The sequence below is a fragment of the Pezoporus occidentalis genome, unplaced genomic scaffold (genome assembly GCF_034315485.1).
Source record: "Pezoporus occidentalis ecotype Australia unplaced genomic scaffold, CSIRO_AGI_Poc_V1 ctg5, whole genome shotgun sequence".
Taxonomy (NCBI): Eukaryota; Metazoa; Chordata; class Aves; order Psittaciformes; family Psittacidae; genus Pezoporus; species Pezoporus occidentalis.
Window position 1 is genome coordinate 13,096,154 of NW_026915835.1, and position 72,089 is coordinate 13,168,242.

A 72,089-nucleotide genomic window follows, 5' to 3' on the forward strand; every position below is an offset into this window, starting at 1 on the left:
AATGTAATAGTGTGGCCATAAATAATGGTGCCATTGAAATCGGTAGCCAGACTTAACTGTAAGACAAATATGCCAGAAAATGTTGGTCTACTTTCATATCTTCTAGCTCCTCTAGGGAGTTTCCACTCCTGGAACTTTGAATTATATTATCTCCATACGTAGTTCGAATCTCGGAATTAAGAATGAGAACCCAACTTACCATACTTGTAGCATTTTGATTGCATTAAAAATACTATTCTTTGGAAAATCTATAGAATTGTATGACTGATAATGCATCTGAACATTGGTCTTATCTGTTGTCCTGGGTTCAGCAGTAGCAGTCATTTTTCCCCTTCTTGGTAGCTGGTGCAGTGCAGTGTTTTGACTTTCAGCTCGGGAACAGAGCTGATAACAAGCGATGTTTTGGTTTGGCCAAGGACTTTGTGAGCCTCATGCTCTGCCAGGGAGGAGGGGGAGCCAGGAGGAAGCAGAGACAGGACACCTGACCCAAGTTAGCCAAAGAGGTATTCCATACCACAGCACGTCATGCCCAGGATGTGACTGGGAGTTAGCCGGGAGGGCTGGGAGACGGCAGGGTTGGAGGAGGTATCGGTCGGAGCTTGGTCGGGCTGGGGGGGGGCTAGTTATCGGTCGGCTGGTGGTGAGATGATGTATTCTCTTCCCTTGTTATTTCCTTTATCATTATTATCATTGGTGGTAGCAGTAGTGATTTGTGTTATACCTTAGTTACTAAACTGTTCTTATCTCAACCTGTGGGAGTTGCATTCTTTTTGATTCTCCTCTCCGTCCCTCCGAGAGCAGGGGGAGGGCAAGAAAGGGGGGGAAGTGAGCGAACGAATTACCTGACTGGGTTTAAACCACGACAGTTCTTTTTGGCGCCCAACGTGGGGCACGAAGGGTTGAGATAACAACAGATCTGACCGAATTAATAGTCACTCGTCACAATGCTGATTTATTGGCTCTCAGAGTTGTTCTTGTTGATCTCACAGCTTCAGAATGTTGTAACTTATGTAGAGCCGGTATTTGCTGTGTTAGTGTTTATCAAGTGTGGGGCCTGGGCTAAGGTTCTTGTCTCACTGTGCTTTATGGCAATGGCTTGTAATACGGGCGGGCTCCAGCAGCAGGGCGGGACGGACGTGGCCGTGGACTTGTACCTGGCCGTCCGGCTGCTCTTCACCGTCCTGGCCCTCACCCTACTCTCCATCTTCGTGAGGCTGCGGGGAGCTGAGGGGAGCGGCCCCGGGAGCCGGCGGCTGCTGAAGCGGCCCGGGAGAGCGGCCCCGGGGACCAAGCGGCGGCGGGAGCGGGGCCGGAGGCCGCGAGGGGACGGCTGCCGGTGGAGGAGGTCGGGGCGGTCGAGGAGCAGAAGGAGGCGGCTGCCGAGCAGCGGGAGAAGGCGGCGGAGGAGCCGAGCCCCGCGGCCGAGCCGAGCCCCGCGGAGGAGCCGAGCCCCGCGACGGCCGAGAGCGTTTCCCGGAAGCCGCCCGCCGAGCCCCAGGAGGATGCAGGAGACCACGCAGCATTTCCCAGCAAGGCAGAGGAGGAAGAGCTGGACTCAGGAAAAGAGAAGCTGGCGGTGGGAGAGCCGGCAAGCACAGCAGCTGCACCAGCCCCAGTGACAAGTACAGCAGCATCAGTTGAGAGTTCTGAAGGTTTTGAATGGCCTTTGGGTGTCCTTGGGACCTGCCTGCTGATTGTGATGGGGATCAGCATGTTGGCACACACACAGACTGTGTTCTACCCACGACCATTTTGTCTGATCTCAAAAGTTAAGCAGAGTCAGGTTTGGGTCTTGTCTGGGGTTAGACGAGGATATGGGGGGACCAAGAGGTTTTCCCCAAGGCTGGACAGCCAGGAGTGGCAGGGTGTGTGGGACAGTGTGGGCAAGTATCTAGTCCACTGGGCCCCTCCAGTGCTTTGGAAGCATTGGAGATGGAAGGCAGCTGTATGGAGTCCCCAGCAACAAGCTGCAGAAACTGCTGAAGGGGACAGTGAATTATTTTGAGCCTGGTGGGCCCAATGCACTTCAGGCCATCAGAGCAGAGATGCAACACAGAGATGGACTCATGATCGAGGGGTGGACTTAGCAATGGACATTATTGCCCAGGTTATTCATGAGTGTGAACACTGCACACAGTCTCTCCTGCTCTGGAAGACTGTTACAAGAGACGGAGCCTGACATCATGGACCAGATGGACTCAGCAGCTTTATAGGGACTGGTCCATGCACTAAGATAAGAGTGCACTGAGATAAGAGTGATGGTATATTGAAAATGTGGGATCTGAGCATGACGTGAATGGTATGGAATAAGGGGTGGATAATGTCCTGGGTTCAGCAGTAGCAGTCATTTTTCCCCTTCTTGGTAGCTGGTGCAGTGCAGTGTTTTGACTTTCAGCTCGGGAACAGAGCTGATAACAAGCGATGTTTTGGTTTGGCCAAGGACTTTGTGAGCCTCATGCTCTGCCAGGGAGGAGGGGGAGCCAGGAGGAAGCAGAGACAGGACACCTGACCCAAGTTAGCCAAAGAGGTATTCCATACCACAGCACGTCATGCCCAGGATGTGACTGGGAGTTAGCCGGGAGGGCTGGGAGACGGCAGGGTTGGAGGAGGTATCGGTCGGAGCTTGGTCGGGCTGGGGGGGGGCTAGTTATCGGTCGGCTGGTGGTGAGATGATGTATTCTCTTCCCTTGTTATTTCCTTTATCATTATTATCATTGGTGGTAGCAGTAGTGATTTGTGTTATACCTTAGTTACTAAACTGTTCTTATCTCAACCTGTGGGAGTTGCATTCTTTTTGATTCTCCTCTCCGTCCCTCCGAGAGCAGGGGGAGGGCAAGAAAGGGGGGGAAGTGAGCGAACGAGTTACCTGACTGGGTTTAAACCACGACATCTGTTTATATAATTGATAATGCATTTGAGCATTGCTTTTATAAATTTACCAAAGTAATATATAAGTAGAAGAAACAGAAAAGCCTTTTGTAGTAAAATACCAGTTTTCTTACCCCAAACTTCTCCGTGGGAGTAGGCGTACCAGTTTTGACATGAATGACATCTGTGGAAAGCTAAAGGAGGAAAGCAAGGAAGAAAGCGGTATTTTTTCTGCCTCTTCTCGTGTGAGACATCCGCTATACTCAGTCAGAGAAGAGAACATGCATCAAGAACTCTGATTTCTAATTTTTACTCAGAGATCACCACAACTCTTTAAAAACTTCCCCTCCTTCTAATTCAGAATCAGGATCTTCTCAGTAGGAACATACATGAAACAGGGGAGTGGAGAGAGCAGGGACATTGCTTCCCATAACGAAACTGGAACACAAGGAAAAGATCTAGATAAGAAGAATATTTATTAATACCACAATTCATACACCCTTCATCAATCTAGAGAGTGTACTCAATAAATGCCTTTGCTGCACCACATTTCTTCTACTTACAGATTGTCCCAGAAATGGCTGATTATAAAGCAGCTCTCCCCCAGCCTTAGAGGTGTGTCTGCCATTGAACAAAAGGGACCCAGGGATGGAAAAACTGATAGATCCATCACTACCTGCACCCAGGAGACCTCGCATGGCAGGAGGAATGGCAAAGGTTTTTATGCTGATCTCATGATCTGCGGCAGGAAAGATTTCAAGTCTTTTGCACATTACATAGTATATGGAAGAGAGGGTCTGGAAGACAAGTTTAGATTTAGGCTTTCTAATGGTACCTAAATTCCTTTCTAGGTATCTTTGGCACTTATTGGATCTTTTCTGATTGAGCGTATGACTGAGTGTGATTGTGCAAGGATAGGCTTTTGAATGATAGGTTAATTTTTAGATCCTCTGATGGGAAAAACAAATCATTACATTGACATTTCTCGATATTCAGCAAAGAGTTTTGTTTGATCAAACTGAACTTGGATAAAAGTTCAGGTACTTATTTTTTTAAATCATTCCCTATCTGGAAATTTAGCACAACCACTTTGACACAAGAAAAACCATCCAAGAAACTGCAAACTTTCCATGCTGTCGTGATTTAAACCGAACCAGACAACTCATTCATTCACTTCCCCCCTTCTTGCCCTCCCTCTACTCCTGGAGAGAGAGAGAGGAGAGTCGAAAAGAAGCAACCCCCACAGGTTGAGATAAGAACAGTTTAGTAACTAAGGTATAACACAAATCACTACTGCTACCACCAATGATAATAATGAGAAAGGAAATAACAAGGGAAGAGAATACGACACCTCACCACCAGCCAACCAATAACTTGCCCCCCCCCAGCCCGACCAAGCACCCACTGATACCTCCTCCAACCCTGCAGTCTCTCAGCCCTTTCGGCTAACTCCCAGTTACATCCTGGGCATGACGTGCTGTGGTATGGAATACCTCTTTGGCTAGTTTGGGTCAGGTGTCCTGTCTCTGCTTCCTCCCGGCTTCCCCTCCTCCCTGGCAGAGCATGAGGCTCACAAAGTCCTTGGCCAAACCAAAACATCATTGTTATCGGCTCTGTTCTCAGGCCGAAAGTCAAAACACAGCACTGCACCAGCTACCAAGAAGGAGAAACATGACTGCTACTGCTGAACCCAGGACACATGCTTTTTTGACATGGTAGCAGTACTGCTCAGATGCGCCTTCACAAAAAACACATTTACTACTGGACTGAGGGGGGGTTGTAATATTTATTTTTTCACTAAATATCTCACATAACCAATGCTAAGAATCTGGCTATTAATTTTTTTTACATGGTAACTTCTAAACCATTTTACATTACCATACGGAATTCAGCCTTGGCCTGTACTTACTAAAATTTTGCAAACAATAAAAATCACTTAGTTATCTGTACGATGGAGTTGCAAATGGATAGTAATTTGGATAGTAACAATAGCAATTTTTTCCCACTATGTTGCAAAGCTGCTGAATTTCCTGAACCTGCTTCTCCAAGCACATGCAGATAGAAGATGGAAAAAAAAAACAAAACGGAAAGAAAAACATCAGAATTTGTTGAACTCTCCAGTATAATCATGTCGGCATGAAATAAGGCATTTTTCCTGTATCAACTGCCACTGTTCCCTGGAGACAAATCAAGCTGAAATCTGGATTCCTGGCAAAATGTGTGCCATGGATTTTTAGCCTCCTGGAGAGAAGCTGCTATTTCAAAAACTTTACTCTGACATTAACAGCTCATTTATTAACAACCTTGAACTTCACATCTCCCCCTCCACCTTCTCCTTCTTATTCATCAGCAGTAAGCTTCTGTGAACCAAATTATACTCTCCAATATACTCCTATACTGGAGTATACTGGAGGCAATGCAAATGCTTAAGCTTCTTTTAAATCATAATTAGTCTTTGCTCTCGATGAAGTCTCACTAGAATGAAACAGGCCATCCTGATTTGTAAGACTCAGGTTGATGCTTTCTGTCTATAAGGAAGGGAAGCGATTAATGCATTTGAAAGCCAGAGTTATTTGATACAGAATTGATGAGTCAAAATAAAATAAAAATGCATCGGATTAGAGCTGCCAAGGATAGTTCTGCCTAGATTGATCTACAAACTAGCAGACCCTAAGCTTAACGCATGGGCAATATCTTTGGATACCATAAATGCTGATTTTCTGGAGCAACTGGGACTTACTGAAAATGACACAATTTTGGATTCGATCTTATAGAAAAATCCATCCTAATGGTGATTACAATGTACTTCAATTTAATATTAATTCAATAAGGAAAAAGCCGGAAGGAATAATGGTAGTTTAAAACAAGAAACTATATGAAAAAGAAAAAGTCAATTAACAGGAAATTAGCAACAGCTAGGAAGTCAAAATGTTTGCAAGAGACATGGAGAATGAAAAATCCTTGCTGTAACTCCAGGAAAATGTTTAATTGCTCAAATATTTCAGAGCAAATTTATAAATTTAGGAAAAACAAATTGCTAGGACCTGGTAGTATCTATGCAAAAACCCTACAGCAGCTCACATGTGACATTGTTGAACTTCTCACAGAAATCTACCCTATCGTTCAAAGCAGGCTTGGCGCCAAACAAACTGGAAGCATCAGCTGGGACATCAGTTTTGAAAAACATGAAAGCTGCTCTGGGGAGCTACGTTTCAGTTAGTCTGATTTTCTATCAATCAGGCCAATTTGTACAAATTATAATACATAACAGAATACAGAGGCATCTGGATAGGTAGCATATGTTGGAGGACAGTCCACACAGCTTTTTTAAAGCAAGGTATGCTCATGAATATATGAATGTTTCGGAAGGAACCAGTATGATTCCGGTTACGCTGTTTTCTTTATCTGAGTATATTTGGATTTACAAGAATTTTTTGACACAGTCTTTCCCTAAGTTATGACAATATGGAGTATTAACAGAAAGGAAACAATGAGTCAGAAAATTCAGGTTTCATTATGGAGGGAGATAGGAAACAATGGGAGGTTCAGCCCAACTTCCTTGGGGGCAAGGTTATATGAATTAGGGCTTGTCAGCCTGGAAGAGAAGTAACAGAGTTTTATATAGTCATGAATGACAAAGAGAAGCTGAATAGAGAATGATTAATCATTCTGTCTTTCCCAGAAAACCAGAATGAAGGGACACCCAATTAAATTACTAGGCAGCAGATTTAAAATAGATAATAGGAAGCAGTTTTTCTTACAATACATAATTAAATCGCAGCACTAATTGCCACAGGGTTTTGTAGAGTCCCAATGTTTAAATGGGTTAAAAATGGGGCTCAGCAAACGCAGTATTATTACACATTGGTGGCTATCAAAAATAAATGGTCCAGATGTCCCAGTTCGTGAACTTCAGAAAGCTGGAGAAAATCCCCAATATTTTTCTTGTTTCTCATATATTTTCCTTATGAAGCTACTATCAGCCTTTGTTAAAGATAGCATACTGTATTAGATGAACTTCTGCTGGCACGGTAGTGGCTCTATTTTTATAAAACTACATTCACAGTCATTTTTCAGACTGGCACTGTGCTTTAAAATAATCTCACCAGACTTGAGTTTACCGTCCATGCTCTGACCTTATTGTAACCCATCTTTTGTACAGCCCAGACTGGATTATTGCAATTAATTCTTTACTGGCTTGCTTGAAAGGCAGGTCCAGCCTGCAGCTATTGCAGCATAAAGCAACAGGCTTATTATCAGAGAAGAGCAGATGGGATTTGTAGACTTCCTGCTTCTTTGTTCTCTGCATTGGGAGCCTATTAGTAACTATACTGATTCAGAAATTTCTACTATAACATATCATGTAAGTAGCATCCTGTATATGGCTTAAACCAGTAAAGATCTACTAATTTCTCCGGTCCAGGAATAACAGGTTTCATGGGCACATTAGGATGTTTGGGGTTGGTGTTAAACAGATTTTATCAATGCCTTAAAAAAATAAATTGAACCATCAAGCCTTTGCTGTGGTTTGTAAAGAGCTTATGAAGTTCTGGGTTGATCCAACTCATCAGGTAGTGTTGGGATACTGAATGGAGCTCATTAACAATTCGTTAATAATGTCAGCACTGGGAGGAGAATAATTTGTGTTTCTTCAAACTGGTGTCTGCACTAGTTGCACGAGTTTTTTTTTAACCATGCAATATCCTGACCACACCGTTCTGGCAATTGAAAAAAATCAGATGATACCCATTTCTTGGTTTGCTTGGGGTTTTTTTTTGTTTTTTTTTTTTTTTTTTGGTTGGCCCACAAAATAACTCTGCTTGCCTGGTTCAAAGAGAAAAAAGTAATTCCTCCATTTTGAATTTGAGTATTTCCTCCGCCTCCTTGCATTATTCAGCACTGATATTGTCATAAACTTCTTCTTGGCTTTTTTTTTTCATTGTATATTACTGATGTCTAATAAACTTATTATTACATGTGCTGCTTATAATTTGTATCCCTTTACAATATTACTGGATTAGTTTATGCATTTCTAAGAATTAAGGCGAGTATCACTATTAGTGATAACAGCCCACTTTTGCCTGGGGCTAAAGATGTACAAACTCAATTCTTACTTTCACTTATGGGAATAAAGATTACAACTATCTGTAGTAGTGAAAACAGATTATGTTACTCACTCTGATGACACACAGTAGAATTGAGGTATCGTGGTTTAACCCCATCTGGCAACTAAGCCCACAGAGCTGCTCGCTCATATATTGGAATGGGGGAGAGAATCAGAAAAGTATGAAAACCTGTGGATTGAGATAAAGTCAGTTTAATGGGGAAAACAAACACCATACACGCCACCACAGCAAAACAAAGAACCACTTCCCATGGGCAGGCAGGTGTTCAGCCATCTCCAGGAAAGCAGGGGTCCATCATGCATAATGGTTGCTTGGGAAGACAAACGCCATTGCTCCAAACGTCCCTCACATCCTTCTTCCCCCAGCTTTACATGCTGAGCATAACACTATATGGTATGGAATATCCTGTTGGTCAGTTGGGGTCAGCTGTCCTGGCTGTGTCCCCTCCCAACTTCTTGTGCACCCCTACCCTACTCTCTGGTGGGGTGGGGTGAGGAGCAGAAAACACCTTGACTCTGTGTAAGCACTGCTCAGCAGTAACTATAACATTACTGTGTTATCAGGTTTCCAGCACTAACGCACAATAGTTACATACCGGCTACTATGAAGAAAATTAACTCTAACCCAGCCAAATCCAGCATGTGGGGCCAGACGGTTTTTATATTCTCAACATTTTTCTATTCCTTTCTTCCAAACAGACAGAGGAGATGCAACAAAACCTCTGGATTAAGCACTATTTGGTTGGTACTGTAGTACACTGCTGGATGTACTTAATCTCTTCAGTGACAGAAGTTGCATTATCTGGAAGTCAGCACTCTGTGCCCTGCTCAATCTTCCTTTCCAGTCATTCCTGTAGTACCAGTTATTATTATTTGCACTGTGAGAACACTTAAAAGACTGACAAACAACAGTGTCATTGTCCTGTGCATGTGCAGAAGAAAGGTTCCAAACTATAAACAAGACAGAAAACTGTGACAAGCTGGATGACTTCAAAGTTGATTTATGCTCCAAAGAGAGAATTCGTGTTTGTTCCTCCTTACACCAGAAACCTGAGACAGTGATGAAGCACAGTGAAGGCAGTGGTGGCTGTTGTTTCTACTACTCTACCTAAAGCTGATGCTCGTGAACTGGGCAGCAACAAACTGATAGCTATTATTAGTGGGTGGTGGTTGGCTGAGCAGCTTACACACCTCATGGAGATTTGTTCCCTATTTTATATCAGAGCTTCAGGAGGCTTCAAGACAGTAACTTAAAGAGGTTGTGGCCTGTAGCTGTAGCTAGGGGAAATGAACCCAGCAAGGGTTGTGTGATGGCTGAACTGCCTTGGGCAACACTGAATCTTTGCTCACCTGCTGGGTGGGAGGAAGGGACATAAAAAATGGCTTCTGAATACTGAGAAATGAAGGACAGTGTAAAAACACTAGCATGAGGGAAGGTCATTCTTCTCCCTCCCAAAGACTTGGAACATGGCAAACCCATCTGTGTACCTGGACTATGTTACAAATTTCAATATGAGGGCATCTCACAGGTCATGGAATCAGAATGGTTTGTGTCAGAAGAAGATCATCTAGTTCCAATCCCCCTCCCATGGGCAGGAAGGAACACCTTTCACTAGACCAGGTTGCCCCTGACCTTGAACACCAGCAGGTATGGGGCATCCACAACTTCTCTGGGCAACCTGTTCCAGTGTTTTGACACCATTACAGTGAAGAATTTCTTCCTAACACCTAATCTAAATTTCCCCTCTTCCAGTTTAAAGCCATGCCCCCCTGTCCCATCACTACACGTCCTTGTAAAAAAATTCCTCATACACATAAATAATCGCGTAGTTTTCTGCTGTGCTTGGCTCAGTCCTGGCTTCACCAGCTTCAAAAATACATTGCTTTCCCCGCTAAGAATCAAAACTCCTAGAATCAGTACGTTTCAAGCCCCTGAACGTCTGCTTTTGGCCGAATTCGTTCCTTTCAAGCCCAACAAAGCCTCTATTTGTGATTCCCATTCCCATCACACTTCCAATCTGCATAATCACAACCCTGGCACCACCAGGCTCTAATTACGCGGCTCACGGGAGGAGCAGCGCCCTGGGCCAGCTCCAGCGCGCAGGCGGGGTCCGGGGACGGCACCTTTGTTTAATGACGGGGGTTGAGCCGGTCCCGGGGGTGCCCGCGGAGCTCCCTAGGGAGGCGGCCCCGCCGTCCTTCCCCCGGGCCGATGGCGAGGGAGCCGGGCGCCTCTTTGTTCCCGCCGCGTGCGTGTGCGCGGCGCTCGGGCTGCCAGAGTGGGAGGGGATGAGGGGATCCCACCCGCGTCCTCGCCGCCACTGACGGCAGGCGCAGGAGCTGCAGCGGAGCGGAGTGGGTCGGGTCGGGTAGGGCAGCACAGCGCCGGGCAGGGCCCCCAGCGCGGCGACTCCCGGCGCTCCCGCCGCCCGCAGGGGCCGGGAGCTGCCCTCCGGCGGCGCGGCGGAGCAGGTGCCGGTAGCGGTGGTGCCGGCGGCAGGATGGAGGCTGCCTTGCTGAAGCCGGCGATGATGGCGGAGGTGAAAGGGAGCGGCGCGGGATCCGCCGTCAGCGCCGAGCTGGAGGTGAAGAAGCTGCAGGAGCTGGTGCGGAAGCTGGAGAAGCAAAACGAGCAGCTCCGCAGCCGCGCTGCCGCCGCCGCCGCAGTCGCGGTCGCCACCGGCCCGCCTAGCCCGCACCTGCTGCGGGCCCCCGGCGGGCTGCGCCCTGCCAGTCCTCCCTCGGCGGCGGGCGGCGGGGCTGCGCCGTGCCTGCCCGGGCCGGTGCCCACCCTGCTGTGCGCCGCCGTGCTGGGCCCGCCGGAGCCGCTCGCCTATTTCAAGCCCACGCTCGGCCTGCCCGCTGCCGGCGGCGGGGGACAGGACACTGGCGGTGGTTCGGGGTCGGCGGCGGTGGCCGCCACCACGGTGCTGGACGAGGTGGCGGTGCTGGAGCTGGAGGACAGCTGCTGCGGACAGGACGAGGATACATGGTACATGCGGCGCGCCCCGCCCCGCCTGCGCACCTCGGACCCCGGCCGGAGTCCCCGCGGGCGCTCCCCAGGCTCCGCTTAGCGTTAGCCCCCAGATAATCCACCCGATCTCCTTCTGCTTAAACTTAAATCTGTCTTTTTCCCCCCTAAAACATGTCATCAGTGCGGTACCCCCCTGGCGGGAGGGCCCCGTGTCCGTGATGAGGTTTAGGTTGGGCGTTTGCCGCCCGGTCTCGCTCTCGGTAGGGGATCTGTGCTTGTTCCCCACTTCGAGGAAGATCGCTTTTCTATAATTTCAGATCTCAGCCTAGTTTCAGCCTCCTGTTTACACAAGGAATTAAAAATACAGGAATTATTCTGGGAAAGCCTTTATCAGAGCAGTGGCTGCCTCCCCATCCTAAAATCTGCTCAGTTGTCTCCTGTCTTCAGGGATTTGGGAGGGCTTTTGTCTTTTAGACATTGATCTAATGGTTGGTTGTGTATCTCAGACGCCCATGTAGCTCCAAAAGGCTCGGCTGGGTGCTAGGAAATTGAATTAAGCAGAAATGAATGGCAAATGAATAAAACGGAAAATAAAATCGACCTAGAGGAATGATTGGGCTCTCTTGAAAACTATATAGAGGGGGAAGTTATAGACTGGAGAACAAAATAAACCTGGTGCCTCGAGACTTGTCAGCAACATGGACAAACATTGTAGGGACACTGCTGGAATGCTGTGGAAATCGTTGGCTGCGTAACCATGTTAAACATAATTGGTGCTCAGTTGTTCTAAAGTGTCAGTTATAAATTATGGATAAGCTATAGTTAAAGAACTGTTTTAAGGATCTGTCAAAGCTTTAAGGCAGGTCATGTGGTTAGTTTTCAAATCAAGCTGAAATTTATGTCATCTGGAAATAAAATACAGTGTAACGCTTCTGAGATGCATTTGGCATCCTTATTTTCAGTAGAAGAGAAAGGATTTAAAAATTAAGCTAAATAGCATAAATATTTCTTGAATGCTCGTGGTCTGTACTTCACAATACAAATAATACCATGCTGCAGCTTTGGAAAATTGCTTTTGAGAGTCATCAACAAGTATGGAAATTTGTGCCATTGTTCTTTCATTGTGCATAGTCTGCACAGGGCTGTTCCGGGGTTGTAAATCCAGACTCGAACCAAATTTTACATCAGCCCTAACCCATAACTTTCCTTCGCATTAAGAAATATCAAACTTGTTTGGTCCTGTCCTGTTAAACAAAATGTTTTCCCTGTTTACATTTCAGGCTGGTGAAAGTCGTTATTTTGTGTGCCTTAGTACAATATCCTATTTTCCCAACAATTTCCTATAATTTCCATCAATTTCCTATTCCTTTCAACCTCTGGAAGCAATCCTAAATGCTTGAGGGGTGGGGGTGGGGTCGGGCAAAACTTACCCTCATGTCACACAACTGTGTGTCCCCAAGAAGAATTTAATGGCAGGGTTTTTTTAATCAGTTTATTCCACCAAGAGTGAGTTGTTTTAGCTGTTGAACGTTTTCATTTCAAGGCTAAATCTCTGTCATTGTCCATGAAAGGTCAGCGGTGTGATGCTAGCTGCTTGGAGCTTGTTTGTAGTGTCAGTCTTTAAAGCAAACTGCATCTGGAAAGCCAGAGGCCGATGAGTCAATCCTAGTTGTTGATCAGTAATTTTAGTCCTTGCATATCTGTGCAGTTACAAAACCCCGTAGAATTAGCATCGTTCCAGATAAATCCAACCTATTTTTGCTGTTCGGCTTTTCACACGAACTCAGTTGTTCAGCTTTTGAAATACTTTTGCAGGTTAACAGGGAAGATGAAAGCTTTTCTGGTTTGCCTTTTTTTTTTCTTTCGTTTCCTTTTTTCTCAGTATATTTTTTTTTTTTAAATACGCAGCCAGGCTCTGCTGGAAGTCGAGGGAAATGAGTCTTCTCCTTGGAGAAATTCAATAGTTGATCTCTGCTGGGATTTCTGAGAGAGATAGCAATCACAGCAAGGATGTTTATTCCTTGTGTGCTGGATAGAGAGTGCTGATTGACTTCAAAGGGATAAAAAAGAAAAAACAACCCATTGATCAGACAGTGGAGAGCAGTTGCTCTCCGGGGATTTGCCTAGCTGTTGAGCCAAAACCCTGAAAGTGAAAGGCTGCTACCTGTTAGTGTTCCTCTGAGGAGCTAATCCCTTGGGGTTTTTTAGGTGTTGCCTTTTGCTCCACTGTGTGCAGGCCAGATTCCTTTGCAGCCTGTGTTTTCCTGGTACCTGAAAAAACTTCCTCTCACTGAAGCTTCATGGATGTAATCCGAAGTGGTCAGGCCAGGGAGCTGCCAGCAGTCTCCAGCAGCCAAGAATAGTTTCCTTCCTGGGAGACTTGCTCTCCCCCAGGTGAACCAGCATCTGCTTGTGCCCACTAATCTACAAAGACAGCGGCAGTGCAGAGCCCAGCTTCAAGAATTTCCCTGATTTGATACCTGGCTTCCTAATGTGCTGGAGCATCTGCTTAGCCGCCTACTGTTGTCTGAGAATAGCACGTATACTCTAGCTTTTTTCCCTTACTTTTATTTTCCTGCTGGAATTGAATATCAAAATTGGATTTCATTGTTTCTCAGCAAATGTTTTATAATCTTTAAAAGCTTGATTTGCACAACATTTGATTCATCTGAGACAAGATACTGTGTGTGAATATCAGCAACACTCTGACAAGTTGATTCAATTGTTATATGTAAAAGAGGGGAATAGTTAACAGTGAAATTGGGATATAAATGCGAAATCCAATACTGAAATTATCTGATCTCCAGTAAAGTTAAATCTGCAAGGGAAAACTGACAGCTCCTTTGGTGTATGAACACAACCTAGTGCATTGGAACTTTGGGCAGTGCTGAAATTCAGACAATGAAAACAAGTTTAGATTTTCAGAAAGATGAGATGGAAGATTTTTATGAGAAATCTACTTGAACTTTGTTTTGACGTGCCAGACCTGTAGAGTTCATATTTTGCCGTCACTTTTTCAGAGGGGAAGGAATCAAACTAGTGAAAACTCTTCTACTTTGGAAATCTTTTGTTATTGGATATCATATTGCGGGTCTCTGCACTGTTACACATTGTTAACAGGCAGGAAAGTGGGAATACAAAAGTAAACTTTGAAGTATTGTGTGTCTTCCTGATACTTATGTGTATTTTGGTTAAGGTTGTATGTCTTGCCTACCAAGACTCTCACTCCTCAAGAGAAATCACTGAGTCCCCTGCAGTGGTGCAGGCGTGTTCTGGATCATCCAAGTCCTGAGATAGAGGCTGCAAAACGTTCCCTGTGCTTCAGATTGGAACAAGGTAATCTTATTCTTTAAATTTCTTTACTAGGAAGTTACCATTTTTGGTCTGGTATTTCACTCGTGTTTGGTGTTTTTCACAATTTAGCAAGATCCACAGATGGCACACATGCAAGGTTTTTTTTCTATATATGCAAGTCTTCCTCCAGTAAATGCTAACAATTGTTTGGGTTTTTTTTCTGCTCATGCATGTTTTAAAGTGTTCTCCTTTGTTATCCTTTTCTTCCCTGCATAACTCGTGTCTTTTAAACTTGGCAGTTTTTATCCATTGCTTAAAATAGTGAACCTCCTGGCAAGAAAACATTCATGTAAACTTTACTGTTGGTGTCTCTATCAAGATTTTAAAAATGATGCTTTTGTTCTTTTGCAAAGTCAAAATTATTATGGTGCTATAAATTTTTAGAGGCATATTTATCCACATCTAATGTATTATCAGGACTTTGCTGAGTATAGGACAGACCAAGAAGAGCTGTAAAATGACTGCTAGCACTTCTTTGTTAGGCTCTCAGTAGTCTCAAGGACTGGGATCTATCTGATGGATGTTTGGTGCCAGTGAACTTGTAGAATTATAGCTGGATGTGCTGAATTTTGTTCTAAATAAGTATCAGCCAGCATTATTTTTACTTTTTTACCACCCAGGGTCCTATTAAGATTGTAATGAGTGGTGTTGAAGAAAGTGGTTAAGGTAGGATGTTAAGGTTTATAACTCACTCAGAAAGAAGCAGCAAATGAACTATATAGGTGACGGGAGAAAGGAATAAAGCTAATGACAATATGAGCATATGGCTGTATAATCTAACTACAGCCATCATTAAAAGACTGAACATGTTCCTTTCTGCTTTGGAGGGTATGAGTAGCTGGGTAGCTGTGGGTTAGTATTATCCAAAATCGGGTATTTAACAGAATCAGCCTCTGCAGGCATCTGTCTGTATATCAACTATAAAAGATTGTACAGTGATTATTGTCCTAACAATATTTAGTTCAGCTCATTTGCTTTAAGTTAGGTGGGCTAAACTGTGGTTCCTATGTTGGTAATCATCCAGCCTAGGTTTAGGGTGAAATTTGGCTTGTGATTTAGAAACTTGACTTCAGGCTCTGTAGTGTGAGCTTGTTGTCCATGCTTGGCAGTAAGTGGGAATTTAGTCCATAGAGTCAGAGGAATCAGGGGAGATGCTCAGGTGATGAGGTGTAGGAGGTGTCCTCAAAATGAAGTCAGTGGCTCTCTTGAGATCAGTAATGAGTGCTTGAAACTCAACTCCCATCTAGTCATCTGTTGTCTATGTGGTGTAAGATATCCCTGTGTGAATGCCCCATCCCTGGAAGTGTTCAAGGCCAGGTTGGATGTGGCTTTGAGCAGCTTGGTCTAGTGGAAGGTGTCCCTGCCCATGGCAGGGGTGTTGGAACTGAATGATCTTAAGGTCCCATCCAGCCCATACCATTCTGTGTTTGCAGTCTGGAGCTGACTTTCATGTAGAAGCTTAGTTTGGATTGCCCCACATAGGTATCCAGTGCCATTTGAGATGTCTTTGGTTACTCTGGTTTCCGCTCAGGACAGATACAGACTTTCCACAAGTCCTGTGTCATATCTGCCATACCTTTGATGATGTCTTGGCCTTTCAAGGGCCTCTCAGATGGGCAAGTACACTTAGGTATAGGCAACTAAATCAAGCCCCTAATATGAATGTAGAAACAAGCTCAGTCTCTTTCTGTGCAGAAGTCGCAGTGAGTGACATATGTCATAGAGTTCTGCTGACAGTGAGTTGGTTTAATCCATATGTTCTACTCATGATGGGTTCATGCATTTCCTGGGCTCTGTACAAAGTTTCTGAGAAATTACATGCCATGTATAAAATTCATTATGGGCGCAGTATGTTCAAGGAGGGAATAGGCTTGTGTTTCTGCTGCAGCAAATCTATGCTAAAATTGTTTTAATTAATAATTCAGTTAGACTTGATTAACTCTCGTATTTCTAAAGATTTTATCACCTCTACCTTTACAAATAATACATAATGAGCCAATGTTGTATTTCTTACCCTAACTGTGTAGAACTTTTTTCACAATATTTATTTCTCCCTCAGTTTGAAACCAGATGTGAGATTGTTGTAAGAATCTAATAATTTTGTTTTAAAAGTACAACAGACTTTCTGTAACCTGACTTTCCTGGGGTTTATTTTGCAGTGCACTCTCATCAGTAAGTATATGTGTATAAATACATACAAATAACTTTAGCCTAAAAAAAAAGCATCTCAGTAAGAATGTCATTTTTCTTTTCTGGTCCTAAAATTTCAAACTTTGTCAGTTGGACATTGTCTTCCCCCTTTTAGCCATATGCCTTGCAAGAGCATTTTAATATTGAAAGAGCATTGAAATCTAGTTGTGCCTCTTGTGTTTGGCACTGAGTCAATGGTAACACTGAAGTACTTGAGAATTATTAAAACATGTAGTGAAAAACATTTATGAAGTACCAGAGCATGGTTTCTGAAATGAATTAGAGGTAGAATTGGTTTAGTAATGTTGTCCATGGTGCATTAGCCAAAAATTAATCCGGTTTAGATTGTCATAGCTTTTTAGGCACTGTAGTGCACATAGAAATAAAAAGCAGTAAAAATTGATTTTTGTCTGCAAAGTCAGCATGCCTAAGTAAGTGCACACAGAAAAAAGAGCCGTGAGCCAAAAGTAGTGAATTTTTGCCAGGCTATTTTTCTGAGTTTTAAGGAATTCCTGTTGTCTTCTTAAGATTTTTAAATCTGTGCTCATTTATTCCTGCTGATGTAAATTTTCTGTGTTATGTTATATCTTGATTTTCATAAAAATATTAATTTGCTCTCTGAAATATCCCAGCATTAAGATAGGTCATAACAAGGCTAAAACTCTTGTGAGAAACTCCTGGCAAAGCAGTCGTAGGTGATGAATTAGTACAATGATTACTTGGTCTTCCAAGCTAGAGAATCAGTTGGATGATGCTCTTTTACTTTTTGCCTTGCTGTGCTCAACAGTCTGTTTCTTTTTGAGTGAAATTGACTGCTTCAGGTATTTCATTGTGGAAGTAAGATTTCATCTTGGAATAAATCTTCTACGGGTATAAGCACTGTGGTGGTCTGTGAACCCCTGTGAGAGCTTGGACAAGGTCTACTGCTAAGTAGGTAAAGCTTTTATCTTGTTCATAATGAACTAGGCTTATTACAAACCCTGTTTCTGTGGATTAAGCATGCTAGCTTTAAAGAGGATGACAGTTAAATGTAACCTCATACAATAAGATCTTTGCTGGGAGTTGTTCCTGTTTTCCATGAACAATTAGTGTCTGGGTAATATTTGTTTGTGTGTCTTTTTTTCTTATTTTTTTGTTTCTCCCTGACCTGATCTAGATCACTTCTTTCTTTTTGCTCTTCTTCAATCATCTTTTGTTTGAAACCTTTCTGGTTGGCTTTGTTTACAGCACTTGTCTCTCTACCATAGGGTCAGTTCCCTCTCCCTTTGTTTTTTAATCTTGCCATCTATTTTATTTCCTTCAGATTCATTCAAATCAACAGGGCCACATAACAGTCTTAACAGTGTGATGGAGCTTCTTCTGTATTTTCTTGGCAGTACTTGGAGATTTTGGGGCACATCAGTATTAAGCCCAGTTAGCAGAGAGAAGCAGTGTGTAAACTTCCTAGCTGGCGCAGATGGGTATAGCCCCTCTGAAATGGGTGAGATGGTGTTGACTGACACCCTGGCTGAAGACACCCTGTATAGCTTCACTTCTCTAAAATGCTCTGGAGGAGGCAGGTGGATAAACTGAGGAGTTAAGAGGCTTAGTCATTCTGTAGGAGCTCAGCTTTTATTCAGGGCCTCAAGGCATATCTCATCCAATTCAGCCTTCCAGACAGAAAGCTCCTCTTTCTTGGAGAGTGTGAAATACTGGCTAGTTTCAGCGTTTGGCTTAGATGAGTTCTTATTCAGAAGTGCTGCTTCAGATGTTTAAGAAGTGGAGGCAACAGAAGTCTGTAGATTATACAGTTGGCTGCAGTAATTTACAATTTCAAGATTAAACTCTGCTTCATTTCCTAAACTGAGTAATGCACTTCAGGATGAATGCTGTTATGTCATCTAGAGAATGATAAGGTGTGTTGTGAAACACACCTGTTGTAGTTTCTTTCCAATTGCTTATTATTTCACAAACCTCAAGAACATAGTGGGTGACATTTTAGCCTTTATTGTGTTGGATCCCAATGTCAGATGCCCATTAAGTTTGGTGGCCAAGCATATAACATATCCAGAAGAAAAAACCCAAACTAAAATGAATTGTTTAATTTAACAATGGCATATTCTTTTTACTTGTAAAAAAAAACAATATTACAGCTGGTAGGGATCCAAGCAGATTTTTGCCTGGATATGCAACCTCTTGCTTAAAGAGAAAGAGGTGAGGTCCTGTCCCATGCTCCTCTTTCACTTCCCAGGGATTCATAGTAAGTGATTTAATTTGTAATCTTTAAGATACAAAATACATTTCATCAACTGTTAAGAGCTGCTGTCATAGGGAACTTCTGTGCTGTAGTCTGTTAACAGCAGAATCAAACAGAAAATGCTGTAAGAGGACGAAAGCTTTTATTTTGTGTGCTTGAGCTGGATCCAATGCTGCGCCCAGTGCAAGGTGGGATTTTTCTATTATTCTGATACAGGTTTATTTGCTGTCCATTGGTAGATCAGAAATGTGTGTTGTGGCACTCGGACTAGATTAATAAGATTTAGTCTTATTATATTTTTCTCATCATTATTTTTCATATGTAATGGAGATACAAAGTTTTATGTAAAATGCTTTTGGGGTAGAATGATACCATGTTGGAGCTTGCAGATGATTGGATCGTTGCTTCCATCGTAAATAATAAAATGCCTAAAACTCTAAAAGGAATGAAAGAAGTGGCACAACAGGTTTGGTTCCTTTTTCTAAATGTTTCTGATAATAAAAGGTGATGAGCAACTGTAATTTCTGTCATCATAGGAGCACCTTTCGGGGAAAGCAGTATCTCAGAGGACAGGATGCATAGCTGTCTTCTGCAGAAGCTTAGTGCTTGGAGGGCACACATCCATGCACAGGAGTAATTTTCTATTAGATTCCATTTATTTGATGTAACCTGTTGTAACAGCTGCATAATTCCAAGCAGTTCTTAGAGGATTTGCAAATGATGATATCACTGGGTTTTCTGATGCAGCTGCTGATCATGATTTGTGTATTGCATCTGGGAAGAACTCTGGTTTGATACTCTGCTTGCATTTCAGAGTACCTTCTCTCTCTTACTGGAACATTTCTACTCTGCAGATACACCTCAAGATAGGAATATTTGGTTGAAAACCCTTATGGCAACAAATACATAAAAGATCAGGCACTTGTTCATTTCACAGATATCTCTTGCCTTCTTAATCTAGTTCTTAGATATGACTTCTGCTTTTTATTAAATTATGCATACTATTTAAGAATTTAATTTCATATTTGGGGATTGATTGTCATGCAGCTCATAAATGTTTTCTTAGAATTGATTTCTAGTTGTCATTACATGTGCCAGAAGATGCTGAGTTCTGGAATTTATCTAAAGGTTTGTGGAGAGGTGGTGTTGGATCTTACCTCAGTTGGGAAGATACCCATCCCATTTTAGAATATAAGTGCTCTATTAATTCATGCTAGCTGCTGAGCTCAGATTATCAACTCATCCTGAGTATTTAAACATCTAGAAAAACACTGTCAAATTTTATGTGAGGATTTCAGCAGGCTTATTTAATATAAGAATAACTTACTCTTGCCATATAGGCTCAGAGTCTGTAACGCAGCATATGTCTAAAAGCAATAGTAGTAGCATCAGCCCTGACAGTTACACTAAAAGGCAAGTTAGTGTTATCCAGCAGAGTACTAATCACTGGGTTTGTTTCCAAAGTATGCGGCTACTTTCCTGGATAGGCATTAAAAAGAAACATTGGATTTATTGATGGTTCTGGGGGTACTTGAAAGCTTATCCTCCAGAGATACCTTTTGTATGGAAAAGAGGATCTTTTCAAAACTGGGTTGTGCTGGAAGCTGCCATTTCATTTTTGTTCCTGACAGTCTGAGTCTTGGCAATTGTTTGCTAGCCCCAGTTATTATTACAGCTTTTCTCTTACATGCTGACTTTCTTTCACTGCTTATTTTTGATGTCTGTAGAAGAGAGCTGGAAATAACATTTCATAATGTAGATGAACCTCCCCCATGTGGTACATAGAGGTGGCACTGCCTCTTTACTAAAAGGTGTATTTCCATATTTTTACTTTCACGGAGCACTTTGGTTCTTGTTCTTACAGCATTGCATCTTTTGGGAAGCTTTTGTTCAGACTGTTCTATGCCATGGCCCCTAAGTATCTTTTGGTTGGTTACTCTTGGGATATAGTCCATAGTCCTGTAAATGTGCCATGCAGTTTTTCTCCTTGGTAGCTGGCCTCACGTGTTAATATATTAGAAGTCAGTTATCTGCACTTGCTTTACTGACTGTTCCACATCCAGCATATCTCTGTTCATATTTCATGGAAATAAAATATTTACACTAGTAGTTTGCTTTTACCTAAGGATTCATGCCAAAATCCTTGTAATAAAATAAAACCTTTTTGACTCTCCCTGTTAATGAAATATAGTCGGTAAGCTCTAATCTGAATACTTGAGGTATAAGGATATAGTTTTTCTTTTGTGGCCTTCCCCTCAGCTTCTATTTTATTAATTCCACTTTAAAAGTGGAATTAAGTTGTAAAGCTTACAACAACAGAAAAGGTTTTCTTGTGGGATGTTCACTTTTGGTGGGCTCCCTAAGCCATTTGTGAAGTCTTTGAATGTGGCTTGATCAAACACTACAATGGAATACTTCATTAAGAGATTTACACTTCTGAGAAATCTCAGGGAGAAAAGTAGTATAAATATGCCTGTGGGACAGAAAATTGCTTTTGTCAGTAAAAGAGGCTGAAACCTGGGTAATTCTTGTTTTGAAAAGCATTTGAAGCAATGTAAAAATTACATTTTTACTAATTTAAAGATTCATATGAAAATAAGTCACAAAATATACTTCAACATGTTCTTGAATATTTTATGATTGAAGTGTGAGATGTTACGGAAAACTGATCCAGGGTAACAATTGATTTTTAAAGTGACATTAAGCTGATAGCTTATACATTATTTATTTATTTCATCTTTTTATTTTATGTATTTTTCAAATTTTTGTGTTACCAAAAAAACCCCAAACTGTGCTACAGTGTAAAGTACCTGCAAACTGAGTCTATGTAGCTGGCTGAGCTAAGATCGAACCCACTTTCTAACACCAGAGAAATCTGTACAGTAACACTATTTTGGGATAGCTTTTTTCAGAAAAGCAGATGGCTGATGTCTGTGTATATTTAACCCTGTGCACCTCCCTACCACAAAGGGACACTGCAAATGCATTCTGACTTGGAACAAATAAGTTTCTTACTTTTGGAAAGAAAGCCAGCTTCTCTTGTATTCGTCTTTCCCCATTATCCCTGGGAGTGTTCAAGGCCAGCTGAGACAGGGCTTTAAGTAACCTTGTCTAGTGGAAGGTGTCCCTGCCCATGGCAGGGGGTTTGGGGCTGTATGATCTTTAGGGTGCCTTCCAACTATTCTATGATTGGTACTACATAGACCATACAATGTTGATCTTGCTACCTGCGCTGCATTAATTCAGGGTGAGTTGACTTGTATCTTAAAATGCACATTCCTGAAATGGTTGCACATAGGGGTGGTGGTGGCTAGCTTTGGTGAAGTCCTCATGCAGTCAGATAAATTCCACTAAGTGAGAAAAGAGTTGATGAGCTGTATCCTCTGCTGCATAGGAGAGAAGATCAGTTAATTTCTCGCTTAGTTTTGTCTGCAGTTGCTGGAGCACAGATTGTATCTGACTAAGGAGGGTGAGGATTTGTAACTAGAGAGCTTTTTGTGGTGCTAAAGGTTATGAGTAACTTCACCTAACCTTACTGGTTTGAATCAGATACCTGGGAAAAACTTAACTGCCCACTGACTCTGGAGAAGCTAAGGGGCAATTCATCCAACCTGTCTTCCTCCATTCTTAAGCAGTTGTCTGAACTGAGTCTGAGATATTAATTTCTCTCCACTAATTAGAAAAAATTTGGGAGTACTTAATGTTGGAAGGAGTTAGATGGCAATATTCCTTTTTAGTTTTAGCAAGTCTTGAATACTTCCTGCGTTTTGCAAGACTAGCCCTCATACCCTTAATTCAGAGACTGTTTCTCATTGTCTCCTTTTTTTCAGTCATTGCACTTCAGACCCTGCTTGTAATCATTTGTTCAGATGTCTAAGTTCATTCTGCAGAACAGGGACAACTGGGGTCTTTTCATTTTTTTTTTCACATACCGATAGCTCATCTGAATCTTTCTATGATAGGCACAAAAATTTTGTACAAGGGTCCATACATACACTGATGAAATGGTGTGAACACTGTAGTATGTGTCTGCTAGTCATAAGTGAGATACATGGCATACTGCTTTGTGTTGCATATGAATTGCAGGGAGAAATCTGTGTGATTCAGTTTTGCTCAGACAGATTTTTTTTGTCTTGATTACTGGAGCCAGACATGGAGCTGTTTCCATTGCGTCTGACTGCAGGTACCTTGTCCTTGGATCTCAGACAGTTGTTACTTAATTCATAGAACATATTGCCCAGATTTATTCAACCTAATTTTAGGCATGTGTCTGGTATACCAAATTTAACAGCACAATCACTTTGGCCATGGTTCATTTACCTTAACAAGGTTACTAAGTGTAATTTGACATGGTCTTGGGTCCTTGAAATATCTAGATGGGACTGATGGTATGATACAGGACCTGCACAGCAGCCTCACTTAACTAGACCAGCTGGAGCACCTCAGATGTCATTACATTCTAGTTTTAGACAGCTGAACTATGCACCTGCTGTTCTGTGCTGAAGGGTGGGCTCTGCTCCAGACTGCAGGTGTTTAAATGAAGCTGGCTAAACATATGAGATGTGTTTAGTGTGCCCAGGTCTGGTGGACTTCAAGTCGCAAGGAGAGCATTGCTACGTTTCTCCAGAGCTGAAGTTGTTGGGAGTCTCAGACCCAGGTGATTTCTCCTCTCCAGTCCACTAGATGCGAGGCTGCTACAGTTTCCTATTTTCATGTCCAGCCAGTTGTTAAGACTGAGTCTTGCCAGAAGGTCCCACACTCTCACTTGTCCACGTGCAGCCACAAGGATGTGTTTGCCACTCGCCTGGACTTAGGTTCCTTCCATTGTTCGGTTTCCAACACCCATGCTGTGGTAGCTGACCCCTACATCCATTGTCCAGGCAGTATCCAGGCCCCAAACCTCTGGTCCTGTTTGCTAGCTAGTCTGATTTGATGTTTATTGGCATCTCACATGCTCATGTGGACATCTGGTAGCTGGCCTATTCCCAAAGTCTCTCCAGTGCCAAGCCTGTAGCCCTGCAGTTGCTCAGTAATGGGTTCCCAGACCTCATCTGTCTAATTGGCTAGCATGGTTTGGAGTTTTCTAAACTCTCTCATACATGCATATGCATTTGTGCACTCACACGTGGCACACACAACACCCTTTGTGCAGAAAAATAGTTGAGAGTTCAGTATGAAGTAGAGACTGATCAAGTGCAGGGCTGGCTCACATCAGTGACCTCTTGGTCAGTTTTGGGAACTTCACAGTCTGTTCCTTGTTATGTTGAGCAACATTTCATATTGCATCTGGTTACAAGTCATCTCCTGGCATACCTTCATCTTCGTACAAGCAATATTTAGTATCCCATTATAGCCAGTAGAAAGACAAGGCTAGGTTTGGTTGTCCATATATGTGTAGCACTGATGCCCTTGAAATGCGCTGAGTGGATATCTAAATGGCAGAATGTACCTACTTGTGGGCAGCTGAATTGAGCTGTAGGTCTTCATTGACTGTAATCAGAGCTTAGGTGCAAAATTTAGTTGTGGACATCATAAACACTCAGAGGACATGTCTGGGAAGGTAGAAAGGTCGTGACGAATGCCTGAAGCAATCCTATGACAAAGCTCAGTTTCTTTTTCTTCTTAGAAATGTGTTCATGTCTTACGATTTTTTTTTAATAGACATTGTTTTTATTGGTAATGAAATTGAATTAACTCTTCAATGATACAGGTATTATAATGCAGGCAACTTTAATATGTCACCTGCTAATTTGAAAGAATTATTTTAAGAGTTTTGGAAGGACAAATTGTAATTATTTTCTCATTCGCTCCGGGTGTAACTTCAGGCTATAGCTTTTAAATTATTAGAATGTTGGCATATGGCTTCTGTGGTTTTTCATGCATCATACAGCAGTATGTATTCATTACTTTGTCTTTTCCATTTAGAATTGCTGTTTACATATAACAAAATTCAGTATGCACTTTATATTAATCATTGAAGAGTTACCCTTTATATTATCATTGAAGAGTTACCAGCACATAAGAAAGTAAGTGGTGCAAGATAACTTATATTTTCAGCATGTGAATGGATTTTGAGTAGCATTAACTACTTGCCACTTCTTTTAAAGCCACTTGAAAGCCATGCAAAGATTTGTGTCAGAAATTTAAGTAAGCTGTTAAGGCCAGGGGCAGTCATTTGTTGTATCCTTCAGGAGTGACTCATAAAATGCAATTCCAACTTCACTGGGCTCAAGGTACTACCACAGTATAGCCTTATTAGTAAAAGTAGGATTGAGTGTCAAGTCTTAAGAATTTGCATCTGACTGGTAGCATATCTTTTTTGTTGTTGTTGTTTTTTTTTCCCCCAATTTTAGAGTTATTTGGCACTTACGTGTTTGTGATTTTTAGCTTTAGGCAATGTTTTCTTCATAACACCTCTTAAGTCTATTATGGGTTCAGGGAATGGTTCTGTGGGCTGTAGTATGTGATAGCAGTTTAGTTATCTGTGGTGTTGTTGCCTGCAAAAACAGAGGACTGCACTTAGCATCCTAACAGCTTAAGGTCCTTTCTTCCTAGAGGTGCATGTCCCTGAAGTAGATCTGTGAAACACTAGAAAAAAACCTCTTTGTTCTTCCTTCCCAGTCCTTAGGAAAATTAGGGAAGGGAGCAGTTTTTAGGCCAGCATGGAATAGGGTATGATGGAGTGATGGAGTCATCACTTCAGCCTATTGCTCCATGGTGTCACCAGTTTTCTTTTTTTGTCATTTCTGCTTCACATGTTGCAGTTATGTAGCCAACATTAAGAGTGCCTCAGGGTTGTTTATTAAATGTCTTTTGAAACACTGTGAAATACTTCACTATAATCACAAATTAGTCTTTCTTTCTAAATAAAAAAGATCCAGTCTGTAAGTAGGCACATATGTTCCCACTGTATAGGACTTGGTCCAAAAGAGATTTTATTTTTGGCCTATGTGGGTGCTGTTAAATCGGAGGTAATTTTACTTGGAAGAAACAAAATATTTTTTTTTATGGAGAAGCTTGAAGAAACATCTCAAGCTTTGTTGTCCAAGACCGCTTTTGCTTATTGTGGATGTGACAGGTTCTAGTGGTGGAAACTCTTTAAAAAGAAACTGTAGAGTTCTTTTTATCCTGAAAATAAGACGTGGGCAGAAGGATGTTGCAGCAGCGTTATAATTGTATTGATGGTCATTCTGCAAGTTGTATGCTTTGACTTGTCCCTTGTGCCATTCTTGTGCTTTCCCTGTTGTACTGTACTTTTGATTGGTAATGTTATATTCCTCTCTCCTTTTCTGTATGCTTACACTTACGTTACTTGTTTGCAAGGAGCAAGGATTGCCACTTTATTAAATGCTTGTACAGCTCTTGCTAGAGTGTATGTACCTCTGCGAGGTACTCGGGGAGTCTCTCGTGATGTCTAAAGTCACCTCATGAGAATTTAAGTTTAGAAATGTGCTCTGAGTTAGTGCCAGGAGAAACCTGTCTTTCTCTAGGGAGTCGGAAGAGAGTTGTCTATTTAGGCTCAAAATTGTCATTGCAGAAGCCCTGACCCCCATGATAGTAATGATAATGGTGTCTATATCAAACATATGTATGTTCAGCCTGGAGAAGAGAAGATTGCAGGGGAACTTTATTGTAGCTTTTCAGTTCTTAAAAGGGGCCTATACGAAAGATGGGGAGAGACTTTTTATCAGGGCCTGTTGTGACAGGACAAGGGGTGATGGTTTTAAAAGAGGGGGGATTCAGGCTGGGTGCGAGGAAGAAATTCTTTACAGTGGGGATGGTAAAATTCTGGCACAGGTTGCCCAGAGAGGTGGTGGATGCACCATCCCTGGAGATAAGACTGGGCTGTATGTGGTTCTGGGCAACCTGATCTAGATGAAGATGTCCCTGCTCGTTGGGATTGGACTAGATGAGCTTTGGGGGTCCCTTCCAACCCAAACTATTCTATGATTCATTGAATCTATGTCATTTCATCCATTCTTCTAGAAGTAACTGTTTGGTTAGTATTTCTTCATTTTACCCTGGGTTGGTGTTGAACCCTAGTTCTACACAACGGTATGTATTCTGAATACTTTATTATAGTTGACAGTCACATAAAATTCTATCAGTACTTTTCTTAATCCTAAACTTTTGTGTTGTGTTTATTTTTTCCTTATTTGGTGTTTCAGAAGTATGAAAACCCTATTTTATAGTGTCGGGGTTTTTTTGTTTTTTTTTTTTTTAAGGGTTTTGTAGTATTTCTCTGCTTTGGATGATAGTGTTAACACATTCTCATAGTAAGCACATAACTGTAACACCTGCTATATTTATCCAGATTCCACAGGGGTCCTTGAGGGTAAGTGCTGCTTTTGACCCTGATTTAAGCCTAACTTGTAGTTTTTCCAGTCAGATTCAGTATGGGCAGCAGGTATACTTTTGCAAAAAAAAGGGAGTGTGGTATCTTGGAGCAGGGTGTCAGAGTGAGAAACTGTAGACAGAGAAGCCCTCTTCAAAAGCCTCCTTTCAGAGGTTTAACCTGTCAATAAAGATGGCAAGTAGATAATCTGTTTATGGGTGCTTCTTGGATGCAGGGGAAATTCAGAACTAACCAGTAAGGTTAGAAAAAAAGTGCAGTTTAGCATTAATATTTGAATTATTTTATCCTTTTTGTGCTATGATAAATGCTCAAGAGATTTATATCCCAACAGAGACACATATTTGAATTACACCTGGTATGTAATTATGACCCTATACTGTTTGGAGGAGGATGGGAAATTGTCCTTCTATGAGTCTGTTATTTACAGAATAGATCCCTTATCTCGCTTGCAGATGGTTACTTAAGAATGAGAAAAAGAATTACATATACTACCAAAAAAATTGAATGTAAGGAATGTAATTAGCTCTGTTTTTCTCCAGACAACTGTTCCTCTAAACAAAAATTTACATCTTTGATTCAAATTGTTGCTAGCATATCTGATTAGCAGTATAGTACATGTCCACCTAGGAGAACTGCTGTACATCCTTTGTGGCATATGGCAATGAAGTTCTGTCTTATTAACTGGGGCAAAATCCTATCTACCTTCTCTGAAGGAGTGCACTAACACTACATAACAGTCTTTTTTGGTTTGTTTTACCTCTAGTTCAGTGGATAGTCTAAATGAACAGGCTGTCTTCAGCAGAAGATCATGAGAGCACATGGTGTAGTATCTAATCTGTGATCTGCAGGGGGAGTTGAACTGATACCTGTTCTGTATAAAGCAGAGAAGGGATAAGTAGCCTTGTTCCTTATCTTGGAGAAGTCCCCTAAGCGTGGACTCACAGGGTGAAAGGGCAAAGGCGCCATTCCTCTAACTCCATTTTGTGAATGGCAGCTAAGCCTGTCTCGAAATCTGCATTAAAAAAAAAAAGGCAAACTGTTTTGTTCTCTAAAATAATCCTTTCAACATGGGTTTTAGTTTTGAATGAATTTATTTACACTGCAGTTCAGTGTTTGCCCTATTACATATTTGTCAAGAGTTTTAGTTGATACAATTTTATTTTATTGTGGTGGTGTTTGCTGTTGTTTTTTTTTTTTTTCTTGAATGGCACTTTTACTACTGACTTCTTTTATTCAACTCCTGAGACCAAAGCTGCAGAAAGGGAGCCTGTCCAGCAGAGCTCTTTGTGACTGCTGTGACTGCGATGACTCAGCTCCTGTACTGAATGCACAGGAAGATAAATATGATGGCACTGATGATCTTAGATGTACCAGTACAAAGACACAAAGACTCAAGAGATCACAAAGCAGCTGTTGTTCTCTAAGGGATGAAAACAGCATTTCCAAGAGTGGGTGCACTATTAACACTGGGGTTTTAGAATTGCTTTGGGCTGATTGAACTGGAGACATCTAATGTACAGTTGCAAGATATTAGGGAGATTTAGTTCTGCACAAAAAAGCTCTATTAGGTTAACTGGTTTTAAAAACAGGCTTCCTTCTCAGACTGAAGTTAAAAAATACACAAAACCTGTAGTTTTTTTGCTATGTCGATGGCAGCTTGCTGATAAGGTACAAGGTTTTCATGTTCTTAGTAGCCTTGAAGGGTATGCTTGTATACAGAGCATATACAGGCGCACAGATTACCTCAACCATCCTTGTTGTGTTATCAGAACATAAGCAGACACTAAGAGTTAATCTTGTCAGTGCATACAACCTGTCTACACTGTGCAGAGGCATGCCAAACAGCCTAGCTCTAGTACATCCATCCACACACTGCAGTGCAGTGCTGCATGGATAATATAGTAATAATATATATCAGTATAGCTGTCGCTTGGATCCAGCTTGAATGAATAACCCAATACTCCTCTATTTCAACTCTCAGGTTATATCTTCTCTAGCTACCATATGTGTCTGTTTCTCTGTGTTAAATGTGCTAGAAGTGCATTCAAATAAGATTTATACTAGCTTTTTTAAACAATCTTAAACTTCAGGGTTGAAACTGGGGACTAATTGAAAAATAGAGACATCTGTGGAGCATGAGATATTTCTTCCTCCAGTGACAGGGAAGGACAGAGAGGAGTATAGCTGTTTAGGTAGGACTGGAGGTCAAATTTGAACACTGAAAAGTAGTTGAGGTGAATACAGACCACAGAGTTTAGTAAAGACAGAGGACATGCTGCATTTTTCAAAATGTTCTTCCTCCATCTCTCCCCTCCTGTGTAGCTGGAATTCAGATTGGTTTCCATACAATAGCTTCTGTAATAATTTTTAGTCATCAAGCAAAATTAATTTCCAGCCTTCACTTACTAGTGAAGTGTATGGTAAACTGAAATTCTGTTGAAAGCCAGACCTTCCATCACTGTAAAATTAATCCAAGACAAGAATTAAGTGAAATGTCTCTAACCTTATGGTAGGAGGGAAGGTAACTAAATAAATAGTTTTTTTAAAAAAATGTTCTTCTGTAATTACATCTCATGTACAAGATAGAAATAATGGAAAAAATGTAGTAGTAGAAACACAATAGGAAAAGGACCATGTTGATCCAAAACCTACTAAAATCTCTAGAAGTCCTTCTTGTTGTTTGTGCATTGACCTTATGTTAGTTCCTTAAGGTATTTAGCCTACTAATTGTAAGCTTTTTGGAGTGAATGTCAGATAACTTTGAGAGGAGTCTTCTGCTTTATATTTAAGGTTAGAAATATGGTAAGATGAGATTCAGTATTCATTGGTTCCCACATGACTGAAAATAGGATGAGTTCATGCTCTTGACCTGGCTGACAGCAATGAATACAAACTGTTTAAAACTCTGAAGCTCGATTCCCCATAGTCAGAGATTTTGCTTGAGGAGGACTTTGCAAAGCCTGCCTAGACACCATGCAGTGGTTCTGACACACAGTAGAGCTATACATGGTATTCTTTCTGTTGTTCGAGTGTTGGGAAGATCAGGTCTGTGCTGGAGACCTGAATGCAAAGTAGTTTTGTTCATCAAGAGTGTGAAAAGATGTGGATCCATTACCTGCTTTGGGAATGGTTGTCGGGTGTTGACATAAAGATCAACTTTCTGTAGTGGTATTAAGAGTCATTTACACAGCATACTATATTGTATTGGCAAAATACCCCTGCACTAACAGGCTATTTGATCTTTTAAGTATTTTGAAATATTAAGTGGATGTGGCAAGTGTACTGCTATGGGGAAATAGGTATCCTTGAGCTGCAAGACAGATGCCCAAGAAAGTATCATAGAATAGTTAGGGTTGGAAAGGACCTTAAGATCATCTCTTTCCAACCCCCCTGCCATGGGCAGGGGCACCTCACACTAGACCACGTCACCTGAGACTCTGTCCACCCTGGCCTTGAACGCTGCCAGGGATGGAGCATTCACAACTTCCTTGGCCAGCTCATTCCAGTGGAGAACTTCTTCCTTATATCTAACCCAAACTTCTCCTGTTTAGGTTTGAACAGGTAATTATCATAAGTGTTAGTTCAGGAGTAATCTGACAGAAATGTCCAAAAATGAAATTACTAGCTTTTACTGAGTCTCAAAAATGTCACTGCACCTGCATGTCTTGTACAAAAGTAAAGGAAGCCCCTTTAGGAATAGGGGACATGAAACTGCTTCTCCTTCCCTTGGATGCTGAGGCAAATTCCACATCTAAGGGAAGCCCCAGGGGACAGAGCTGTGTGGCTGGGGAAGAGGAGGACCTGTAACAAGAGTCCCATACCCAGTACGTGCACCAGATGGATTAGTAGCTTGAAAGCCTGCTCCTGAATAATGGATAACCATGTCTGAAGAAGTACAGGGCCAGATTTCTCTAAGTCAGTTTTACCACCAGATGCTTTTTAGGATTAAGTGCTCACTGAAGTGCATAGATCATGATCATGGGCCCATATTAGAAGCAACCCCCCCACCTCAGCGTGCATTATTAACCTTATATATGAAACTAGGTTTCTCACTCCATTGATTCCCAAATCTCTGCTAATGAGAGTGGTGAGTTAGAAGGCTCAGTACACCCCAGGGGACATGCCCAAGAAGGGCTCCCCAGATCCTTCCTGTAAAGTGGTTTGCACAGTCTTTCAAAATAGCAACTCTGATAACTACTCTCTGTCTCAAAGTGGAAGAACTTTCTGCCTTCTCCCTTGGTTAAGGAACTTTAATTAGCATTTTTGTTGAATATCTTGATTAGATTATGGGCCTGGATTTAGACTTTAAACTTTATTTCTTTACAGCAGACCCTAAAATTAGTATTGTAAGAGCACATTTTATACAGAAATAGGAAATATTAACTGTGTATATTCTGGTCAGCACTCTACAGCTGTATATAAGCTTTGCACAGGGTCAACAGTAAAATACAAAGCATACAACCAACCCTACACATCCCATTGCAGTTAAAGGCACCTCTTTGAGAGGTGATGACAATATGACAGTGTTAATTCAGACAACACAGATTTAGGTCTTCCTGGTTTGATAATACCACAGAACTGTTAGTAATCCGGCGCAGTAGCTGTCGAGCTGCTGGTCAGCAACACTTTACTGTGTGAGAGCTGCATCCTAGGCAAGTATCTCTGCTGCAAGTGTTGAATTATGGAGGCTGTGGAGGTGAGTCCTGCAGCTTCATACTCCTTGCTGCTGCTTGTTGGCAGACATTCCCTTAACTGCTTCAGAACTAGAGAGAATGTCATACTCAGTTGGTTTTACTATTTGTGTTGTGGCAAACAGAATTTAAACCAGTGCTGAGTGATTGCAGAATGTGCTTTCTACAGTACTCTCTAGGATTTTGCTGTATCACAGTCAGTGAAATACAGACAAAGCAGTTACCAAAGGTAATGAATTCATGAAGGCAAATAAGGTTGGGATGAGTTTCACAGCGCTTAATGCAATGAGCATGAGCATTCAGATTTTGCTTATGATGACATCAGAGAGTATGAGCGTCTCTCCCAGTGTTACAGTGTGTGTAAGCAATGATAGAATTATGTTTTATGAAGGAAAATGTAAACTATTTCACAAAGTGTGCCAAGCCAAATGTTTTCCCTTTGGATTACAGGCAGTGAGTAAAATGTGATTCACCCCGATCATGATGCTCAAACAATGTTTTAAGTGGTATATGTATCATGACTTCTGACACAACTCTGCTTAAATGTAATTCTTTGCCATGATGTAGACCGCAACAGCAATGTCTGTGTCAAGACACCTGTTTCACATTAGAAGAGTGAAGCCACCACTCATAAGTATGGCATGGAGCTTTCTGCAAGGTTATATGAACTATTTGAGAACAGATTAGTTACGCCCACCAGGTTTGGTGCTGCTAGCGAAGGTATGCTGATAGTGGAAGAGGCATTAGTTTCTTGTCACAGTCCTACCTTTCTTTAGGTAGATGCACCAGTCTCCTCAGAGCTTATGCAGGGCTCTTGGACACTCTGCTCTGCTGTATGTTATAAACCAACCTCAGTCTCTTGTGGATCTGCTACATTTGGAATAAGATCATAGATGGTTTGGTTTTGGAGGGACCTTAAAGACCATCTCCTTCAAAACCCATTGTCAGGGCACCTTCCACTGGACCAGGTTGCTCAAAGCCCCATCCAACCTGGCCTGGAACACTGCCAGGGATGGAGCATCCACAACTCTCTGAGCAACCTGTTCCAGTGCCTCATCACTGTGGTCGTCTTCCTTTCATCCCTTTACACAGGAATGTAACTTGCTTTGTCAGGGACATATGTCCTGTTCTAACTTCATTTGTGCTTCCAGGAACTGCTGCCCATTCAGATCTACTTGTGATGAATAGATGATGGCTTCCTAGCTTGTTTCAGTCACTACATGCTGTGTGAGCCTAACTAGAGATCTGATAATTTACAGCCAGAATCAGCAGAGAGAGGAGGTCTATCCAGTTGGCACAGCAAGGGTTGGAGGAAGATTTTTCTTTTGCTTGATGTGCACTGTCTGCACATCATAGTGATAGACTTTTACCCTTTGAATGATATTGTAAGGTCATTATTATTTTGTTCCCTTTTTGTTGATAATTGTTAAAATGCAATGTGTTTTCTCTGCATTGTATGTGTAAGCAAGCAGTTGGTGTCAGACATTGAGTTAATCTCACCTGCACTTACACACATTGTGGAGGCTGCTCTTGTTTCTTTTGGAGGCAAAGTGGGCTTCAGCAGCCTCGCCTTCCTGCTTCTATTTTCTGCTTCTCCATCTCTCCTTAAATGCTCTGGTACAACTTGACTCCATCTTGCTGGCAAAGGGCATTGAAGAACTCATTGTTTGGTTTTTTGTTTGTTTTTTTTTTTTAATAAATTAACAAAAACATCTTTTTAATACAGATTGAAAAATTGATCTAATTGAGCATGAAGTCTGTCAAGGACATTGGTACTTGGGACATTGTACCAGTGCAGCCGAGAAGATGGCATGGGGAGGACTGGGGTAAAGCATTAGCCCGTAGGAAGGTAGCGAGGTTCCCCTTTCAACTGGAGCTGCTGCCAAAAAAGGTGTTCAGCCACTTTAATTGGGTATCTACAGCTGTTTCAATAGGATGCATGCAAGCATTGCAGTGCTCTAGCGCTGCAATAGAGTTGCCTTTTTCAGTTGCTTAGGAAAAGGGAAAACTGAATGCAGTCTCTGAGATGTGTTTTTAAGCTCTGTTTATTGTTCTCTGTAATGAATACTGTCAGAGTGAGTTTTGTTTGAATATATGCAGAGATCTGTATCGGAGCCACTCACACTGTGCTGCCTTTGTAGGCAGTGCAGACAAATGGGCACGGGTCATGACCTTTTCAAGTGGAGGTGAGATCAATTCTTTCCCATCCTTTCTCTTAGAGTATATTGTGTCTTGTGGTGACGAGGTCAACCATCAATGTTTATACATTAAAGCGTCTTCATTGCGTCTGTGACACAGGTTTGAGCATCCAAAATTGCCGTAAATAGATATTGGAAGGGAGTGAGAATATGGGGATAGAGCATACATACATGCCTGCCCTAACACTCTCCTGGTTGTATTTCCAGTTCAGAGACTGACTGAACCAGGTGTTAACTCTGTTTTAGATGTGATTTATTAACCTTTGGTGGATTCCTCTTCTGTGAATTTGTGCAGTCTTCCTATGTAAGTCTCTGCATTCACAGTGCCCTTTGGTAAGCATTCCTTGTTTTGGAAAGCTCCTAAAATTAAATGAGGTAAACAGACTCCTTAATAAATGAAATGGTAATAGTTTGGCTGAAGAATCTGGGGCCTTATATTTTGTTCCAGGTTACCTTATATAGTAATACATGAGAATGAGTCTTCTGCTCAGAAAAGTGTATCTGAAATGTAAGAGCTTATATGCTCATGAATTCTGGTTAGGAATCCACCGAATGGAATGAAAATGCATCAAATTGGCAGTTTATATAAAATAGCACTTGCTGAGTATGAGAACTGGGGAGGGAGCAGACATTTGGGTCCTAGGTCATGCCTGGAGCTTAATACTTCAACATAACATTTGGCCAGTTTCTCAGAAAAGGGAAGCTGGAAAGCCAAGTTTGACTACTATATCTGCTTAGAAAATTTGCTTTTGGACCCATGCATGTGGAGAGAGGTGTGCATGCAGAAGGAAAATGAATGCTGAGACAGTTACATTTTTTTCACAAAGCCTCTGTGCTTGTCCATCTGTTTATTTAAGGATGTACACTAAGTTGTATTTTGGAGACCCTTACTTACTAACTCTTGAAAGAAGTCCTCTTGCACAGTCTACACTGATACTGTTAAGTAATAGAATTACAGAGTCACAGAATGGTTTGGGTTGGAAAGGATCTAGTTCCAACCCATCTACCATCGGCTGGGACACTTTCTACTAGACAACGTTGCTCAAAGCTCTATTCAGCTTGGCCTTGAACACTTACAGGGATGGGGTGTATCTGGCTCATCAAGTAGAGAACCTGTACTTGATTTGTCCCTGTTTATATCAGTGTAACCCCGCAAAACTAAAACAACATAATGAGAGTCTATGCTGATTTTTACCTCATGTCCCAGTTTGTTAATATTGCCATTAACTTGAATAGCAATTTTTTTCTTCACTTTCAAAAGCATTCTTCTATATATGTTTAGCAATATGTACCTTATATAATTTAAATGAGAAATTGCTTTTAGTAAAGGAATTGCTTTAGATGTGTTACAGCATCCTGTGGTTTTGCAGGGTGCTTCATTCCTTTTCAGCCATGCAATTCTGTAGATGTTTACTTGTTCAAACTTTCATGTGAGATTTTCCATCAGTTCTTACCAAATGCTGATTATTCACAGGAGTCAGTATGGTGATGTTTATGTAGTTGCTGATATTTCTCAATGTGAGGTATTTATCTATTTTAGCATTTTTGATATCTCCAGGGAAATTATAAAAATGTCTTAATTGTACTTTGATATTTCCATTGGAAAACTAGTGAAAACTCCCTTCTATATTTGATCCTGAACAATGGAACTAATTGTATGCCAGAAAAGTATCATTACTTTGCTGATGCTTGAACGCTATGAAGTTTCATTTTAGGCACAGTGGTGAAAGTTCCAGAATTGGGGATATTTTACATTGGTTCATTATATAGAGAGATTGGTCTAGAGTTTCTTGGCTTCTTTGTCCGTCTTGAAAACACATACAGTTTGAAAGAGGAGTTTGAAATCTGCTTTGCCATAAATACTAATTACATTCTTCATGCGGGCTCTTGCTTTCATAGTCGCGGTAGCTGTTGCTTTGTACGTAGTGGGCCAGTGCACAGTGGTTATTGTAGAGGGTAATGAATGATGTTTATTTGTGCTGTGCGGTTGACCACATCTGGGGTGAGAACATGCTGGCAGCTAATTGGCTTGGCAGATGATCAGGCTGCTACAAAACAGGATCTTGTGTTAGGCAGAAAAATAAAATCACAAGGACCTGTCAGCGCTTGCTCCTTACCGATGGTTTCTAGTGGAAATGACAAACATTAACTGTGAATATGATATTGAGATCTACTCTATTGCACGGATTTCTTTCAGGGAATGCCTCAAATCAATTTGCAGTTTTTAACTCCTTGTAAATTAATCTCATTCCCAGCAATTTGTGTTAGTTACTAGCTTATAGAGTGGCGTTCATCTGCATGTGCTGTCCTTTTTGTCCTGGAACACCTGTGTGCCTGACTTCTGAACCGATCATGCTAGTGGATGTAAAGGACAAATAACACTGCCAGGAAGTCTGTGTTGTGTTGCTTGGCATCAAGCAGTTTCCTAGAAGTGGTGCTGATGCTGCTCCTAGTTAAGGTCTCAGACCTTGAGGTTTCTTTAAGCTTGAAGAAACTAGAATCATCAAAAATGAGGAAGTTGCAATTATTCTTTGATGAGAGGACAGCAAAGATCACAATTTGAATTTTTATATCTTACTAATGTGTAAGTTTAGCTTCTTCCCGCAGAGACTGAGCCTTGCAGGTACTTCTCTTCCCTGGCAAACTGCTTTGTGCCAGTGCTGGAATCAGGTAGCTGCCTTCAGTCTGAGCTTAGCAGCACTAGTGGGAAGGATAGGAAAGGCTGTTTCTTCCTTAAAACTCCTGGAGTAGCTCTGAGTGGGTCAAAGCAAAAGGGAAAGGTGGAAGTAGCATATTTTGAACTGATTACTCCAAAATGTTGCAAGGATGTGATTGACAGACTGCCAACGAGATTCACTTCCCTGATTTTCTGTGGCCACTTGGTGCTGATGTTAGCAAGAAGGAATAGTTCATATGTCCTGCTAAATCATTTGGTGACAGTGAGGTTTTAAAATAGAGAGGGCCTGAATGCTATTTGGGTATCTTGTGTTTAAAATGACTGGATCAACAGGTCCAAATAACATGGCAGATTTGTGGTATTAACTAAGCATGTGATGGAGAATAGCTTCTGGGGGCTTTGAGGCCCTTCTAGGTTTGAAAACCAGTTAGCAGCATCTGACACCACAAAAACCTGGTAAGGATAGAGGTTATGCCATTGATTTCTAAGTTAGGTAGAGCTATGTTCCTAGCTCCCTCCCTGTGTCACTGTTAGAATTTATTTTGTCCTGACAGATGTTACAATCACAAGTAACTATGTGATATTATAGCTTGTTTTTCATCTGTACAAACTTTGCTTGTACCTATTTGGGTTCTCTGAAAATTCATTTTTAAAATTTTGCCTTTTCCTTCTAATTAAACCCACTTCATTTAATTTCTGAAGAGCATGTAGATATTGTTTATTTTGCCTTTTGAATGCATATTACAAAATAAGCAAACCAAAGGGCGGTTGTATTCATATTTTACTGGATGAGCTAAGAAAATGTAAATTAAATAAGCCTTTAGCTTTTTTTGCCTGCTCTGAGCTCTTTGTGATGTTACTGAGCAGACCAGATTTCTTGCAAGTTTATTGTAAGCGGTATGTAGGAAAAGAGGTGCCCTGTTCTACTATGTGGTTAATCCTCAAAAAAGAAACCAAAAACCAAAACCCAAAGAGTGGAGAGTAAAAAGAAACAACAGACTTTGTGCTTACGCAATCAGGAATCAATGCTGTGAAAAGAGAGAAAATAGGGTAACTTAAACCTGGCTGTGGAATTAGAGTTGTTTTTAGCACTTGATGGTTAAGTGTCTTTTACTGCTCTGTCTCTGAACTCCCATAACTGATAATTTAACTGCTAATTCAATTGTGTGATGGTTGATTGCCATGAAGAATTCCTTGAAGAGCACTGCCAATTTAATATGTGTTTGTTAACTGTAGTGGCTTTTACTTCCCCTGTTACTTTGTGTGTTTGCACCCAGTGACATATGTGATGAATATACACCAAAATGGTGTATACATAGAAAATAGCAAAAAAGACATTTGCTAGAAAACTTTCGGAGCACACTTAAATGTAGAAGACTGTGCTGATCCTTTATTTTGATGCTGAACTGTGACCATTATTTTCCTTTTACTGTAAGTAAAAAATGTCTAATGAACAGATTAACATGAGATGATTTTTCTCTCTCTGACAGCACTATTCTCTTCATAATGGAACATCTTTTTTTTTCCCCCCCCCTCCTGCCTCATATCTGTAACAGCTAGCCGATGGCGGAACCTCTTCTCTACACCTGTCTCCTTGGCTTTTCCCTATAGTCCCGTTGCAAGACTCACCCCATATACCAATGGCTTTAACAGTCCCAGCTTCTCTAAAACCTCCAGTAAAGCAATACTAACACCTGAACGAACAGGTAATGCTTATCTTTTTATTGCCTTATGGTGCTTACAAAATTACTTGATTTAATCTAATCTTCCTGGCATGTAGCAGCAATGGACTGTTCCGATGATTGTATATAGACTCTCACCTCAGAGGGAGATGTTTTAAAAAAAACCTAAAATGTGGCAATTAACTAGTAGTGTAGGTTATCCTCTGTGTTATGCAGCATGTCATAGGAAAGTGGTGCTGCTAAACAGAGCCTATTTCTCAGTAATGATTTATCTGAGAGTATAGTTGTGACAGTGTCAGGTTAAACAGTCTCCAGCTTTGCCTGCCCTTTACTGCTCATTTCTGCCCCACTGTGCCCCTTCCTTCTGTCTACAGAAACATTTGTGCAACTGTGTAATGAAGTAGCAGGGAGCATTTCCCTACAATAAAAACGGGCAACAGAATCATGGCTGTTTTCAAACTGGTATTCTTTAAATAATAAAATCCAAGATTATTTTATGTTCACCACTGATTTTCATGGGACATAGGCATGTAGGAAAAATGTAAACTTTCTGTGGGCTGTAAATTGCAAAGAGTTGCATTTTTCTTTCTTCTCTACAAATATCAGGAGTCGGTTTGCATCTGTCACTAAACTGTAGTGGCAGCGGAGAAAATAATCTTGGCAAGAGGCATTAAAATTTTATTGCTGCAAGGAGCAGTCATGGTCTAAGGACGTTAGCTTCAGTGTCACACTGATCTGTGCCCACTGTTCTTTTCAATGTGTGAAATCAGTGCAGAAAGACCTGTTTTAAGGGATATGGGCACTGTGGGTGAGATACAGCTCCAGACTGAATGCCTGGTGTAGGTGTATGTGTGAGTAAGATGTCTGAACTCCCCTATTCAATGGGATGTAGTTTAGTACCTAAATGAAGGCATCTCATGCTATTTGAGATACCCTCAGGTATCTTCTCTAGCTTCCCACTGCTGCACCAAATAGGCACAGCTGTTACTACCTCTGCTAAGCCTGGAGGACCATTGTAACTTGCAAATTTAAGAAAAGCAAACACGTTTACTCCTTGCAGTCCTTCCAAAACAAAGTAATCCCCAGCATCTTCTTTTCTGTTGGAGATACTATTAGAGAACAGCTGAATGTAGGATGAATTTTACGTGGCTGCTTTCAGCAGTGCTAGAGGATGCAAACACATCTGTGTTATGAGGACAGCTGATAAGCCGTAGCCACAGTGGTTCTTGCCTTGCAGGCAGCTGTGGCCCTTTGGTGGTCCAGAGGTTATTAGAAAGCAACTTACCGTTTTATTGGAAGAATTTGTCTTTAAAGTTGGACAGCAAGTAGCTCATGCAACTAACTGCAAGAAGAATCCAGACCCCTCTCTGAAAGGTAGCTCTCTGAAGGAGGCAATGCTTTCTCTGGTGCTGCATAATGTTTAGTTTTAATTGTTGACATTGATTTATCTGATTATTTTAATGAATTAAAAAAAACAAAACCAACAAACAAACAACCCAGCCTGCAAAACTTAGTTAAATGACTCTGAAATGGAATCTGATTACTGAGTATGACACACACTTGCTTTTCAGAACAAAGTAGGGAGAGCCAGAGTCCCGTAAGAAGTATTCAAATGCAGATGTGTTTAGACTATGCCAAGTAATCTGAGATCAGTCAGAACTGTACTGAGTAAATTATTAATTGCTGGGCTATGTGGTGGTATTTTGGAAAAAAGCAGAGGAATTCATGATCCATTACTACACTTACTATGTCTCACAAGAATCAAAACACTTTTGCTAATTTAGTGGATTGCACTACACTTCTGAAAGTTTTTATCTGCTATGCAGAAAGTATTTTAAGGTAGTGTAACATAAAGGGCAGATAGTAGCAAATGAAAGATGGACAGATGCAGTCACAAACTGAAGGTTATGCTTTCTTACATAGGTTACCTTTCTAGGAGTTCGCCTTTGAGCCCACAGTCATCAATAGACAGTGAGCTGAGCACCTCAGAGCTGGAGGATGATTCCATCTCCATGGGATACAAGCTGCAGGACCTCACCGATGTTCAGATCATGGCTCGTCTACAGGAGGAGAGTAGGTGCCTTTTGTTAATTTTCCAAAACAGTTTGAAGAAGATTTCCCATAACAGTGAAAACTGCTCCAGCCTGGTCTCAGTCGGGTGTATCTTTCTTAAATGGTTTTGCCTCTTGAGTGGTAGGTGGAAAAACTCTTCACCTGCGTAGACAAGGTATGCACATTGTTGGGTTCAGGTTAATAGTACTGGATCTTCCAGTGCTTGATGCTTATGTTTTATGGAATCCCAACTGGTGTAGCTCCATATCTGTTGAGTACATTTAGATTTAAAAGATTTATAATGTCTTACCACGTTAATTAAAATAATTTTATTTCTGGGAAGGGAAGATGCTAAAACATTTTTCTCACACATACTTTTTATGAGAAAGGTAATAATAAGCAGCTCTCATGGATTTCTTTTCCTCTACTTTGCTTTTCACGTCAGATGAATTTTAAAATTAATTCCCCTTTAAATCCTGAATTGGGGCATTTAAATTTAGCATTTCAGTTTAAGACTAGTTACTATGCACACATCTGAGCCCAGAAGCTTGTTTGACATAGATTTTAGTTTGGCTTGATAGTAATTTTTGGAAAATGTCTTTATTCATAAATAAAGGGCATTTGACTTAGAAGTCACTCAGACAGTAAGTGCAGTATCTTTCTCACTTCCTATGAATGCCAAGTAAGACATCAAGGAGAGGACATGATGAGGTGAAAAACAAGAGAAATTCAGAGATGACTGAAGGAAAAGGCCAAGTAATAAGTGATTAAATAGAATAAAAATAAAATGTGAATTAAAAAGTAGGGCTGTGGTCTAGCTGCAGCAAAACAGACTGAACAAGTTGGAGTGATCACTTGTGAGCACTTGAACTTGCTGAGCATCTGGTGGCACTCATTATGTTCAGCAGAGAAATTAGCAAGTGTGAGGCTTTCCAAGATCGCTGAATTCTCTCTTAGCTGGCAAATGTGTGTGGTTACAGCTGGGAAAATTTCTGATATTATGTTGAAGTTGTAATAATTTAAAAAAAAAGTAAAATGGTGACTATCAAAAATACAAAGGATTGCATTGGTTAAATGCCAGCTGCGCTCATCTCCTTCAGAGTGAAGTGTAAAACAGACTTCTCTTTGAGGAATCAGGTCATTGGTAAACTGACACTGTGTTCTTCCCATCTCTGTCAAGTGTAATGGCTGTATCTCATCCTTGTAACAGCTAGTATAGAGTGTTTGAGCACATGACAGTTGTTGTCCACTTAATCCTGTGAAAAGTGGTAGTACTATACATGTACACAGGCACACTCTCCTCAGTGCCATGGATAGAATGCTTGCCTCCCACTTGAGGGTGGGAGGAAGCATATTAAGAAGTTTCCATTATGAGGCAAAGACATCTGTCAAAGATGAGGGCTTTTTGCAAATCTAGTGAGGCTGTTATCTGCAGCTATTGCCAGAGATACTCAGCTCCTGGAAATGGGATGTGCATCCCCTTTTTCTTTGGCTGCTGTGGGGGTTGTACAAGGGATGTGGATGTTTCCCTCTTGCTTCACCTGGAGCTAACATGCTTTTCTGGGGCAGTGCTAATAGTGGGATGGTTTTCAAAACCTGGTGTTCTGAGAAGGGGGGGTGGAAGGCATGGTGGTGCATACCTGTCTAAAAGTCAGCCAGGTTACCACTAAGTCTTGTCTTGCTAGCAGGAAATAATTCTGGTTCAGGGAAGTTGGAGAGCCAGAATCCTTACATGGGTTGTAAGTTTAGGAAATGTCATTGTCAGCATTTTCACTGCATGAATATAGAAATTTAATAGCAATAACTTGGAAACCTAATAGACTGAGTGTTAATACCTCTAATTGAAAAAAAAAATACTCATGTAGTCTTTCTGTTGGCAGAGAAATAAATGCCTCATGAAGGCAATACATCTTGTGTTGAGAGAGGCATCTAAGACGTCTCACAGGTACTACATTTTGGAGGTGCCTGTATTCTTTTATTTTTATTTGTTTAAAAAAGGGATCTTGAGGGAAATAATTCAGAATTAGGTGCCTGAAAGGTAGACACTGAAAGTTAGATGAGATGAGTTGTACCTCAAATCTTCAGCCTGGTGACACAGTAAATCCAATTCACAGTATCACAGTATGCTAGAGATTGGAAGGGACCTCAAAAGATCATCTAGTCCAATCCCCCTGCCAGAGCAGGAACACCTAGATAATGTTACACAGGAATGTGTCCAGGCGAGTTTTGAATGTCTCCAGGGAAGGAGACTCCACAACCTCCCTGGGCAGCCTGTTCCAGTGTTCTGTCACCCTCACTGAGAAGAAGTTTCTTTTCAAGTTTAAGTGGAACCTCTTGTGTTCCAGAATTCTTGCTGTAAAATTATGTCTACTCTTCTGCTTAGTTTTCAAGATCAAAGTGCATGTTAAGAGTTACTTAGCAGAAGTTGAATTAACCTCTTCTTGGAATTTGCAGGCCTTAGGCAAGATTATGCTTCAACTTCAGCATCTGTGTCAAGGCACAGTTCCAACGTCAGTCTGCATGCAGGAAAGAAAGTGACATGTGCTGACCAGGAGTATGATCGCTATAGTCTTGAGGATGAGGAAGAGTTTGACCACCTCCCGCCTCCCCAGCCACGGCTGACTCGCTGCTCCCCCTTCCAGAGAGGGATTCCTCACTCACAGACTTTCTCCAGTATCCGGGACTGCAGGAGGAGCCCTACCTCTGCAAACTTTCCTTCAAATACTTATCAGCAGCCCTGCTACTCTCCTCAAGCCCAAACTCCAGAGCAGCAACCAAATAAGATTAATGGAGGTGGGTTGCATGCTTTTGTGAGAAGTGGTCTTTTCTCTGTGCAAAGTGACAGTGTCATTTCAAAGATCAAGTTGTGTCAACAGAGTGAATTGTGTTTGGTGTTTGACAGCTAAATCAGCCCCTGAATTGTGACAAGCAGTTTAAGCCTGTGCAAAAGATTGAGGTATGTTATTAAGTCATTTGCTGCAAAATGTAATCTGTGACCTGATCATAAAAGTTGTTGCTTTAGTTTGTTTTAAAGTGCTACAAGGGTGACCACAAGTGAAGAACAAAGAAAAAAGAGAGAGCATCTTTTAGCAGGTTAATAGGCAGTTAGAACTGATTGGGCTTTTGAGCATGGCCTGTGCATGTCCATTGTGAATATAGTGAAATACAAAATAGGGTTTTCAGATTTTCATTCTCTTTTTTATTGCTGACTTTGTTGTTAATGCAGTGAATCCACAGTGAGTGCTTACAGCAGGAGTCAACACCGTGCACTTGTTCCAGGTCTGGTAGTAAAAAAGTAGTGGGAGATAATGTCAGTCCCAAACTATCCTGAGCTATTGCTACTTTTGTACTGCATTTGATCTTTATTGCCGAGTCTCTGGACAATTTGTCTCTTGGTGCTTAAGTTTTGCTCCATTGTTGCTGTTACCTTCCTTTCATTCCTCATTATGATCACTGTTTTCTTCCTTTTGCTGTGTCTTACTTTCCCCAAGCTAATTCAAAACAGTCAGTTTTCTGTCAGGGTCTTGTTTGTAACATTACAGATTACAGCTCATCGTAGGGCCAGAAAATAAACCTTTTGTGCAAAAAACTATTTATTTATATTATATAAATATTTATTTATATTGTGCAAAAAACTGTTGCTATTTATAGAGCACTACAGGTATGCATGTTGCTTTCCTGACAAATATGTCAGGACAAGTTGGTGCCAAAAGCACTTACATTCAAAGTAAGACCCGTATAGTTGACAAGTGGCAGCATGTGAATCACAGAATCATAGAATGGTTTGGGTTGGAAGGGACCTTCAAAGGTCATCTAGTCCAACCTCCCTGCAATGAGCAGGGACATCTTCAACTAAATCAGGTTGCCCAGAACCACATTCAGTCTGACCCTGAATGTCTCCAGGGATGGTGCATCCACCACCTCTCTGGGCAACCTGTGCCAGTATTCTACCACCCTCATTGTAAAAAAGAAGGCTGGCACTAATAGGGTAGAGCAACATGGAGGTTTGTTGGTACAGCATATGTGCCATATTAATTTTAATGTTATTTTTCTTGCTGGTGAGGTACAAGAAAGGGGCAGCACTGATGGGCTTGCAGAAATGTTGGGGAGGTAGAAAGGTTATGGAGCATTTTTGATTCAGGAATAAGGACAGGGTCTGGTGCTATGATCTTTCTTTATGGTCCCCAGATACTCTTTCAATGATTTTTTTCATGTTCCATGCCAGTGGACCTTAAGCATTGGATTCTGACATGGAAACGTCTCAGAAAGTACTTACAGGGCGCTAAAAACACTAGACGCCTAGTTTATTAACTAGAAAGCGAATAAATGTAAAAGGCCACCAATTTTATGACCTGGTTACCTTTTTTCTCAAGAACTTTGCGGTGTTAGGTAATCTGTTTGGTGTTCCCACAAGATGGATTGTCAGTCCCCAGCAGCTTGCCTTTGTTCAGGAGCTGAAAAGCTCCTGGTGAATGCTGTCATAAAGTGGGAGATATGTGCAACTGTAAATATGTTAAGTTGTGAAATATGTGAAGATGTGATTAAGGCGTATTTGGGTCCACTTGTAGCATAGGCTGTAGGTGTACCTGTTGTTACCTCTTAAACAACCTGTAATATGTAGGTTAGCTCTGCTTTCTAAGAAGTTTTATTTCCAGTTCCAGCAAGAATACACTAAGAAAAGCTTTGCATGCAGTCTGCCTCCCCCCCACCCCCTGCGCCCTGCCCCGCTCCTTATTTAATTACACCCTCTCCCTAAATCAGGCTAAATCAACTGAATTGTTTGTAACACTGAGTTACATCAGAAAAATTCCATCTGTGAACATTTTAAGGCATTCTGGTTTTCAGAGATTTTGTAATCAGTTAGTGGGTCAGAAATAGATCACTTAAGATCCAAGAGATACAGGAGGTAAATAGTTTTGGGTGTCTGTTGCAATTAGCTAATGTGAGTCCATCTAGTTCATAGAATCACAGAATAGTTAGGGTTGGAAAGGACCTTAAGATCATCAAGTTCCATGCCATGGGCATAGGACACCTCACACAAAACCGTATCACCCAAGGCTCTGTCCAACCTGGCCTTGAACACCACCAGGGATGGAGCACTCCCAACTTCCCTGGGCAACGCATTGCAGTGCCTCACCACGCTTACAGTAAAGAACTTCTTCCTTATATCTGATCTCAACTTCCTCTGTTTAAGTTTTAACCCATTACCCCTTGTCCTGTCACTAGAGTCCCTAATGAAGAGTCCCTTCCCAGCATCCTTATAGGCCCCCTTCAGACACTGGAAGGCTGCTATGAGGTCTCCACGCAGCCTTCTCTTCTCCAGGCTGAACAGCCCCAACTTCCTCAGCCTGTCTACATACGGGAGGTGCTCCAGTCCCCTGATCATCCTCGTGGCCCTTCTCTGGACTTGTTCCAACAGCTCCATGTCCTTTTTATGTTGAGGGCAACAGAACTGCACACAATACTCCAGGTGAGGTCTCACAAGAGCAGAGGGGCAGGATCACCTCCCTCAACCTGCTGGTCACGCTTCATTGATGCAGCCCAAGATACGGTAGGTTTTCTGGGCTGCAAGCGCACAATGAAGACGGCTCATGTTCATTTTCCCAACAGCCAACACCCCCAAGTCCTTCTCCGCAGGGCTGCTCTGAATCTCTTCTCTGCCCAACCTGTAGCTGTGCCTGGGATTGCTCCCACCCAGATGTTGGACCTTGCACTTGGCATGGTTAAACTTCATAAGGTTGGCATCAGCCCACCTCACAAGCGTGTCGAGGTCCCTCTGGATGGCATTCCTTCCCTCCAGGGTATCAACCGAACCACACAGCTTGGTGTCATCGCCAAACTTGCCAAGGGTGCACTCAATCCCACTGTCCATGTCACTGACAAATATGTTGAACAAGACCGGTCGCAACACCGATCCCTGAGGGACACCACTCATTACTGGTCTCCAGCCAGACATTGAGCCATTGACCACAAGTCTTTGCATGCTGCCATGCAACCAGTTCTTTATCCACCGAGTGGTCCATCCGTCAAATTGATGTCTCTCCAATTTAGAGACAAGGATGTTGTGTGGGACAGTGTCGAATGCTTTACACAAGTCCAGGTAGATGACATCAGCTGCTCTACCCCTGTCCATCAGTTCTGTAGCCCCATCATAGAAGGCCACTAAATTGGTCAGGCAGGATTTCCCCTTAGTGAAGCCATGCTGGCTGTCACCAAGCACCTTGTTGTTTTTCATGTGCCTTAGCATGCCTTACAGGAGAATCTGCTCCAAGATTTTGCCAGGCACAGAGGTGAGACTGACTGGTCTGTAATCCCCCGGGTCATCCATTTTCCCCTTTTTGAAAATGGGGGTTATATTTCCCTTTTTCCAGTCATTGGGAACTTCACCTGACTGACATGATTTTTCAAATACAATGGCCAGTGGCTTAGCAACTTCTTTCACCATTTGCTCCAGGACCCGCGGATGGATTTCATCAGGTCCCATGGACCTGTGCACATTCAGGTTCTTAACGTTCAGGTTCTTAGTGTGTTTTATAATTTTACAAATCTTTCAGTATTTTGGCAATGGAAAGATTTACATTTATACCTCTCTGCCCTTCCTCTATTTTGAAAAAGTTCATGGTGAACAACTTAAAATGTTGCTAACTCTATTAATAATCAAGAATATTTATATTTAGTCATTTTCATATAAGAAATACCACCAAATGTTATAAAACCAAGCTGTTTCTTGCTTTGTGTTGTCCAACAATGTACACTTCTTATTTTTTACTGTGACACAGAAGTGATCTCATTCATTTAAACTTTTTTTAAAGCATTTTTTGTTTGTTCACTTTACTCTTTTTGAATAGATATTTATGCTCTTTATTTCTTCTGATTTTTCTGAAACCAGAAGTAACAGAACTGTTGTGCTGTGAAATCATCCATAGAGTCAAAATGCAGTGTATTCAATATGCAGATACTGAAAATGGGATTGATCTTCTTGTGTTCAGACCCACTTACCAGATCTTGAGAAAAGCTTACTCATAAACATTATCCTAGGTACCCTTTGTTTCATGTGCAATTTAAAGTGTCCATTTTAATAATACCTGAAAATTGGAAAATATGTATTTTGGATAAACTATTTCAGCTAAAGAAGGAGTTTATGATAATGTGGTAAGAAGGGGCAGGTGAAAAATACATCCTTCGCTTAGTAGCAGTGCATGCTATTTGGTTAATTTGAATGTGTATTTGACATTATCTTTTCATGTTGATTGTAAAGTTTTTAGTTTGGTTATTCTCATAAACAGGCCACAGATACAATTCACTTGGAAAACTTTGCTTTTATTTTCCTGAAATCACTAGTTTTGAGTTACTTTATTGCATATGCTTCTGCAGGATAACTTATCTCAGGGAAAATATTATGAATGTTGTCGGCTGTTCCAACACCCTTGCCTCATTTGTAAAGCTGCTGAGTTTTGTTTAAGTGTTTTTTTAAGCAAACTCCAGCAGAAATAAAAGAGGGGCATTTCAAGGGCAGTAGTCTGGTATTTAGATACCAGTTCAGTATAGACTAACACTGATTTATGTGTTTGGGTAAAGGTCTGTTCTTACTGATTTACAGAGTATTTTTCTGCTCAGAACCTCTCTTGTTCAGTGAGGAACGGAATTCACTGTAGGAAGTTGTTGCAGATTTTATTAAAGGAGAAAAAAAATCTTATTTTGTCACCTTTGAAGTTGTATTGAGAATAGTAGTCAGTGTGGAGAAGTCATGGAAGAATAATGGAAAAATCTTTACCTTGCTGTAAGTATCTGTAACTATTTTTAACAAGACCGTGGTGTATTTGGGATGTCATAAATGTTATAAACATAATGAATGTAATGCAGATACTCAACTCAGGTCTTCAACAATGAGGAAAAGAAATTAATCCCTTAAGGTGAAGTTGTAATTGAGTCTAAAAGTTTGTTAAGGATTTCAGAACAAACTCTGAATAACACATAATATAAAATAACATTTAAAATAGAAAAGCACAGATTTTTTTCCTTACGTTTTTTTCCTGACTTATTTGTGCATATGGTATGGATAAGGCAGAGTTGAATTTGCAGGGCTTGTGTGAAGCATTTAATTATGTGTAATGAACTGCTAACATAGGTTATAAGGATGATACAGATTTCTGAGACACTAATAATTATGCTTCATTGTCTCACATTCCTTAATGATTGTGCACTTTTGGCAAGGCTTGTGAGTCCTTTTGTGCAAATAAAACATTGACAACACTTGCAGAGAATAACGAGTGAATAAATGGGTCTGAAGATACTTGGCTGTAGCATCAACTTAAGCCCTCCTTGCCAGGAGAGCCTCACTGGATGAGGTGTTTTGGCAGAGAGATGTTAGCTATCAAAAACTGCTACAGAATCCCAGCCTGGCAGCCCACCAAAAGAGTACCTTTTCTGGGGCAGCTTTGCTCTGAGGGCGAAGTCTGTTTGTGTGCTACATGGACATTAATCTTTGGCCAGTGATAGTATTAGGTCAGAGAAGGAAAAAATTAGCAGCAGTGAAATGGGGGCAGCCACCAGCAGTGCTGGGACCAGAAGAGAGAAGCAGGTGATGCCTGTTCTGGTGGCCTGCCAGAAAGAAGCTGGGCCATGGATCCCAGACTGACTTTAGAGAAGAAACAGCACTGGGGGAAGAACTTGCTGGAAAAAATCAGAACTGAAGCATCTGAGAAAGAGGCAAACTGTGTCTTTCCTGTAATTTTGTGGAATACGTGACAAAACAAAGGACACTTTTGTCTGCTTTTTGACACATTTCTCACCAGTCGTGGATATGATCCGTGCTGTTGGATGCACATTTTCAGGAGGAGGCAGAAGATCTTATATTTCACAATTCCCTGTTTTTCCTGTGCTGTAGCCAGCAGGCAATTCAGCATGGATGCCACACAGGGGAGAAAGCGTAAACATGCTGTGGGTGATTTTTGGTGTATCATTCTGCTGCAGATATGTGAAAAAGGGGCAACGTATGCCACCAGCACTCATGAAGTGACAAGCATGTGTGTTTATGCATGAACTGTTCTGAGAAGGTGGTAATAAACAGTTCCTGGTTAACTCCCTGGTGTGAATTTGCATTTTCTTCAAACTTTAAAATACCTCAATACTACAGTGTCTGTAGGTCATGCTGTTACATCTCAAAGAAGCCTGGGAAAGGCGAAGGTTATCTGTGATGTTTTATATGGCTGCTTCCTACTTAAAACATCATACTCACTTTGGCCTAGATTATTATTGAGACTCAGTGGTGGGTCACAATAACTGTGGATGCTGTAGAAGGTACAGGTCCTTTGGAGTTCCTTGCTGGTGTTAATATCAACATCTTCCCAACAAAACAAACTGTAAACAACTGATATTTTTAGGCTTGCCACTGAACCAGATTAGTGCAGAAGAGGTAGCAGAAACTGTAGCAAATTTCAGCATTCATCATAAACAGGCCAGTTTGGGCAAATTACTTCTTACCTGAGAATACATCTCTATTCTTTCAATCCTCTCTGTTAATTTTCCTATCAGTCATAGGAGAACAGAATGCTCTAGGAAGGGAAGGTTTGCTACTAGCAGCTTGGAAAAACACTTTTGTTTTCTTCGCATAATTTCCAGCAAGTTTGTTTCTAGTCATGTCTTGGCGGCCTGAAATAATGTTAAAATTTCATAACTTGCACCTTCTGCTCAAGCTCACAAGAGCCAGCATTCCATTTACAAACAAAATGTCTCTAAGACTCTTTTCGCTGTTCTTAAGGGGGGAACAGGTGACAGACTTCAAGAAAGATAAAAGAGGATGCATCATCCACAGAGATGAAAGCTGCAGAATGTCATCAAGACAAACATTTCTGGGTTTTCCCCAAACACAGAACTGACCTGCTATTTTCATTGCTTTTCAGGGCCATTTATCTCAGCAGACACAAGGACCCATCAAAGAAGTAAACACAGATGCTTGATGGATGAGAACTTGCAGGTGCAGCAGGAGCCTGCTGCCTGAGGACTGAATGAATCAGCAGCAGAGCAGACTGCTGCAAAGAGAAGGGACTAATGAACAGGAAGCAAAGGACGTGGATGTCCATGACATGGAGGAAATCCAAGCTACTTCTGTACCTGTTCTTACTGCTACTGTAGCTCCAGCCACTGGACAGTTCAAGGCGCAGATTATGCCTGTGTTGGCTGATACAGTTCCTGACTGGAAGAGCATGTAGAGTCTAAGGAATTCTGCTTATATAACATTATACATGAATAGTATTAGAAAACCTATCTTACGCAGTACCATCTTCCCTACCACCATCTTGCTGCTCAGACCTTTTTTGCCAAGTGCTGTAATGTTGACCTAGGATTTTAAAGAGTAGGCTGGGCTAGAATTAACAGTAGCTATGGACATCCCATATTCATGAATTTTCTGCCACTCTGGGCCAAGGATTGCATCACAGGAAGACAGTTCCTTTCCAGTTTGCAAAGTCATGATTATTTCAGTAAACAGAGTTATATAGTAGCTGTATGATGCCATTATTTTCATCCCCAGGACAGTTTTGGAAGCCTGATAACTCTTTCATTAGTATTATATGAGTGAGATTAGTACTCACCACCTGACTGAACCACAGTGGTAATTCCTTTGCTAATGTTTATTGCTGTACCACTGACAGTTTCAGCCTGCCATCGTTAGTGATGAGTGACTGAAGCACAACAGCTTTGACTCTTTGATGAAGGATTACCCTTAAGCTGGTACTTTATTAGGATTTGGTTGTATTCTAGTTTCCAGGAACTAAAACCTTGCATTTCCTTTTCCTGCATTGAACCCTGCCCTATCTCACCTTCCATATCTACTGTTTGATTTAAAAAATATGAAAATGTAGGGTATTTAATTCATGGGAATATTTAAACTACTTCCTAGACAGCAATGGTTTTCTGTGTTTGCCTGTGGTAACTGAAAGTCAGCCTTGGGTGAGGTGGAAGAGAAGAGGGTCTTGTCATCACAGGACTCATGTGCATGGCACAGTGTCTACGGCAGACAGGCAGTAGTAATTGGGATTTGGGACATGGAGATTAGAAATGCTGGACCTTTGAAGTACAAGGATGTTTTTGACTATTTGCAGGATTTTGTACCATTCTTATCATGAGGACCAGTCATAAAAAGCAGCTGGAGTTGTAGCCTTGCTGTGACTGCTGGAGTTACATAGGCATCACATATATTAAAGTTACTGTTAGTGGCTATTAATACCTTGTATAGCTAGATCTGTACTGTCAATTCTTATTAGTCATCAGTTGTTAGCAGCTTTAAGGATTAGAGGAGCTCATGCTGGTGCTAAATAGGTTATATATTCGTGTGGACTGATAAACAGAGATTCATAAGTCAGTTTGTTATTTCTGTGGACTCAACTCGCCCTGTGTGAGCTACAAGGTCAGCCCAAAACAGCAGTTCCAAGCCATGTGATGTGTCTTTCCTGTGCAAAAATCCAAACCATCAATTTTGAAATGCCCGGCTTGCCACTGGAGAGAGCCGTCATAGCTGCCTGTTTTAAGACAAGCATGCCCCTGTTTTCTTTTGTAGTGGAAGAACTGGAAGCAGACATCTGAACCTATGACATGGGCAGGAGCTGGTGGCCTCCACGCTGACCATGATACCATAAGAAACATATGCCACCTCTGAGGGGCACAGCACTGGTGCTTGTGAACCTGACCAAGAGGCCAGCATTAGTTGTAGTGTCAATTGCAGTTTAACAAATGACCTATTATTTCCCCACAGTGGTGCTTTACTGAAGTTTGTCACGTCACAGGAGGCAATTCAGACCAGGTCATTCAGTGTGTGCCCTTCTGCCCCCCCGAGTCTACTCTGATTATACAGAGTCATCCTTTGGCCCTGTGGAAGAAGAGACTAAAAGAGCTTCATCTTGGATTATCTAATGCTGTTGTGTTTGGGAAGTCTTCTTAATGTATCAGACTTAGTTTTGGCTTCTCTCTCCAAATCAGCTAGCATGAGTGAAGCTGCAGGCATCTTCTGACTTCTTAGGTACTTGCCTTAGCTGTTGAACCTGACCCAGAAGCATTTGAGGCATTTGCAGCTTTCTTCTTGTGGAAGACCCTTACAGGCCTGTTGTGAAAAAGCCCACCAAATCAGGCACTGCAAGTAGGGTAGGAGGGAGCACCACCAGATGTGGAAATCCTGATGTCAACCCGGGACTCCAATCCACTGAAAAGCATCAAGACTTAGCAGGTTTTGTGCATGGCCATCTACAGAAACTTCACATGCTAATAAGGTTAGGTACTGAGTGGAATTTTTTAGCATCTCGTTGGCACCTGAAAGCAAGACTTCAGTCACTTTGGATGGACTCATCTCACTTGTCTTTAGACATACGTCCACAGTGTAGATACATTTGTCTGACTTTCACTGCAGCCTTACTTTTTATTCACTGCAAAGAAACAGGCACGTTCAGGGCATGATTCATCTGACCTGCTTTACACATTTATGTGAAACTCTTCCTATTATGACACTTCAGTGTTTAAATCCTTGTGATTCCAAAAATGTACTGTATATTGATGTCTTTAAAATTATTTGTGAATAATCTTGCTGTTACAGTAGTCAGTAGGGTTCAGTTAGTAGGCTGTCAATAACGTATTCATATTCTTTCTGCAGAGCAAAACTTTTTGTTGAATTAATTTGTTTTAATTTTTATTTTCTACAGAGATTATTCAGAGGCTGCTTCTGTTTGTTGGAAATTCTGACATGACCATGAATACTGTCTTTTTTTGTTTCAGATAAACTTCGAAGAAGCATGCCTAACCTTGCTCGGATGCCAAGTACCCCCACTGTTAACAGCAGTGCTGGCTTTGCTAGTTCTCCAGTCACTGTGAGGAACAGTCAGAGCTTTGACTCCAATTTGCATGGAGCGAGTAATGGAATTTCAAGGTTGCAATCATGTAGTAAGTACCTGTGTTCTTTAGCTGCATGCAAGGAAATGACAGAGTGCTAAAATATATGTCCCAGTCACTGATTCTCTGCTTTATGAAAAGTTAAAATCAGATTGTGTTCCTTTTGCACCAGATTTTAATATCACAGTGTCACAGTATGCTAGAGATTGGAAGGGACCTCAAAAGATCATCTAGTCCAATCCCCCTGCCGGAGCAGGAACACCTAGATAATGTTACACAGGAATGTGTCCAGGCGGGTTTTGAATGTCTCCAGGGAAGGAGACTCCACAACCTCCCTGGGCAGCCTGTTTCAGTGTTCTGTCACCCTCACTGAGAAGAAGTTTCTTCTCAAGTTTAAGTGGAACCTCTTGTGTTCCAGTTTGCACCCATTACCCCTTGTCCTATCATTGTTTGCCACTGAGTAGAGCCTGGCTCCATCCTCGTGACACTCCCCCTTTATATATTTATAGACACTAATAAGGTCACCCCTCAGTCTCCTCTAGAGACCCAGCTCCCTCAGTCTTTCCTCATAAGGGAGATGCTCCACTCCCTTAATCATCTTTGTTGCCCTGCGCTGGACTCTCTCCAGCAGCTCCCTGTCCTTCTTGAACTGAGGGGCCCAGAACTGGACACAATATTCCAGATGCGGTCTCACCAGGGCAGAGTAGAGGGGAAGGAGGACCTCTCTCGACCTACTAACCACCCCCCTTCTAATACACCCCAGGATGCCATTGGCCTTCTTGGCCACAAGTGCACAGTGTTGGCTCATGGTCATCCTGTCGTCCACTAGGACCGTGGATTATAGGAATATAGCTCAGGATTTTCAAAGTTTCTGGTTTGGAAAGCGAGTTCTGCCAGTCTTGCTATGCAGTATTGAGAGTTTCATCACCTCCTTTTTTTTTCTTTTCCCATTCCTTTTGTGCCAACTATAAAACTAAAATTATAATACCAGTAAGTAGCAGTAGTAGTGCAGAAGCACTGTAATGCAATTAATTCCTATAAACTTATATTTTTAGTTTTGATACTAAAATTGAAAATGGCTTTTCTTGGTAATTTATACAATGCTGGGTTTACAGTACACTGTGTAAATACTGTCTTAAAATACATGACCTCTCTCCTGCTGAAGTTAAGCCACTTCTGAACAAGTGTGATAAACAGAGGGTTATGTCCTCAAGTGTAATATACTTGTTGAGTGGGGGAATTAAAATTACTCTGTAATATGTTCAGTTTAGGTGACTTCTTGATGGGGGGGATAAAGAGAATATTGATCTAGTGGATGTTAAAATTATTAATGTAGAACGTGTCTTTAAATAATTTGCTGAGAGTTCAAAAAGGATTGGCCTGTATGTGCTGTGTTAGTTTTATATGCTTCAGGCTTTTGACAGTTTGCTTTTGATATGTGGCCTCTGAAACAGATGCATGTCTGGTTGTACACCAGAGGGCAGGATTGTGTAGAAAATCTGTGTATAAAGCTTCTGGAGCCTGTAGCATTGATTTAAAATGATAGTTTACATAACATTTGCCTTGGAATATGCTGTTATAGTCAAGATCTTTTTATAGCCTTTTGGTTGTTTTTATACATAAAGCTGAGACTTCTGTGATGTTTTATAATGCTTTATGCAGCGTTCCTTAAACAAGATACGGTTATGGTCAGCTAACTTACAAAAACCTAAATGGTCTAACTAATTAATTGATACGTCAACAGTTTCTCCTACTTAAAGCTCTATTTGTAAAGGTGGAATTAGTGTGCTTGTAATGGCTAATAAAACTTTTCTGAGGGGAAAAAGAAGGGTGGGGTGAGAATTTTGTTCAGGACGGGGATGGAACAGGGTATTTTAGTTCACTGTAGTGTTACTAGACACAGTATTGAATACAAGGGAATTTTCATCAGTTTCTAATTAGTAAGTAAATTGATAATGATGTGATATGTAATGATACATATAATAATTTATCCTTATTCATATCTCTTTAGAAATGAGTAATACTACCTAGCATCATCTGTTGCATATTGACCTTGCTGCTTCCTTTTCTACCACTCTTTACAGTTCCATCACCAGGACAGCTTCAACACAGAGTTCACAGTGTGGGACATTTTCCAGTGTCTGCCAGACAGCCTCTCAAAGCTACTGCATACGTAAGCCCAACCGTACAAGGTAGTAGCAGTAGTAGCAGCAGCCTTCCAGTGTCCAATAACTTGCAGTTATACTCTAACACTGGGATCCCAATGCCAAACAAGACTGCCAGTCAAGGGATTGCAGGGCGCAGTGCTCTTCCAAGACCATCACTGGCCATCAATGGGAGTGGCATCCCTAGAAGTAAAATTGCACAGCCAGTTCGAAGGTAAGAGTTAAACAGGCCTCCTTCCATATGTAGATGGCTTTGGCTTAGATTGTCTTTGGGTTTTTTTTGTTTGTTCGGTTGGCTTGGTTTTGTTGGTTTGTTGGTTTTTTTTGGGCTATAAACCAGAAGAGTTTATGGCTCCCAATGCTGAGTCAGTCACTGAATGGGTGAAGATTTTTTTCCAGAAATAGCGAACAGGTTTTACTGGTAGTTCCTAGTAAACTATGATAATTGATAGGATGTAATCACATATAAGTAAGAATGGTTTGCCACCTGTCAATAAGAAATAAAAGCAAATGTATCCCTGTTGTTGTGAATGGCAGTAGACTGCAAAAATGCAGCTTGTGACATTACAGCATTGTGAGGAAGAAACTATCTTGGATAGTACAGTCTTGGGTTGAACTAGCATCTCTTCAACTCCAGCTGTGAGAAAATAGGGGAACAGGGAATCCTGGAATATCACATACTTGGCAGTGAGCTATGCTGTTAGGTGAATGTATTTTTGCATTTTTTTCCAAGAGAATATAGTTCCCAAATGATTTTATTTTTTGGGGGTGAGTATTAAAATAAGCTTGAATAAAGATAACAGAACATACAGCTTGAGTAAATACTCTTAGCTGTATGTTCTGTAATTAATAGGTGATGAAGTTTCTCAAAGAGAAATGTCTATCAATTTGCATCAACTCTTCCAACTACTCCCCATCGCATGCATCCCCCCTCGTGTGAGGACCTGCTGTACGACCACCTGGTTTTCTGTTTGATGAACTGTCGCTGTTTAGATCACACCATTTTTATACTTCTCATTAGATACTGGCTAAATCCAGAGTAACTTCGATTGCTCACATTCTCACTTTGGTTGGGTTACTTGGGAGTTACACTGATGTGACTGGCAACAGATTTTGACCAACTGTGGTGAAACTTTCATAAAGAGCCATTAGGTTTCTTCTTTGATGAAGCCTGTACCGTGAGATTTCTATTATAACCTCCTTTGCTCTCTGCTGGAGCTCTTTCTGTTAGAGCTCTTTATAGTAGACGGTTTTCTTACCATTTTTTTTTTTTTTCAACTTTCCCTCACTTCATAGTGTTCTGCAGAGCTCTTAAATCTTTGGTAACAACATGTGAGAAAGATACTTCCTAGGCCATGAAGACCAGTCCCTTGCTATTTTGTAACTTTGCATCCAACAGACAATATTAAAGAAAAACAAAGTTGAGATTTCAGTGGGAGGGTGAGACACCTCAGTCTCTGCACTGGTTTTATTAGAAGCTGGTTCACATCAGTAACAAAGCTATTCATAGTCCAGAAAGTCAGAGCTCCTGTCCTCTTACCTTCAGATGTACCTTAGCAGGATCCTATGTTGACAGAGCCAGACCAGTGATCATTGATGATGGATGGTCTTTGCACTGTAGGAATGACAAGTTTATACGTCTCTAAAAGCACAGGCAGATTGGAGCTCTTTAAGACCCTGGATTTGTTTTATTTATGCATGTGAAAAATAAGGGCAATTTCAGTTCATATGGAATTTTCTTGGAAGCAGTTCAGCCATCAGAGGCAGATTTTCTCTCTGTTGATTTTTGTCACTGTGGTCATTCCAAGGAATTGTATTTCACATTATCACTCAAGAGTCTAGACTGAAAACTTAAACTGTTCTGTTCATTACTTAAAAGTAGAACAGGTCTTTTATTTTTTAAATAAATCAGATGTTCAGGGATAAGTACACATTCAGAGCAGAGGTGTATCAGGCTGTTAGGTAGCCAAATTATTGGTATTTTAGCTATTTAAAATAGATTGTTAGACACTTTATATAGGATCTGCGTTAGGGAACTTCAGTATTTACTGCATAGGATCAAACACAGGATAAGGGAGTGCTTTAGATAATTTGTAAAATAAATTATAATAGACAAGATAACAACTTGGCTAAATATTAAACACTTTTCTCCTGAGATTCATGCATCCACAAGCAGCATAAAGAAGTTTTAACCATACAGTCAGTCTTTTCTTGGCCTTACAAGTGAGGCAGCACTTTTTTTTTGTTCCTGTTGAATGGATTCAGACAATCCCTCAGCTCTCTCCAGCTCTATGCTTGGGGCTTCTTGCAGACCCCTGCCTTCCAGTCCTCCATTTTCTATCCTTACATGAGGCAGCATGGCAAGGTGTACTGGGAGATGAGCAGGATAGTTAGGCTGCTTTACAGCAACCAACCAAGAGAGTTATTGATGGTGACCAGGGTCAGCCAAAAGTCCCAGTCTCCAGATAGGTCTACAGTGATGAGGCAGGTTGCACCTAAAGCCAGGAAGTCAGTCAGCAGCTCAGAGTCTGGATCAACCCAGGTACCAGGTGCAGGCATGGTAGCAGTGTAAGCTCAGCTCTCAAGCCAAGGTGGAAGGCTTGCTTGTTCCTGCTGCCTTGAGCTGGAGCCAGTCACTGCAATCCAGCTGGTGATGGAAAAGTAGAAAGGGACTGCAGACCCTCAAAACCTGTTATCTCAAACCACAAGGCATTATACTGACAGCCTGTGCCTGTTTGAGATGGTTTTCAATGCTGGCACATGTTTCTGTTCACTGCCGGGGATATACAGCAGTATTCTTAGTTATTTTTAGCATAGTTATTCTTTACTTTGGCCCTCTCATAGAAAAAGTGTGAGAACAAGGCTTGAGACCTGGCTTTATAAGAAACAGTTTCATGGAATTGAGATGCTTTATTTTCAGCAAATTCTAGTGAAATAAAAATAAGGTTGCAGCAAATTAGAGATAACCTTCTTCATCAGCAGTGTGTTGGCAGTCGCATAGACTCAGATGGTTGGTTTTCCTTTTTTAAATCTTACTTGAAAGATTTAAAAGATACAGCTACCACTGTAGTTACCTGGAGAGTTTGGAATGTGCTCAGGACTCAGGAAACATTTTATAATAAGAATAAACACTCGATTAGTGAGAGAGGCAGCTTGGGTGTGAGGGTGGGGGCCTGGAGCATGGCGAGTTCCAAGTTGGAGTGGTGGTGCTGAGAATAGCAGCTCTCAGACTTCAGCTGTGGGGTAGAAACGCATTGTCGTGGGTCTTGGATAAAAAGGTCTGGAGCAAGATTTGGTAGAGTTCTTCAACTGCAAAGATCTTCCTGTTAGATCTTTCCTGACCATAGTGACAAAAATAGGTTTTTATCATCTTTAGCCCTGAAAACACAAATCTTCCCATTTAGAGGGGTCTCTTCATCATGACAATTATTCACCAAATTCCTTTTTACAGAGCTTTTAGTCTGTTAAGACCAGGAACAATAATGGGGTCTCATTGGAAGTGGCCTTAATTTCACTGTAGATCTCTATATTTACATTAGTGTGAAGCCAGAAATGAACCAGAGTGATGTCTTTAAGTAAGCCATAAAGCCAGTGTCACTGGAGAAGTAAATGATGTTTCTTACCTTGATCTTTCACATGAAATATGACTTCCTTCCCCTTTTTCTGTCATTTGGTTAATACAGTTTTCTTCAGCCTCCAAAACCACTTTCATCACTCAGTACGATGCGGGATGGGAACTGGAGAGATGGCTGCTATTGATGAAGGATACCCATCAACAGTGGAAAATAATGTGGATTTCATTACCCAGCTGGCTGGGTAGCAATGTTTTGGGAAAGGAGGGTCATACAGTATTATTTCCCCTGGGATTTTAATATGTAACCATCCATAATGCAATGTCATTTTTAAAAAATGAACATCTTATTGAGTACTAAATATTGCACTTAATTAGTTACCTGAACAGCTGCATTGTTACCAGACTAACAATGACAGTGTTGGAATTTGGAACTGAAGAAAGTTCCAGAATATTTCCTTGGAAAGAACTAGGAGATAATGCTTTTGAGCAGCTTTGCCATCCTGAAATTCTAAGTTAATTTATTTAGTGTAAAGTCACCATGCGTTTTATTTTGAATTTGGGGGGACCTATGTATGTGCTTGAATTTTTTTCTAGTGTTTCCAGTACATTTTATTTTGTATACTTAAGTTCATTTAAACTTGTCTGAACCTTGAACAGCAGAGAGATAATTTAACTTTTCTGTGCCATAAATAATATTTTTGGGGTAATGTACTTTTTTAGCGCTAGGAGCATATCTTACAAAGTGGTACCATTGGCAATACAAAACAGTATATTTATGTTGCAGAAGCACAAAAAAAAAAAGTAGCATTCACTGGAAATTGCCACCCAGCTGGGTCAGCATGATTTTGTTGGTCTTTCACCATTTGTTCAATTGTCATAGTGTTTTGTGTTTCAAACGGCAGCAAAAGTCACATTGCACTTACAAAGTGGTCTCTAAAACTACAGTTGATTTTCAGTACTTTATTACAAAAGAATTAAATTGTAACATTTTATTAACAGTTGCTTATGGAAAATGAGTTTTAATGCAAATAAAATTTTTGATAGACCTTTTACAAAATCCAATTGCACTAATCAATGCTTTCTTATAATGGCATATGACTTAATATTTGATTACAACTGTGTATACTGCTGTTTTGGAATGTTTCAGAAATAAAGAATCTATTTCAGCAATAGTTCAGCTCTTGAGTGTGCAGTGTAAACATTGTCAAAATTTAGCAACTGACATCTACTTAGCTCCCAGAGTTTTTATTACTTAGTATTTGTAAAGGTTATTCTGGATTTTTGCAAATAGTAATAAGTTCAGCTGAAAATTTCTGGGTCATTTTAATTGTGTTATAAAGCCATAGTATGCATCGAAGACATATGTATTATTTTTTAGTCAATCTTACTATGACCTTAAGAATTTTTTTCAGTTCAGTGTTCAGATTCTGCAAGTGCAAATATGACTTACAGTGGGAAACAGATGGTGTACCAAGTGGGTCTTTCACTGTGGCTCTGAATTCCTTTCAGTTTTGCTCTGAATTTGCTCGAGGACCTGCTTTTCTTAAATGGGCAAGCTAAAAGAAAAAAAAAGAGAAGCATTTAGTGGTGAGTAAAACCTTCATTACACTGAGAAGTGATTGTATAGTAGTGCAGTAGTGTCCCTGCACGGCATGATATTTTTTACCAGAGGTAAACGATTTTTCATGTTAGTTCTTATAATCCAGTTAAAATCCATTTTATAAAAAAAAAAAAAGGCAAAACTGTTGAAGAGGGTATCAGTAAATATTCCAGTGATGAAATTATCTCTACACAGGTAAGTATTCCAACAGGAGTGTCCCACACTTAGTTCATAAGAAGAAATTACTGCTGGTTAAAGCAATGGGTCGTTTGTGGACAAACTGTTGTCTTGCTTGTTTACCTTGCTTTTGGACTGATTGTGGCAGGGGTGCAGAGCCAGGTTGGGAGGGTGCTTTGACATTTGCCTGTGACATGAGGGCTGCAGAACCTCTCAGATTAATGAACTGTCATGCCTTGTGATGCTAGGGAACCAGCACTATCTATTTCATGAAAAATGGTTACAGACTAGTGGCAATGGTTAGCTTTTGCTCGTTGCTGTCTGTGCCAGCCCTGGTCGGAGCTGTCTCTTCACTCTGTTCCCTAGCACCAAGATTTTACCCGTTTTCCTCCATTATCTGGGACATCACAACCCTACAGTACTCTCAATTTTACAAATAGGTCGCAACTGTTAGAGGTAATACTGGTTTGTACACAGGAGGGCAGTATAGACTTTGAAAATGTTTTCTTTTTTTGGTAGTTAAAGCTCTTCTGTTTTCCAGGCTCTTGGTTTGAACCCAGTGTATATGTTTTCTTCCAGTGTTGTTTATGTATGATGCCAGCACGTAAAAGGAAGGTGCCCAACTGTTTGTGATTTGCATTTTTAAATTTCACACTGCAACATGTGGTGTGAACTGGAGAGTCAAGCATTTTGGATATAATAAGCTATTTGAGTTAAGATGCCATTGTTTTTCCTGTTTTAGTTATCCTGTTCCCTTGAAATACGTCATGTCAGGATTTGGTAACCTTATAACTTTGCTGTTCTAAGTGTTTTTGTCAAGTATCTGTCACACTGGATACCATCAAACTTCATGAGGAAATTCAAGGTGTGAGCAGCCTGATCTGTTGTACCCTCAAAAGAATCTAGAGAGTCACACTGGTTTCAAGCACAGACTGTGGTACTGGTGCTGTTTGCCTTTTGACGGTGGAGCCGGCTGTCTCCCCTGAGATTAGCATCAACTAAAGAGGTACTACTGCACAGTGTCACGCGTACTTCACTGAAGTGTAACTGGGGGCAAACCATGTGAAATATGCAACATAAAACCACCTCTGACATGCTCAATTTTTTGAGAGGCAGAATCTCCCCCAGGGCAATTGCAAACAGCAAGGCCACTCGATTATTTTTAAAAGTAGGCTCAAACTTACTTTTCACAACCGAAACTTAATATCTAAGTGTAAGGGAACATTTGAGAGCTCTGTCTTTACTCCCTCTTTGGTGGTTCTCTATTGGTCCATGATTGCAAATCCCATTCCTGTCTCCTTGTTGCTGCATCCCCAAAATTGCCTGCCTCCTTCTGTTGAAACTGTAGTTGGGCTCAGCTCTTGAGCTCATGGCAGAGTCATGACTCTCAACCTTTTTCTCTAAGGTTTTTTCCCCTCCCTTTTTAGTCACTGGGAATTACAGACCAGTCAGTCTCACCTCTGTACCTGGCAAAATCTTGGGGCAGATTCTCCTGGAAGGCATGCTAAGGCACATGAAAAACAACAAGGTGCCTGGTGACAGCCAGCATGGCTTCACTAAGGGGAAATCCTGCCTGACCAATTTGGTGGCCTTCTATGATGGGGCTACAGAACTGATGGACAGGGGTAGAGCAGTTGATGTCATCTACCTGGACTTGTGCAGAGCATTCGACACTGTCCCACACAACATCCTTGTCTCTAAATTGGAGAGACATCAATTTGATGGATGGACCACTCAGTGGATAAAGAACTGGCTGGATGGCCGCCCACAAAGAGTTGTGGTCAATGGCTCAATGTCTGGCTGGAGACCAGTAACGAGTGGTGTCCCTCAGGGATCGGTATTGGGACCGGTCTTGTTCAACATCTTTGTTGGTGACATGGACAGTGGGATTGAGTGCGCCCTCAGCAAGTTTGCCAATGACACCAAGCTGTGTGGTTCGGGTGATACGCTGCAGGGAAGGAATGCCATCCAGAGGGACCTCGACATGCTTGTGAGGTGGGCTGATGCCAACCTCATGAAGTTTAACCATGCCAAGTGCAAGGTCCTACACCTGGGTCAGAGCAATCCCAGGCACAGCTACAGGTTGGGCAGCCCTGTGGAGAAGGACTTGGGGGTGTTGGCTGTTGGGAAAATGAACATGAGCCGTCTTCATTGTGCTCTTGCAGCCCAGAAAATCAACCATGGAACTGTTGGAACAAGTCCAGAGAAGGGCCATGAGGATGATCAGGGGACTGAAGCATCTTCCGTATGAAGATAGGCTGAGAAAGCTGGGGCTGTTCAGCCTGGAGAAGAGAAGGCTGCGTGGAGACCTCATAGCAGCCTTCCAGTATCTGAAGGGGGCCTATAAGGATGCTGGGGAGGGACTCTTCATTAGGGACTGTAGTGATAGGACAAGGGGTAATGGGTTCAAACTTAAACAGGGGAAGTTTGGTTTGGATTTGAGGAGGAAGTGCTTTACTGTAAAGGTGGTGAGGCACTGCAATGGGTTGCCCAGGGAGGTTGTGAATGCTCTATCCCTGGCGGTGTTCAAGTCCAAGTTGGACAGAGCCTTGGGTGACATGGTTTATTGTGAGGTGTCCCTGCCCATGGCAGGGGGGTTGGAACTAGGTGATCTTAAGGTCCTTTCCAACCCTAACTATTCTATGATTCTAAAAGATCATTTTCCTCTCTCCCTGCTTTCACCATGTCACTGCTTTGCCCACTTCTTGTGTATCACTACTGATTTCCTCCTCCCTTTGAAATACAGTTTAAAAGGTTATGAGCTTATTTTAGAAAGCCATGGACAGTATCCTATCCCTTTACTAGTTACTTACTGAGCGTGGCTTCCCATATCCGTGATGTCAGGCTGCATTGCGCCTGTTCCAAGCAAAGCACCTCCTAGCTCCCTTCCATGTTGTCCATTACTGTGGGGAAAGTCCCTCATAAACATAAGGGTCTCAATTTTTATTTGTCTGCATATCCTTCCTTAAAAGCTTTTTCACTGGTACAGTACCACTCAAAGCAGGACAATGGTGTCTTCTTACTGCTCTTGAGTCCTTTAATAGATGCTGTCTAACCAATTTTCCTTTCTGTGATTGATGACTATTGCTGTACCTAAATTCCAAGTTGTTGGAAACCTGGATTCCTAGATTTTTCCTTTGTGCTTGTATAGCATGAAACCCAGTAGGATTTCAGGCCTGACATTACAATGTCTGTATGCTAACACAAATACTAAAAATTAGCATCTTCATATGGAAAACACTATTTAAATATCTACTATGAATGGTGGATGAGGTTTCATACTTTAAAAGAATTGGGGCAGTAACACTGTTAAAAACAGGCTTGTGGTGTTTAATCTTCAGGCATGACTTACCAGTTGAGAAATCATGGATAAAAAAGGAAATTGCTGAGCTGGATGACTTTTCCTGTCACCGTTGTGTTGAAAAGGTATGTCCAAGCTGGTCTGGTTTAGTTTTCTTTTCCCCAGCTGACGAGCCCATCTGCTCAGCCATCTTTTTCCTGTTGTCTACACTTCCAGTTCTTGCCCTCACCAGATTCCCACCTTTCTTGTAACCTGTCTCAGGGGTTACACATGCTTTTGTGGCTGGTGTGGTTCCTGACCATCCGCCTGCAGATCCCACCAGTTACCAAGTTCCGCTCCTTGCTCACCAGCCTGGGGAGCAGGTCCTCAGTGCATCTGTCTGTTGGGACTTTAAGCTGTTACCTGGCAAGGTAAGCAGTTATACTTAATCTAAGTTAACAACAGTGGAAGGGATGTTTAAGGCATGAAGAGATGCTCATAGCTCTGAGAAGTTAGTAATTAATGCCAGAGTCAGTGATGCCTTAGCAGGGTCACACCTCTACTCTCTGATATGACCAGGCTGCCCATTAGTTCCAAATGCAATTCAAGGGATTGGCCTTGACCTAAAGAGGGCTGAGAGATTATATTTCTACAGGTGCAGTTCAGCAACACTTTCTACAAAGCGTCTCATGAAAGGAAGTGGGGAGATCAGGTAGGTTCATTCTTGAAGCCTCGTTCCTTTTTATATAAGCCAAGCATTTAGGTGACTTTGGCATTACAAACCCTTACCCATAAACAAAATAATAATTTAAAGAAAAAGGTATTGGGAGTCCTTTGGTGCCTAAATGCTGATTTTAGCATAATCTTCATGTCATTTTCATGATTGCACCGCTGAAGGCTTTACAATACCAAGCAGCACACTCTGATAGTCTATTTTAAGCATCCTGAGCCCATAAGGGGAAAGGGGTGAAGCAAAAGGTTAGAAGTTTATAAGTCATAGTATGAAACCTATTGTAGCTGCCATTTTCTGAACAGTGGCTCTGTATTTTGAAATGTCGTTATGACACATTTTTGCAGATCTCATCTCTTTTTGGTCATGACTAGTTCATATGGCTCCCCAATCCATTTAAGTGTGTATGTAAAGATGTGCTAATTTCTTTGCATGTATTCCATGCTGCATGGGAGGTTTTAATAATTTCAACATAGTGGCAAGACAGGGTACTTTCAGCATGGAATTAGTTGAAAACTGGTTCTTGGTTTCTGGGTCAGTTTTAACTCTTTGCTTTACCATGATAGGTCTCTCAAACTATTCACGTTTATGGCCATCTCATCTTGTACTGTGACTTTAGCAGCTTTTTTTCCTTATTGAAAGTATGTGGACCAGTGCAGTGATGTTTATGACTACAAATAGACGAGGTAGCTGAGAAGATAATATTTTTTCAGATATTGATAGGTACACTGACAACATACTCATCTAGATCTGGAGATGTGAATGGTGCATTCTTGGGGGGGGGAGGAATGAGGAGGGTTAAGTGCTAAATATGAATAATGAAGTGCTTCATTCATGCATTACCTTGAGCAGAGTATGAAATTATAGCAGGCAGTTACGTATATATAAAAGCGACTGGTAGTCTCGTCTTTCACTGGCTCATGTAGAAAATTGGGCTCTCTGAACCATGATAAGAAGCTTGGAGAAAGAATGATGGTTGAACTTCAAATTTTCTGCAGAGAAATACTTTAAAAGTTAATCTCTTCTATGGACTTCTTGACTTTTTTGAGGTGGAGAAAAGCTCAATTTTTAACACAGTCAAAAGACATGCGCAGTTCCCAGATGCAGCTATCAAAATTATATGAAACTGCAAGTAGATAGACAACAGATAACATCCAAAGGCCATAAAGTGACTCTTACTTGAAGTAAAATGTGACAAATACATAAAATGAAGGCGACTGTCACTGTCTTCACTCTCATTAGCTATTTGGTGATGCAGTATTGTATTCAGTCCTCTTAATGTAGAGGGGCTGGACATCTGAAACCAGTTGAGCCACGTAAGTTGTTCTTGTGATTGGACAGAAAAACACCCTTGTGGCTCTTGCACACTTAGTAGTAGACTTGGCCATGCAGTGTGGAACTGCAGCAGTCCTGATGCTTCCCAGGAGTGCAGTGCTTGCTGCACGTGTGGTACCCAGATGCACAGCCATCACTGCCTACTATTATCTGTGAAGGTACCAGGGAGCAGATGTTCATTTGTTTGCCAAGGTGGAGTGCTTAAATGAGGCTAATTACTGGGGCAGAGTCCAGCTGGGCTATGATACTCAAACTTGGTATTTTTGTTCTCTAAGCATAGCCAAAAGATGTTTTGTCTTTTTAAAGACAGTCTGCTCTGTAGAGCTCTTTCCCTATACTTAATGCATGCAGTATTATATTTTTCTATTGTGACTAATTTGAGTTAAAGAATGAAAATAATCTTTCTTTGTTAAAAAATGAAAACAATATTTCCTTTTTTGTTTCTGTTCATTTCATTTACTCCTTGCCCCTGAGATTTCTGTCATTCCCCTAGAAAAATCAAGTATTATTCCTTTATCCTTATGGCCAGACCTATAGATAGAATAAGCCTGCAGCCAAATTCCCAAACTGAGCTCTAGCAATCCAGCCAACTTTCATACTTTGCAGTCTGCACACAGATGTTACTGAAAAAAGGTATGTTATCTGTATCCAAGACTGAACTTTTCAACAGTAGAAGCAGCAGAAAGCATGATGTGGACGTCAACTACAATACACCTAAACTGGATTATTTGGAATAATTTTCGTTCAATAATAGAAAATGGAGAAAATGCTAATATGTTTCTCCACTTTTCTTTTCAACCCTTCCTACAGGAGGTTCTAATAGCCTCATTTTTGGATATTTGTAATAAGCGATTTTCAATTTCTGATTATGAATTTCACTGAGCCCATAAAAATGTTGAATTCCCTTTTAGCAAAATGTTTCATGACTACTGACCTTTTTAGGAGGCTTACACTGTTTCTAAAACTAAGGTATTCCAATGCCAGCATCAGCATATAATCCATTTTCTTTATACAATGTTGCTTATTTCCCGTTTAGTTCCTTTAAATGTGAATAATTGAAGTAAAAGTTGAAGAACTAAGAAGAAAATTCAGTTTAGAAAGTGTGATTTATTTTTTTTTTTAAGCCAAAACAAATCATAAATATGTGTTTTGATTTAATCCATGTTTTTCTAGGTAGTCACTGACTGCACTGGACTATGCAACACTGATTATATATACATACACAACAGCAAAAATACACCTATCCAGGCTATGAGCAGCCAGTTTCTCCAGGGGAGCATTGTGGGAAACAGTGTCAAATGCTTTACTTAAGTCCAAAGAGAAAATGTCCACAGCCTTTCCCTCATCAACCAGGTGGGTCACCTTGTCATAGAAGGAGATGAAGTTGGTCAAGGAGGACCTGCCCTTCATGAGTCCATGCTGACTGGGCCTGATCCTTCCATTTTCCCACATGTGCTTTGGAATCTCACTTAGGATCATGGGCTCCATGTTCTTCCCTGGCACTGAGGTCAGGCTGGCAGGCCTGTAACTTCCAGGGTCTTCCTGCTGTTTTTGTAGAGAGGCATCACGTTGCCAACCTTCAATCCTCTGGGACCTGTCCATTAGACCGGGACTGCTGATAAATAATGGAGAGTGGCTCAGCAAGCTCCTCTGCAGCTCCTTCAGCACTCCTGGGTGTAACCCATCTGGCCCCATAGACTTGTGTGCATCTAAGTGGAGCAGGAGGTCACAACCACTTCTTCCTGAATTATGGGGGCTTCAACCAGTTCCCCATCTCTACCATTCAACTAAGGGAACTAAGTACCCTAAGAATGGCTGGTGTGACTATTAAAGACTGAGGCAAATGCAGCATTCAGTAACTCAGCCTTTTCCTCATCCTCAGTCGCTATGTTTCCTCTAGTATCCAGTAGAGGATGGAGGTTCTCCTTGGACCTCCTTTTATTGCTAATATATTTGTAAAAGTACTTTTTCTCATCTTTTATGGCAGTGGCTAGATTTAGTTTCATCTGTGCTTTCACCTATCTGACTTTCTACATAACCTAACAGCATCCTTGTACTTTTCATGGGGCGACAGTCACTTCTTCCACAGGAGATAGATTCTCTTTTTTTCCCCTGAGTTCAAGCGGTATCTTCCTGATATTTTCAATTGATGCAAAACAGCATCAGTGTTGTAAAATGGGACCCATTCAAATTTATAGATACGGCTGCTTGGTTGCGTGCTGATGGGCCTGACTCCTTTTAAGTATGCTCTCATCTGACTGATGTAGGTGAAGTCTGATCCAGAAGCTATGCCAAGTGTTAGTGGAGCTTATCTTTCTTCTTAAGACATCTTAATTACTTTGGCTACAGTCTCACGCAGATGCAGATCTGGGTAGAAGATCGTGCATCTGCCTTACCTAGTTCAGTACTGTCAGTCTGGTAGCTGATAGCTCATAACAAATCTGTGGCTTTGTTATCCAGCCCTATAGTTTGTAAGCACACTACCGAGTGATGCTCTTTGATGAAGAGCCAAATGTATTTATACAGTCTTACATTATGAGCATGTTTTTTCTGGAGCACTGAGTACTTGCCGCTACCATTGGAATAGTAGAATGGTTTAGGTTGGAAAGGACCTTAAGATCATCTAGTTCCAACCTCCCTGCCATGGGCAGGGACGTTTTCCACTAGACCAGGTTACTCCAAGACCCATCCAACCTGGCCTTGAACACTTCCAGGGATGGGGCATTCACAACTTCTCTGGGCAACTGCTTCCAGTGTCTCACCACTCCCACAGAAAAGAATTGTGTCTAGCTCAAGTGGTAAAACTTCTAGCACCTTTGAAATTACACACTGGGCAAATTTTATTTTCCTGATATTCTTTTACTAAAGTCTCATTTAAACTGAGGTTTCATTATTGTATTTTCACAGGGCAATATCTTAGAGCCTGTTTCTGAAAGCAGTGTATACAATGCCATTGAGCAAAAATGGCTTGGAATGAAATTACTGCCTGGACATGGATATTCTGTATTTCTGTGGAATTTCAAACTTGGTGCACATAACATTCTGTTCAAAATAATGATTTAGTTTGTTTTGCATTGTCGACGATATATTTTCCAAAGGAAACAGGAAGAAAAATGCTATTTACTTCACAAGCTATTCCAGACAATTGGAAAGATAGTTTTCTCTGGCACCTAATTGCTTTATACAGAATTGGGTGTAAATGCCAGTATTGATTAAAAAGTCTCAGGTATTCATAAAATCCATGTTAACTACATAAAACAGCATGGTAAAAACTACATCCAAGGGGTATTTACATAATAGTGGACTCCATCATGGTAAGTCTTAACAGTATTGCCAAGAGTAGCAAGAGTAGGCTTATGGCCTCCATATAGACTAAACCAAGAGTTTGCTCAAGAAATTCATGTCTTACTCCAAAATATAAATCACAGGTGCTTGTCGGGTTTACATAAGCACAGTATACTTCCAAGAAAGAAATGGAGATGTGGAAATCTTGGAGCATTTCAGCAGTGTTTCGGAGCATAAACTGCTGAAAAGAGCTTTGTTTCCTTCTGCATCATTTTGTAACCTCACTCAATATCCTGTCTACTTTATATCCTCACTGTGAACAATATATGATAAGATGAAAGGCAGTTTACATAAAAGGCCGTCTCCTTGAAGAGAACTTATAAAGTGCGTCTCCTGTATATTCCTTTAATCCTTTGTAAAGCAGTGAACCGCAGTTTTGCCCTCCGTTTTGAAACTTTTCCTTAGTTCCACAGAGCAGATAAGTTTGTTGTGAAATAGCTGCTTTTTTTTTTTTTTTTTTTTTGGTCTGCTTTCCTGTGGGAGAGAAAAGATACAGGAAAGCCTGTCTCCTGGCATGTGTTAGCCTGCTGACAAAATCACAAAGCAGTGAAAATGACCATATTTTCTAAAACCCTCCATACTGTCACAAAGCAAGCTTGACATGCCCACACTTGTATAACAGGATTAAATGTTTGTGCTGTGGTAGTGTCTGGGGGCTGGGAGAAAGCTGGGCTCTACACAATAAAACCAAAGAGCCTTGTCCGAAGCAGCTGCAGTCTAGGTGAGGGCATTGCCCAAGCTCTGTGTACCTTGTTGTAAGAATAACGCTCTTTCATCTGCAAGAGGATTGCAGAGCCAATTCTGAGACAGGAGCAAATAGCCAGGAGAGTAAACTGGAAATTAGAAAAGTTCTCTTGCCTTCCCCAAACATTTTCTGTAGGACTGATCATTTTTATGTTCTTTCCTTACCAAGCATCTGCTCAAATGGTCCTTGCTTTAACAAATTTACCATGTACGCATATAAGCCTAGTATAACATAGTTATTATTTAGATAGTATGGAAACTACTGTGAAGCAAATAACAATTTCTGATGCTATTGAACACAGGCAACCATTTAGCAATAAAGAAAAGCAGTAAAACAATAGAACTTTCTAATTCATATTTGAAAAAAACAAACCCTGTGCAGATACATATTGTGGAGACTGGATTATTTTGTGCTATCGATGCATTTAGTTAATGAGCAAATGCTCTGTTGCAAGTTTAGTTTTGTTCTTTATTCTGTAGGCTGATGAAGATTTTGCATCTTCATGTCATGGAATAAAATAGGACAGACCCAAGCGGAAGGAAAGGGGAGAAAGAGAATCAGAAATGCAGCTAATTGATGGCAATAGTACTGTGTTTGAGGGCCAAGGGGCAGGTACTGATCCATGAGGTACACCAGCAGTCTGTGTTTTCCTCACTAGCTTAAACTCCTAGCACAAGAAAGGGTTTTTAAAGTAACCCCGTTTGTTCTCTCCCCTTTCCAAGCTCTTTATGTTTTTATGTTGTTGGTTTAAGTGCCTGTTTCTGAGAAGAGATGGCTTTTCAATCTTCTGTAGCAACTTCAGAGCTGCCAAAGTAGTTTTCTACAGGGAGAAAAGTAAAAACTATTCCATGAACAGTGAGAACCAGTATGGATGAGGCAGAAACTTGATTTTTTTTTACCTCACAAGCCATATTTATATTTTTTTAGCTTTTTTCATTTTGTTATTTTAAAATCTAATAGAAAAGTGACAACTGCGAGCCAATTTATTGGCCCTGTGCTATTCCCTTTGTGCTGTAAACAGAGGGCTAACTTAAAAGATCTTCAGAGACCTTAGAAGTCCAGTAAATGGTACTATATATCTCATCCTTATGTTACACATACTGATTCTTATCTAGAAGGTCAATGGACTTTTCTGGGATGTTCCAGAGACAAGATGACATAGATATGTCCAGAATTCAGGTAGCAGAACTTTTTTGTCTAGACTGAGGAAAAATTAGTGTCCTTCAATGTCCAATCTTATATATGCCAGCTGCTAATCCAGCTGTCAAGATTGAGGAAAGGAGAGAGGACAGGAGAAAACTGAGAGAATTGTGGTTTATCTGTATTTATTATTATATTATATTAAGGTGGTTCACAACTGTAGTAGTGAGCCAGAGCATCTGGGCTAAGGCACTTCATGTTCTGATACTGATTATGCATGCACTTTCCATCACAAACCAAACACTTCAGTATTTTTCTGTGTGGTCTTCCAATGACTGTAAACAAAATTGCTGTTCTGTTTTCTAATGTTTGGTGCAGCATTCCTGCAGAATCAGGCCTCTTGTACAGCTGCTGTGCACATGGCATGGGTAAGGAGGTAAAACTGGGTCAAATCAAGAACACGCCCCTGCCTTGAGAAGCTTAAGAGTCTAAAAAGCGAGGAGAAACCAACATAAGAGGAAACAAAAAAAGCCATACTTTATATAGTGCAGTTCAGATATGTTTTAGATTGTATGTACTTGATAGGGAAATGTCTCTGGCAACTTTCTTTGGCATGCTCTTTTTTTGGATTTACCACAGAAGCTGGTCTTCAAGTAATAGCTGTGAGATCAAGGACTCTGAGTCAGCAACCACACAACTCTGGTCATCTGTCAGCTGGT

The 72,089-nt window shown here is 41.2% G+C and overlaps 2 protein-coding genes across 3 annotated transcripts; both read left to right on the plus strand.

The window, feature by feature from the left end:
• Positions 1–9,651: 9,651 nt before the first annotated feature.
• On the plus strand, positions 9,652–10,318 carry LOC134173178 (uncharacterized; the record flags this gene model as incomplete). Its single annotated transcript, XM_062636956.1, is given in 2 exon segments — positions 9,652–10,008; positions 10,010–10,318. Coding segments are annotated over 2 exon segments (666 nt in total), but the record flags the coding sequence as incomplete, so codon positions are not given.
• A 51-nt stretch (positions 10,319–10,369) lies between these two features.
• On the plus strand, positions 10,370–60,190 carry SLAIN1 (SLAIN motif family member 1). Of its 2 annotated transcripts, XM_062636942.1 has the most exons (8): positions 10,465–10,985; positions 14,164–14,303; positions 38,226–38,375; positions 40,275–40,424; positions 42,858–43,196; positions 53,166–53,330; positions 55,364–55,658; positions 59,128–60,190. In XM_062636942.1, the coding sequence occupies exons 1-8, from the start codon at positions 10,495–10,497 to the stop codon at positions 59,201–59,203; spliced, it is 1,806 nt and encodes a 601-aa protein (XP_062492926.1). In that variant the 5' UTR covers positions 10,465–10,494; the 3' UTR covers positions 59,204–60,190. The 2 variants fall into 2 exon arrangements, with proteins under 2 accessions (XP_062492927.1, XP_062492926.1); XM_062636943.1 differs by lacking the exon at positions 42,858–43,196 and having other exon boundaries at positions 10,370–10,985.
• The last annotated feature ends 11,899 nt before the right edge of the window (positions 60,191–72,089 follow it).

What these genes read in the sequence shown, in the direction of transcription:
- SLAIN1 (XM_062636942.1), top strand. Translation starts at nt 10,495, where the DNA reads ATGGAGGCTGCCTTGCTGAAGCCGGCGATGATGGCGGAGGTGAAAGGG. An exon ending in GGACAGGACGAGGATACATG is followed by an intron (nt 10,986 to 14,163) that starts GTACATGCGGCG and finishes ATTTTGGTTAAG; the next exon opens with GTTGTATGTCTTGCCTACCA. An exon ending in ATTGCACAGCCAGTTCGAAG is followed by an intron (nt 55,659 to 59,127) that starts GTAAGAGTTAAA and finishes TGGTTAATACAG; the next exon opens with TTTTCTTCAGCCTCCAAAAC.